This window comes from Pieris brassicae, chromosome 10 (genome assembly GCF_905147105.1).
Source record: "Pieris brassicae chromosome 10, ilPieBrab1.1, whole genome shotgun sequence".
Taxonomy (NCBI): domain Eukaryota; kingdom Metazoa; phylum Arthropoda; class Insecta; order Lepidoptera; family Pieridae; genus Pieris; species Pieris brassicae.
In genome coordinates, this window is record NC_059674.1 from 14,873,384 (window position 1) to 14,926,056 (window position 52,673).

Sequence of the window (52,673 nt, forward strand, 5' to 3'; positions counted from 1 at the left end):
TCACGCCACTTATAAACGTCAGATTTTTTTATTTATTGCCAGTACTATGCGTGAACGGACGACAAGGTCTGGCAATAAACTGCCACTTATAAGACTTTAACACTGTGTCTTAGAAAATAATTTTATTAAAAGTAAGAAATGCATTCGCAGCAATTATCTTGATTTATATAAATTCAGTCATTTCACATGGTAATCAATATTGTTCAATGTTATTTAGATTTAAAACCTTGATTCAGTCGAAAAAAGGTTACGATTTTCTTGTAGCTAAGATGACAACTGAGTTCTAAATTCAAATCTGATTTTTGTCCTTGTTATATTCTTCTGTTTTCGTCCCACTAATTGTTAGCAATTACTGATATAGTTGCCTCTTCCTGCTTTTAGTTAAAACTACAAGCGTATCCCGGAGGCACGTAACAATAGAGATGTATACATTATACCTATATTAATCGTTGCTTAGTTTCCTAAATATACCCCTAGCTTAATTATATCTTGACGTATTGCCTTAAAACAAACAAAAACAAATCTTTTATGATGGCTTGTTTTAAGAAGTAGTTTAACATTACCGCAAAGTATTTAAAGTTTTGGGGCACTGGTGCTACGCATTAAATATGCATTGAAGTTTTATAAATTGATTTTAAAGATGAGTCAAACAATGAACGCTTCTAAAACACTTGCACGGATGTTTGAACAGTACACACTTGACACAACTGTGGTAAACGTGTAAAGAAATAGTCACACTTTGTTAATGAGCACTGTGTCGAAGCCTGGTTGTGCTCCAATAGAATATCCGTTCGTGTTTAACGCTGGTACAGTGAAGGAAAACTTAGGTATGCCTTAGACCAAAAAATCAACAGCGTGTGTCAGGCTCAGGGTACTTAGCTATTCGATAAAACAAATGATCACGAAACAGTTTTAGAGTACGTTACCACCCACTACCTTACCACCAAATGATTCGAGTTTAAATTACATTTGATGTCGTTCTGGAACAGACAGTGAAAAATTATGAGATCTATACCCATTTTTATACTATAAGTTTCAACTAGTTGTTTTTTTTTTTCAAATAACATAAGAATGAAAAGAATTGAACATTGAATAGTAATTAAGGCTGATTTGTACTTATAAATGCCAATAATTCCACAAGCGAATAATATATTAATTGACAGTTATAAAAGCGGGAAAACTCATTACAATATATATATTGTATTACATTACAATGGTAATTCTATATATTATAGACTTTTATTAAGAACAAAAATCTACTAATACAATAAGCATTACGGGAATAAATGTTTCATTACTTTTAATTCGTGTGTATGTGTGTTAAACTGGCTTTTCTTCTAAACTGTATTTTAATGCGCAAACATAATGTCATCATTTAACTCGAACCTATGAATATGCAATACGACATCCATGAGGTCTATTATAACTATTGCTATAAAAGCATCGAAATATAATTCCGCAATACTTGACAAGTGATTTCAGTATAAACATACCTATTAAGTTTTTGTCTTTTAAATCTTAATAACCTAAGTTATCATTAACTGTTAAAGTATTTAAGTAGGGAAGTAATATCGCTTATTAAAATATTAAATAATTAATCAATAATTTTCACTTTCCAAAGACAATAGATACTAAATTAATATGATGGGCATCTTCATCATCATCTAGCATCTTCCTACATTTTATGTAATATGCATATGCAAGGAATTCATTATTGCTAATCGTTTATCTCGCTAAAACTCGAGAACTGGCTGGACCGATTTGGCTAATTATGATAATAATATGTGTAGAAGTTCAGGGAAGGTTTAAACGGGAAACATAAATTTTAATTAACGAAAAATACTAAAAGCGATAATTGAATTTTCCAATAAAAACAAATTGAATGTTCCTAGCTGGGAAAGATTTGGTGTCTCTTGACTCTTTGGAAATAACAAAATGTACACTTGTTTTGTTATATATTTATAGATGTCTTCAGAAATTGTTTTCATAGCTGTAGTATAAGGTCCGATCTCTTTGGGCTATTTTAAAAAAATTGTATTAAGTTTTGACACAAATATATGTAGGTGATACAGAGTTCATAAGTTTTTGACGGTTTTCTCATGATTTTTTATCAGCGAGCGAGTGTTAAATGCGCATATAGAAAGAAGAGACAATTGGGCACGACGAAGGTTTGAACCCACAACATCTATTATAAGACTCTGCTGGCTTAGTAAGCCAGGACTTTACGTACAACGGACCTGTTGAGAGTCTAAGTGCGGAAACTGAGTCCACAAACCATAAACCATAAGACAACTTTGTTTTGCTACAAGTAGAGTTAGATTATTACAAAATTTAAATTATGAAATATTTAAAATGCAGTAGAAAGTGTTTACAATTTAACAGTATATTGGTTTACTATATATTGTAGTATTATGTACGGACATGAACTCCGTATTGGTGACAAGGATACGAAACTTTAATTAGTTAAAAATCCGGTCATGAACGTAACTGACATAGTAAAATAGTTCCGTACAATGTAAGCAGCTTCAAAAAATCCAAATATATCAAATATTTAGTTTTTAGTGTTATTAGAACAAATTCATGTTTTTTAAATTAGATATGATAATGATTGAGCCTTTAGGTTATGGTATTTAACATAAAGTAACATTATAACAACCTCTATGGCTCTAGTGCTCCGCCGGTGGTTCTAGGCATATAGTCTGAATTCCACCAAAAGTGTCGCTACTTTTGTGTATCTGTTTCATAGTCATTTGTTTTTTCTAATAGGCAAGAATGTTTTTTCGAGATGACAATTAGATAGCCTAACGACAACATTAAAAGAAATTTGAAAAACTATTTTTTATGAAAGCGTTCCTAAAATACTGATATGGTTACATTAATATAAACTTCAGTGGTTTTCTAATGTAACATTTCAATATTTATTATATTATTCTGTAAAATGGTGTGGTTCAAGTTCACAACTTGCCTTAATATATGTATTGATAAAGTACGAGACAATATAGCTATAGGAAAATCACTAACATTTTTAGTGGAATGGACCCTGAGACCCTAGAGTAGAGTCAACAAGCCGAGTCCGTCCACTTTACAATTATCGAGCACTAGCTAAACGTGTGAACTGGAAGTTCACGAAACTAAACTAATTTGATTGTCGGGACTTCAAGGCGACTTACCGTTAACTTTGAGACGAGGTTAACGTTTGGTCATTGGCGTAACAATAGGGTGGCAGGGCTGGTAAAATTTAGGTTTCGGCCACGGGCCCCCGACCCAAGAGGCCGCGAGCTCAAAAAATTGTTATGTTTATTTCATTGTGAATGTATGCAGGTTTCCTGATGATGAATGCATTGAGATGTTATGTTCTGTGGTTGAATGCAATACGCATTGGGCTGGCGTGGGGACTACAAACCATTCCCTCTCGCCTAAGAGAGGAGTTATTATTGTGGCATTAGTGGGAGATATACAACGTGAAATTGAGTACGCTGAAAATCTCGAATTTTATTAAAATTAAACTGAGTACAACGTGACGATTTTTACTGATAGGGCCACATCAAAAGGAATTGCCACGGGCCCCAGATAGTATAGTTACGCCAATGCGTTTGGTTTTAATTTTTGAGACTTTGGGGAGAATCGTTACTTTATTCTGTAGCACCAATGTTTTGTCTTTGGAAAACATACTTTTATGACTTGGCTTTTTATTGGTTTTTGTATAATTATTATAATGATATTAAGCGTCTTTCAAAAAGCGTCAGTTCTTCAGTTAAAGCGCCGCGTCTGACTAAAACTTATGACTTTTTTATAAAAATAATAAAACCAATGGCACTACAGAGACATTTGATGGTAAGACCTCTAGGTTCGTGATCAATTGTTTTTCTAATAGGCAACTATCCTGACACATCTCCCACTAATTGTGTCTAAAGCATGTCAGGTTCCTTGCAATGTTTTCCTTCGCCGTACGAGCCAGCCGGGGAGCGAACCTACGACTTCAGATATTGAGGACGTAACAGAAGGCACAAGGAAGCCACTAAGCCGACAATGAAACCAACTAACTTTATTTTCATTTTTTTAAGGAAAATATCAAAAAGGTATACATCACAGGAGACCGAAGAGCTGGCAGCTATCTCGAACAAAGAATCAGTCTAGCTATTCAAAGGGGGAACGCTGCCAGTATCTTCGGAACCTTGCCTAAAGGGACTCCTTTTAATAATATATTTTAAGGTTAGTTATTGTTTTATATCTGTATCTTATATTTCATTCCTCACATATGAAAAATCTAAACATAACCATGGTTATATTACTTCTATTAACTGCGGATATAACTACTGTCCCATCGGGATATGGGACATTTAAACAAGTTATATTACTTAAAAATGAAAACTAAAATAATAGGTTTCAATTCATGACGCGTAAACGCGCATTATAAAGCCTAGTGAAACGCATACTAATATTTGAAATAGGCCACTTGCATAAGCGTCAAACAATAAGCTCGGTATTTGTAAGAACAATTTGTTAAGCAGATGATTTTCTAAGGCATTTGCGTTTCAATGCCCTAGGTAATATCCATATGTTTTACAAAACTATCACGATTTCGTTTTAAAAAGTAATCGTTATCTGGCAACATTGTTGGAGATTTTTATGGCAATTTTTATCTCAATTGTGGGAAATCTAAGCCAATACCGTGTCTGTGCGAAGTTACGAACAGTTTAAACTTATGTTTTTGGAGTCTTTTCAACTATAATTATTAATTAAACGCTTAGACCGGACAATCATTACAATGCAATAAATTTCGAATAAGTAAGTCAAGTCAAGTAAAATAGAATTTAAACCGAAACTGCTATATCAATGGTTAATCAAAGTTAATACCTTCATGTCTGTGTGAAGTTATGAACAGTGTAAACTTAATTGAATTTATTATAATTATTAATATGACCACTATTGCAACAAAGTTCAACTAAACATAATACTTTCAAAGACCTGAATTTGTCATAAATCTTAAATCAGCTGAATAAATAAGACAGGAATGTACGTGACGAATGTTGTTAACGAAGCAAATGAACGATTTTTAAATTGTTACTATACAGTTTAATAACTTGTATATGGGCCGAGGATTATGGGTGTGATATGGGGCAAAACGTCATCTATTTTTGTTGGCGAGTTGCTCCTGCCTTCAAACAAGAGACAATTGTTTAACTGGTAATCAAACCTATTTTACAAAGAACGTATGAACGTATCATCTATTTCAACAAATAGCAATTTTAACATTACATAAAAATTTTCTAATTGAATATAGATAGAATTACGAATATGAAAATAGAGTAAAAAAAGGTTGTTCTATTTTTAAAAAAGTTCATATAGAGACTTTGAAAACGTAACTATTCTAAATAATGATTAAGTATTATTTTCACGAACTCTACTAACGTATTAAACTAAATTAATTAGCGTTTTATTGCGCTAAACTTTAATAGTCAAAGCCTTTAAGAATATGTGTCAATCGGTTTGCAGAAACAATTATTGTGACCATGCTAACCACATCTTATTTGCGACAATCGTCAAATACGACCACGACACACATTTTATTAGGTAATATTTATATATTCTATACATTGAAGGATACATTTAGTTGCTTTTTAATTGAATTACTTGAAAACCCTCATATTCTAGTTAGACTATTTTGTAGAGAGATTTTGAATTCTTCTTTATATAGGCTTAAAAGTTTAAGAATTAATTAAACTTTATTATCTAACAAGATAAAGAATTGTCTATGACCCCCTCTATCCATAACTGCATAAAACTTAGCGCAATTGTTGATGATTAAATGTGATATAGTGGAAAGGAAATTTATCACGTTATAGAATAGCTAGACGAAAAACCAGTTCAGCATAAACAAATTTTTAACGGATAGGTACTATCGTTAATAATATATTTGACGTATTAATCTGTGTTTAATCAAGCAAAATACTGAGAAAGTGACAACATTTAGTATTGTACAAAATTAAGCCAAGAATAAAAGGCCTACGTTAAAAAAAATTATAGAACAGATAGCAAGAGGCTAAGTGAAACCGCCAATGGACACGCTCACTTCCAGAAGTTACTAGACTTTATTTCTTCTTAAGTCTTTTTAAACTCATTACATTTTGTATGTCGGTAAAATCCACTTTAAACTAACCAAACACGGTCGTTCTATTTCTGATATACTATCAAAGTTTACTGCTTTTAATCTTAGATATCAGTTTATTTGCTAAGTATGGTGGATGACATTTTAAAGGCAAACATTTGCTCATTTGCGTTGTAGCGCCTAAATAACCTGTTATATAAAGGACTAAGTTCATACCGTGATTTCGTTCATACTGTTCATAATTAATGTGTTGTTGAGTATCGTTAGATCTTAGCTCAAAAAAACTAGTTTCAATAAATATAAGCTTATACTTGTATATATAGCACGAGCCGAGAGACATTTCTTATTAAATTTGCAAGAATTTTTTAGCTTTTTACGATTAAAAACCCTTGTGGAGATTTGTATTATTATTAGCTTTTAAAACTGAATAAATAAGTATCCAATACGGGTAATTATTTTAATCTAGTTGTTTGAAGGGTTTAAAGTAATTTTAAACGTACTTATCGTACGTATTTAAAAATTAATTAACTTTTTATAAATGGAAAACTGGTTCACTTCTTATCAGACACGCATAGACACTAGAGTACAATATGTTTATCTATATTGTCAATTCATGTATATTAAAAAAAAGTTTTAATGGTATTTTAACGAAAAGATACTAAAAAAATCTTACCACGGCAGTAGGCACAGCTTCAGTGCCATTTTCCGGAAAGTGCCAGCCATCTTGAATCACATGTTTATCTTGATTATACCCTACTCTCAAGTCATATGACCAATCAGAAGCATTTATGTTACATTCATTTGTTCTAAGAATGTTTATCATCCAATGACATTTCAAATTAACTTATTCCAAACCTGCCGCCAATAGAGATGTCACTTTGATTTGACACTTACAAAAAAACAAAAAAGGTTTTAGGTAATTGCGTAATGACGAGTTTTAAGGCAATTTAAGTTGATTAGAAGCACTAATGAGCGATAATTGGGTAAAATTATTTAACGAACACAACTCGGAAGGTGGTGTACGTAAAAATGGCGCCAAGAGGTACAAGTTGAGCGTTTTATACAAAGTTACCTGTTGCGTCACACCTGCACGCGGGACGTACATTATTCGTATTTTCTTATCGCTTAAGGTGTTTTATACACGAATTTTAAAACGGTTCCTGATTCATGACTTAAATGCCGAAAATGTAATTTTCACATAAATAGGTTTTTTTAAATGGTTACCTACGGTTGACGTAATAGTCGACCGATTCTACGTATTTGGATGTATAGTTTAACCGTCAAAATATTATGAATGTATTAGTAATTTCGACAACGATTTGTTATTTGCATATATTTCGTATTTCTTATTATTTAGTGACAAAGAACTCAATACAATGGATTAATCAAGAACAATAAACAAAATAAATAAACTTTTTAATCTCATTCGTATGAATAATTCGCTGAAATAAACGCCTCCAAATCGTCTGTTATTCAACAGCCTAATAGGAAATATTAAGCGCTTTCATTTTCTAACCATTGTTTCGTACGAGACCCGTGCGGTTACAAATATTTTACGACTTGAAATAAACTTTGAATAAAAGCTGGTACACGTTCTTGATTAGAAACTAGTGAGATGTAAATTAAGAGTTGAACCATAAGGGTTTTTACACACATGGCAATAGGCCGTACACGAAGTCACAGTATTTTCTTAAATGTTTCAGACTACACAATTTTCCGAGCTGACATTTAAAAGTAAAACATAAATGACAGAAATAGCCAAACTTTATATCGCAGAAAATATTAGAGCACACGTTGTAAAATAAAAATTAAGATGAAAAAAATGTTAATTCAGTTAAGTGTAAGATTTGAAAAAAAAAAATATTTTTTTTACATCGTAAAATAACTTAAGAAATACAGCAATTAGATAGGGTTCAAGTATTACGTAACGAATTTTTTTGGGGGTGGATTCTTCTTGCAAAATGTTACGATGCGGGGCGGGGATTGAATTATGCGTTATTGTTTTAGGTATAAAGTTGCTGGGGTTGGTCACGAAACGTTTTACTAATGGATACAGTAACATTACGGCGCGTTTTATGGGGGGGAGGTCAAGAATCTCCAAAAATTGCGTGGCGCAATTCTACGAATGACAGCGCGAGCGATATACGAGGTGGCAAGAATAAAGTACACGTATAAAATTACTAATTTCTATAAAAGGTTTTACATAGATAAACTTATATAATTTTTCAGCATGGCTAAAATTATTTTTCTAAATGAACAGTTGTTGCTTATAAATAGTCTGTGGTCGGCAACAGACAATAAAACCACCACTTGGATCTTTTTCACAGAATTAAAAAGAGGCTAAAATACAATATCCGTTATATTGTATTAATTATTATTTATTTTGAGTAAGGCCAGTTTTATTTTGAATTAAAAATAAATTACATTGATCTCCTTAAACTGTGATAATGAAACTCTTTAGCTTGTATACTTTGATTGACATATAACTCTAACCTATATTGTTCTAACCCATTCTAGCCTCTAATGGGGGCTCAGGGATACCTACAACTGATAAGAAAATGCAGTATTACAGCGTTATCTTTGGTCTTCATCGTACGTCCAGTAATAAAAAACCAATAAACACTATGGAAAAATTAAGAAGCGTTCTGTGGCCGTATTTGGAACTTAATGTAAGCACGAACATACATCGTTCGAATAGAATACCTACGTGTACTATTCAAATTGTAAGAAAAAAAATTTTAACTGTCAAAAACGAAAATATACGAAACTATACTATACTAATACTGCGGATTTTATTAAACCACGCTCTACTACGGGGATTTGAAATCGCTCATATAACTCACACGTGACTGGACGAAGAGCTCAAGAAGTTCCTAACGCCCCTCAAACAAACATAAGTCTAGGTTCAATAGCTCTCAGACCATTTTTCTGTATGAAGTGTACCTAATGTGTACCTAGTGTCCTAGGTCTAATGTGTACTTAGTCCTAGTGCACCACCTAGTATCCTAATATATTGGACAGTGTGATCTCATCTTAAAGATTGAGGAGTATAGATACTGTAAGGTCCATATTGTTAAAAAGTACGTCAGGTCACAATGTCTTCACAGTCAAATATGTCGAAATGAATACAGAAATAATGGTTTCACGACTCTTGAAACAAAATTTAATTTCATTGGTGTTCTAGGCCTACGTGGAATAATAATATTGATATTTAATAACGTAATGTATTTAAAGTATGTCGCAGTGAATTTAGATTTTATATGGTACACTTACATATTAATAAGAATTTATATACAAATAAACTTAAAAGATACAGCATCATCGCCCTAGTTAGCTGTATCGCTATCAGATAACGTTAAATTATGTATACTGAGTGATATCTGACGAAATTACTTGTTTGTTGGGGCTTTACTTGAAAAGCGCAGATTTGAATACCTACATACCAGGATATTTTCGGTGTTGGAAGAGAGGTATAATATCATAAATATTATTATGAAAAAATATGAACCTTCGTGACTTAAAAATAAGGCAAAATTCCTTTCTTAAAAACGTTATATGAGGTGGGCTTGCATAGAAAAAATATTTTTTATTTTTATAGATTTTTATTGGATTATTCAATATCTCAAGTTTTCGAGAGCGACACAACGTTTAAAGTCGTCATACAATTCTTCGATACCATTTTTATAATACGATTTGTTTTTAGCCTCAAAAAAGCATTCAGTTTTGTCAATTACGTCTTCATCAGCGCAAAATTTCTGTCCAGTTAGTTTTCTCTAAAGGTGTGAGAACAGAAAAAAGGGGGGCAAATCTGGAGAATGAAGCGGAATAAATTCGGTTTTATTATGAAAGGAATAGCTTGTCTTGTATTATATGAATCATAGAACATTGTGGCGTTAGTACATGTCATGTTTATAATTTAACTTGAAAATTTTGGTCGAAGATTTTCAGAAGTAGCTTTCAAATATAAGCGACAGATATGCCAACTTTAAAAATTGCACCCACTTAATATATTTGGCTATCATATAATGCTGGGTTTAGAATTATCATATTATTGCTATGCACAATCTATTCTAATTGACAAAATAAATTATACGTTACCTCTTTGAAAAGAGGGACTAAAATTAGAAGGGAAAAGGGGTAAATAGTCAAAGATAGTAGAACTTTATATATACATTATTAATACATATTTTAGTAAATACGAACGTAGAAATTTCCTACAGCCTACACGTATTATGCACTAACGATATCAATATTGAATTTACATTTTGGCTCTTAAAAGAGGTTAGATAGTAGCTAGTGGTGCCGCCGGTGAAATCATAATTTTGAATAAAACCTTTAGGGATAAAAACGCAATTTGTGTAATGCTCTTCTATAGTTTTTATATATTTTTTATATTATAGTTTTAACTTTATACCAGAAACTGGTACTATTCTATAATTTGTACTCTACTTGTTACTTTTTTATATCAAAAATTCTTCTGCACTCTATTTTTTTCTACGTGTTGGTGTGATTTTAAGTTGCTGTGACAAATTCATAATTTGATTACATAATTTATTTTCTGATAAATGTATTTTATGGTACTGAAAATTTATTTTTACTTTTATTTAGTTGTTATATAATGGCAGATTAAATTAATGTAAAAATAAATAAAACATCAAAACACGTTTTCGTCTATTTATTAACTATAATGTAGTAAGACGGAAGACCGCAATGAAAACTAAACTACCAACATTCTAACATTGCATAAATCGTCAATTGACATTTAGATACAGTGCTTTGACACAGGTTTCTCTAAAGTAAAGCGTGACAGTGACAGTTCATATTTGAAGTTGACCGTTGAAAGGTAATTTTACGAATTACGATAAACGATTTCTTTTAACTTTTACATTGTCGATCCCGACAGTCAGCGGGTGCGTGTATGTAATATTTTTTATCTTTTGATTTTTTTTACTAACTATTGACTGATCCCTTGAAAGAAACTCAAAATACGAATTTCGAACACCATACCATGTAATATTTTGACAAAATTGGCGCGTGTCAGTTGTAATATAAAAAATTAAGGTTATGTAAATGTATACTAGATTTTTCCGAAAAAATTCAGGATTCTTTACCGGTATTAGTGCATTTTATATAGATTTACGTGAGTTTTGATAGTGATGTTTAATTTTCAGCTAACTGGTTCGATCATGAAGACGACACAAATTGCCCAGTACGCCTTAAGACTTACATATTCACAAGTAAGTTATATTTTTTTTTATCTACTATTATATATTTATTTAAGAACCGTATTACTTAAAAATGTCTTATTTCTGATACCTCTAAAAATAAAAATAGAATTATTAGATATTTATTGTAATATAAAGATATCTAAGTTACTGATATAGGGTCAATAGCCTGTGTTGCAACATATTTAGATACGATTTTTAAATAATCATGCTAAAAATAAATAAGAATTCTAGCTAGAATGGAATAACTAACAACAATTCTAATACCATTTTTTTATGTAAATGTTAGTTGTGGCAAGCCTATTTTACTTTTCTTAGTTGTTGAGATTACTTGTACTTTTTTCTTGTATATGAAATGAATATGCCAAAAACAAAACAATCCTACAAATAGAGTTTTATTATTTACCTGTCTTTCATTGTGTATAATGTATAGCTTTTTAAGCAATTTTAATGGCTTAAAACTTGTGCTAAGCCTAAAGACAGTTTAGTTATAAAAGACAATGTTAAATATATCTCCTAAACAGCTTTTAACTGGTATCATCTGCATAGCACCAATACAACTTTAGCAAATAAACATATATTATATTATGTTGATACAGTCTGGTGTTGAGTCAAGAAACCATATTAGACAATGATTTAACCTTGATTTATGTCTTGGAGAATACAATAGAGAAGGCAGACTCTTTCAAAAATTATAATAATTAAATATTATGCTTCAGAAACTTTAGTACTTCTGATTAGCTTATGAGAGAATAAGTAGATGTGTAGTAGAAGATAATAAGTACTGGTTGTGGAAAGTAGGATAGCTATCCCTAATTTTGTCTTTGGCACAATGTATGGTAGTGAGCTCTCTCTGCGCTTGCCCCCTAAAGGCCATATGTTGTCATACCACCCCGTTTTATTAGCAAGGCATGAACCAGCAACTTTCCGGGGCTGAGCCCGGACAGATCTCGACACTCTTTTCACACTTAATATAGTGATTACCATATTAACTTCTTATAGCTTTGTATCATTTGAAACAACAAGATACCAAATCCTATTAAATTTCCTTTCCTTCCTATTACTAAATATTTAATTACCTACAGAAGTCGTACAAGTATATGTTATATGATAGTTGACGACCTTGAAAGAATGTTTCCTGGGTTACTGTTCTCATCTATATTGAATGTTGTTACTACGCAATACATTTAGGACCATTTAGAGGTCTTAACTTAAATGCTTATTCAGATTATTGATTAAAAATGTAACCAATTTAAACTGTGAGAATATACCAAATTATTAATATAGTTTAATAATACCTCGTATACCGCCGTTCTTGCAAGTTTTGCTTGCAATTTTTAATATACGTAGTGAATTGTATTACCAACGCCAACTTCACGGGAAACGACATTATTTTAGTAATAGCTATAATAATAATAACACCTAATAAGCTGTTTTAGTATTCTATAATTAAATTTTTCTCTTGATATACTCTCATTCGTGCTAATTCTAATAATGGCGCCAAAATCTGGTCTGAAAAAGTCAACGATAAGAATGTCTATGACGACTATGGTTATGTAAGAGCTTGTAGTGTGAAGTCTAATCGGTCAATTTTACATAGTTGACAGACAGTTTCCTATGACTAATAATTTGTTAATAGCCTAAAAATAATTGATGTTTATTACATAAATAGTTTGTGCTACCCGAATACGGGACGGGAACGTTTTCTTAATATTTCTTGATTGCAGTCCCCAAAGAGAAAAGATTTTTATTTAAAAATCTGATAAGAAAACTAGTCTGCTCAAAAATTCCTGTGTTATCTAGCGCCGGGGGATATTTTAACAATACAATCAGTGAAAAAAGAGATTGTCTGCAATTTTATCGTACGTGTGAACGATAACTTATACTAATACCTGCAAGCTGTCAAATAAATTATTGTACCTTCATAATAATTAAAAATGTCTGATATTAAATCTAAAATTATATAAATTGTATCACAAAACAGTACAATACATTTAAATACAATATACAGACACAAACGATCGTGACTATGAAACGTCACATACTTCCATGCCATCGGCTTTACAACGCTTACAGGAATTTCCTTAACCGTTGAGGAAAATATACCACACACCAATGAAGGTGTCTTTATTATCAATAAAATATACAATATAGTAAACTTATGATATATCGGACAACTGTTCTTTCGGACTATGACAGTTATGGTCTTGTCTCTGCGCACACACTAATTGTTAACTATGTATATATTATAGTTCTCTTTAGTAAAGGCCAGTCTCATAGAAATAATCCGCCCTGGACGAAACGGTCACGTTTTATTGTTTTTTAAAGACGTAAGCTTTGATAGAGCTTAACCTAACCGACGCTAATTTGGCTTCTGTTGATTTTCTTACAATGTTCCTTGATTGCGGTTTTGATGTGTCGGCTATGCAGAGAAAAATCTTTGTAATATAAAGTGGTAGCCATATAATTAGAAACACTTCTTATAAAGTAAGTACAAATGTTGGTAAAAAATGTACACATTCAATAATTATTAATCATTAATTCCACTGAATATAAAATGAGATACATAAAATATATCTTACTTTAAATTACAAAATGACTTACACATGTAGGTGTGTATTTTGTGTTACTAGCCGCTCAAATTAGAAACATTAAAAAAAGCATCAATCGCTCGTTCTTTTTTGAAATTGGAAAATAAGATTTCTTGGTTTTTTCTATTATTTTAGCGGCAATTCAAAATTTAAGTAATCCATTTCAGAAGAAAATTTGATAAAATTACATTAATTTAATGTTTTACACAACTATTTGTCGGCTCGCCTCAGTGCTCCAGCTCTCCACTGCGCACCGCAGTCCACCCAGAAACTGGGCAATGCTGGAACATCTCGTCGAGACTGATATGCCCAAGGTTAGAAAAGGCTAAATTGTTTGGAAAAATCTCTCGAAAGGTACTACTTCTTATCAAGCAACACCGAAAGGCGCGATTATTCGCTAAAACATATGTTAATTGTATGAAAATTAAATATGGTAAATTCCCATGGGAAGGGCTCTACACAAAGAAGTATAATCCAGATTTAAACTATATAGAAAATCTCTAAAATATTGTTTAAACAAAGTCTCAAACAAACTTAACACCGGTCAAATCGAACTATATGAAGCTTTTGTTGAAACATGAATTCAATCCCCCTATAAAAATTTATGAAATTGATTGAATCGATGCCACGTCGTTGCAGTGATGTTATTGAAAATAAGATATACGTCACTAAATATTAATTATAACTATTGGTAGGCTGTGAATGGTAGCTATTTCGTAATTTAATACTAATTAATAATACTGTAAAAAAAATTGTTATTTCTAATTAGTTTGTCCGTAATGTAATATTGATACTGCATTTGTGTAATGGGATTTATATTATTTTTCTTATAAATGATAAATCTTTGAACATGTTGTTGTGGTATTTATTAATAAATTTAAAAATAAAACCGATTGCTGTGAAGTATCTTATATAATTGCAAGGACTGTTCGTAGTGTTACTAATTATACGACCACTGTATATAGCATAGGTGAATGTTTGCAACTGAATGTAACAATATATCATTTTGTATCTTTGTTTATAAAAACAAAGAATACCTTCAGAATATCCCAACTATGCTAATATATCTGCTCTGGGAATCGCTTGAGTTCATATTCTGTGGAATTATAGAATTTATTTTCCAAACCTACACAGAATAGAATAAATATATTTCACGCTAACAAAGCGTTGGACAAGTTTTTTACATTGAAATTAATATTAAAATATAACAGTTAAACTACCCTATTGAGACATTTCACCAAGTTTTATAACTACACTAAACAACTCATATGACATTTATTTTATCTTGGCTCGTGTGTCTTATCTATTAAAAGAACACAATCTCAGCCAAATGTGTTACTAAGACGAATTAATGTTTTTATTTTACAAAGCCTTTAACTACCTTTAAGACTATTATTTTAATTGATTAAAAAAACTTTAATTTCTATGTATATAGTTTGATATTGTCAACAAAAAATTATTTGACAATTAAATCAAAACAGATTAGGTTATTTGACAATTTATTTTATAGAGAAGAACGTAATCAAATTTCTGCTGGTTTCTTCATGTTAGCCTTCACTAAGAGATAATTGCGCACATAAACAATTGCTCGCTAAATAAGCCAACAGTTTGGACGTTACAATGTTTATTTATAATTAGCAAGGATCTTATTGATAATAACGTAAGTAGGCCATCATTACATTAAAAGCAAAAGATTCATTCTTATTAATATTTCATTACGTCTACACACTTAGGAAATACATTTTTATGTATTATTTAAAGGGTTATAACGCTATAAGGCCGTTGATCTAGGAATTCTTAGGCAAACAAGTGATCGACCTAGTGTTTGTCAAAAATATCATATATACCTACCGTACGCAAGAATAAATGTCTAAAAACAATAAAAAATTGATATTAAAATAAATTAATAGAATTTTAAACTTGTAAACCGCTCTTAAAAATAAAAGATAAATAACCTTTAACCTTAACCTTTTTTCAATATTATGTAAAAAAAAACAATTCTAATTCCCCACTTAGTTAATTTTTTTTTTGTAAATTAATATTTTTGGTCAAATAAGTTGTATCACGACCCATATATCAGAAATATCCATTGGGCAAAACAATTATTATAGACAAGCCTTCGTCAACTGTTGATCAGTGAAACAGACGTTTTCTTTTTACAATATAAAATTTATAAATTTGCTTCTAATGTTTTATTACACCATTACGTATATTGGTGTATAGAAATATGATAGCCCTGAGTTCAGACGTCTAGATAAGTTATGCAACTCGGTCGATACGACGCACTGCGTCGTTTCTGATGCACATAGTCCAAGGGCAAAGCTCATATGACATATTTAAAGCTTACAAAAATAAATTCCTGTAATATTTAGGAAGTTTAAATTTATTTAAAGTCTATTATTTATTTAATATTTCACTACTAGAGCGATATTGGACCGACCCCGAATACAATTGAATGGATTTTTATACAGTTTAGCCGGTATGTAAAAATTAAAAGAGTGTCATCTCGTAATCAACTGCAATTCTCCTGCTGTAAAATCTTTAAATAAATTCGATGGGGTGTAAAGTTGTTGCTTCTGAAAAACTTTGTCAATTTAAGATATAGACACTAACGTTTGGTAAACAACTACTGTCATTGTTCGGCATCAGTTTTTAAACAATGCGTTGTAATTTCATTCAATATACGCATTTGAATGTTTGAACGATGAAACGATGCCAACAACTTTGTCGCCCATAAAAATAACTTGCGATCCTACGCATGTTATAGCAGTTTAGTTTCAGTTTTCTAATATACTTCACACCACGGCTTATAGAAAAAAGGTTTTATTTGTCTGTTTGTTTGCCTCTCAAGCAAAGAAGCTTTAAAAGAACAGAAAGAACAATTTTTCTTTAGCCAGGACTCGCGTCAATAAAGAAAATCTTTCGTATTATAGAATCCTAAATCGTACCTAGATTTTTGCTGCATGTTCGATTATAAATGTCTTTTTTGCGATTTAAATTGAAATCATCAACTCTGTACAGAAGTTCTATTTTGATTTTGCGAAAATTGGCAGCGAAATTTGTAAACAGAGACAATTATTTTTTGCTTGTAATTTAGTAAAAGAAATGAAGGTCGGCTCGCAAGGCCATTTAGATGTTATTTATGCGTTCGTTAACTTTCATTTATCCTGAAGGGATTTCTATATGCAAAAATGTGCTAAATAGCATATTTAAGAATGCATAAACAAATAAATATTATTAATTTTTTACACGTCGATTGATTCTATACTGAAATTAGCAAGATTATTTTAATCAGCTTTACGTCTTTCTACTGGGTTAAACGCAAAGATTAAAGCCTTTATTATTGTCCACAGCCAGCAAGTCGTGAAAAGATGGTGTCAAGATCGGCCCTAGCTCTCGCAGCCATTGGTCTCGGTGTGTCATCCTTCAGTGTCCGTCAAATGATCCTCCACCAGTCCAGAAGGATCTAGAAACATCTGTTAAATTCTAGAATATTCTGGCAAATCTAATAACCCAACTATCAAAATGGAGACGTAGCACACATAGATTAAGTTTATGCTTCAGTATTTTGTGATGTGTGGAAACAAAAAAATTGTAAAATGAAAAATGTAAAAACCGTAATTTATTTTTAATCTGTGCGCGAGTGATTTTAGAAATTAAGTCTCCGGATGAAGTGAATGACTGAATGATTGCAGCCGTTTATTTTGTGATGGAAACCAAATAAATATAGTGCTAAGGATTATTGAGGTTTTTTTAATCAAAGAATTACTAAATCTGCAGACCAAAGGCTCTTGCCTTTAAAATGAAAATCTTGCAATGGCAACCCCACTTGTAAGCTGTTCACATTCAATTGCACCCGGTAGATACTGTAGATCTCATACTCGCCACGGCAGAGCATATAATAACTTAATGCGCTTCTAACGAATTATAGTAGATATAACTATAAAATTTCTTATATCAGTCTATCGGGCCAGGATTTTCCGTTCCACCACAACCAATTCTATCGGTGTTAACTCATATCGAACTTGGAACATTACGAGGCATAAGTCATATGCCTATATAACTTAACCTCATATTATGAAATGCGCCAGAATTGTTTTTGGATAGAAATTTCCTAATAAAATGTTTTGATTGGACATAGAAGAATATGACTCACTGGACTACACAATTTGGTTATAAAGATTTACCTTATTACCCGGTCGCTTTAATTTTTAAACATGATTTCACCTGAGACAGCGATACATGTTTCACAATTTAAAATAAAACATTTAAGTGTGACTACATTTATTAATTTCATAACCATAACAACAAAAATGCTTGCAAATATAAACTTAACAAATGCTTATACAGATACAATTTTAAAACATTGTCAAGTTACTTCAGGGCCATTAACAGGAAGATTATGCAGATTTAAAAATTTAGAACAATTTGTGCATTTCTATTTTACAAAGTGAAGGGAAGCCTAAAAATTTAAGCTCAAACTGCTTCAGAGATACAAATAAATGTAGTTATAGAAATGGCAGTGGTAAAAAGCCAGAATCTTTTATTCTTTGCAGATACTGCTGCTTACAGTAAACAATTTTTTATTTATTTCTAGGCATATTTAATGCCTTTTATGTTGTTAAATTTGTTTATGTCAAATGCATAATAAGTAGAGTATAATTAATTTATGATTAACTTAAAACTACTCAACTAATACGTAAACATTCGTTTAGGGTATAGTATAGATCTAATTCTAGGTATACGACAATTTATATTGTACTCTATGGAAAAATAAAATAACACATTTTTTTTAGTAACAAAATTACAGATGTCTGAAAAGCCTAGACAATTATTTTAAACCCTGGATATAAAGAAAATAGGGTAATATTATTAGGTATATTAAAGTTTAAACGAAAATACTGTATTAATACAAGTATGTCAGCAGTTAGTACTCATAAATAATATTTATATTCAACATAACCCTCTCAATACATAATCATAAAAACAATAACATCCACAGATTCAAAACAGTCCATGGTCCGAGAAAAGGACGAAACTATTCCACTAGTACGTTAGAAAGAGACAGGTATAGGATTCAAGGACTCTGAAATACGGTAGAGATGTCCTTGAATATCTCAGGCTATGCGCGCTTGAAGTATTGTTCATCCACACGTTTAGCCAACGCGACTAAGCTTACATGTCGACGTACTGTGTCTGCGAGTTTACGGCACGGTAAACGCGTGGTTATTATTGTGAACACGTGACCAAATACCAGGGCGTCAAGTTCTGTCGGTCTGGAAATAAAAAAAATATATCATCTAGTAACTTTAATTAATATTAGGTAAATCTACCTTGACTAAGTATACCTTACTCATAAAAACTTGAACCGATTTACATTATTTTAACATTAACTAAAGTACACTTTAATATTGTTTGCGTAATTTTGATATGTGTTAGGTGACTGTTTGATGCAATTAGACTACAAGTACAATATTTTTATGAATAAAGGAGATAGTTTCTAATACCACTACAAATATTATCGTTATTATGCTACGATTTATAAGATCGATTGTGTTGAGATGCCATTACTTAAATTGCGATACACATCTAAAGAAAATTCAGTACTGTTTTAAACAAATAAATACTATACCTATTCTACAGACAACAGAGTGCCAAAGAATTACCAATGTCTCACCTCGATCTTCAAATTCAACTAAGACATTAAAATAAACTCATAAAAAGATACATTTATTAAGAGAAAAACAAAACAACATTTTTTTAACAAAACTAATCAATGTCATCGACGGCAATGGGACTGAAATTCTCCGCGCGTTCCTTGCGAAGAGATCTCAAAAGGCTTTCAACACAAAATTCATCTTCATTGGGTTTTAAAGTAGAGTTAGATTCTGAAAATCATTTTATCATTTCAAGTACCAACAAATATAACTCTTATATACGCGTCATTTAATTTGTTGAATATACTTTATTTTTTACATATTAAGTATAAATCTATACGTTAATGACGTAACAGTGTTGTCATCATAAAAAAGGTTATTACTGTTACTCAAATCAAAAGTTGAGAATTTTTTGATCTCTACATAATATAGACCTTGTTTTAAGTACAGTTTTTTAACGCGCATTTATCGCATGGCGATATGAGGGACAGTCTCGCTCATAAAGAGTGCTGTGACACACTGGAAACACCGACACATGTATTAAATAAATTTTATTGTTAAGTTACTACTATTAAAGTTAAAAGAGGTATGTCTTACAATATATTAGCAACGCGAAGTACAGTTGAGATAAAAAATGGGTACAGCCCACGATACGCATATGTTTTTGTTTAGATATATATCTACCCAAAGTCACGAATTCTGATCCAAATTTCATTCAAGGAAAGAGAACTTATAGAAAACAAATTTAAATAAGATTTAAAAAAAACCTCTGTACAGTTCAAATCGGGAAGCACTGGATTTTTCGCATGATATTTTTGAAATTTTACAACTGGCAGCACTTTTAGTTTTTGTCTCACTTCCATTTCCATTTAACGTTACCGTGGGGCAACCACTGTCAAACAGGTATTGGGTTATATATATACTAACTACCTTATATCCGCAGGTCGTCTACTTGAACATTAATCATTTAATTTGTCGTCAAAGTTCTTAATATGTTTAATCTTTCAATACAAACAAAAATTTACCTAGAATCCATATCATTGGCTTTTTCATCGATATCCGATTCATGTTTAAAGAGAACATCACTATCATCAATAACTTGCAACACATCCTCCTCAGTTTCTATAGAAACGCTATTCTCCTCGATTGTATCCAAAAAATCGTTAACTTTGATATAACTTTTATCGATAATTGGGCAGGGTATAAATTCAAAATGTTTGTCGATATCAGAAATTATTTCATCAACTTTGTCGATAATATCATATATTATATCGTTTATGAACCCGTAGGACTCTTCCATTTGCCTCATTTCCTGCCCTTCATATTCGCATGTAATAGTACCATTTTTAGTTGTCATTATTATAACTTGTCTTGATGCAAATGGCTTAAAACCTGCTAGAATTTTAATTGTAAAATAAAAAATAATTGTTTAAATAATTTAACTTCTACTGCGATAACTGAATAAAAGTTTTACCTACTATAACTGATTGACATTATGATTATCATTACAGTGATTTAACTTAAGAACTTTGTAATAAATATTAGCGCAAGTCAATGAGTAGAGCAAATCTCGGCAAAGGACTTGCAAGCCTTGCCAGCTGTCAGTTGTCAGTGGGCGGCGATATCGCTAACATCAGCTGAGCCTCTTACCCGTTTGTAAGAAAAAACAAATATAGCACAAATTTAAAGCAAAATTAATATAGGTACTGTAAGTATAATATTGGCTACTTCATTTTATATATCCTTTTAGTAAATCATGTTAGACTTAAATTACTTATTAGCCCATTATTAAGTTAAGGCTAGATCTTCAAGGATGTGACATTTAAGAGACAATTCACCTAAAAAGTTCTTGATTGTCAAGTTAGTTTAACTGTCAGTTAAAACAATGTGCGTTTGAAATTTAGTTGAATTCGGTTCAATATTCGGTTGTCTTATCCTCAATTAAAAAGTCGGGGGCGTTCATCTAGTATCTAATTATTTTTAAAAGAGATTTAATACGCATAAATATAATATTAACCAAAAACATCCTTATTGTATGTAACATTCTCCCGACTAGGGTTGCGCATGCACATTTTTGATCGTTTTGTTCTCGATATTGACCTTTCTGGTGAATGTCTACGAGAACAGAGGTGGCAACCCTGAGCCACCAAGTACTCCTCTTGGGGCTAAGTAAACAGAACAGTTTATTTATTTAAAATTCAACGAGAAAATAGATAACCTTACTACAAAAAATAGTTTTATCACTAAATACAAATTTTCGTCGTTTTTTTCGACACATATTTTATAAAACCGTTGGTAGCTAACATATGTAAAAAGTTTATATATTTTATTATTATTACGTATTTAAGTATGGAAATGTTTATTAAATTTTTCGTAACAAATAAGTTCTCAATACGGTACCGTTAATGCTAACACGTTGTGCCCATGTCATCCAAATCATTTTCATTATATAATAAAAAATTACAAAATGACGATATACATTTCACAGAACATTATTTTTATAAACATTGTGTAACATTATTAAACACCAAACAATCCACGAAAATAATGTTGCCATATATAACTTCTCTAAGGAATACGGTTAGTTAAACAAATTCACACACCCGTAAAGTCATCTGTGTTAAATCGGTCATCCGTAATAAATGTCTAAGGAGACAGCTAGTTACAGGTTTTATAAGTAAGGCCGCTTTAGGACCTACAGCCGATAACAGGGCCCTTATATGTCCATACACAAGTGCATCAATGGGTGTGGCTCTGGGGAGATGAGGAATATAGGAACAAATTGGGTTTTTAAGGATTAAAATAGTCTTGCAGTTGCTGGATTTCAAAAAACAATTCACACATTCTAATTACTTTACATAACGCAGAACACTGGACACTTAAACTTGTTACTGAGATATCATTAGGAAGTAATTAAAGCAAGGTCCTAAGCAGTCTAAATTTTGAAATAATAGGATTAATCATATTTGATATAAAAAACAAACTTACGTTCCAAAGAAATAGTCCTTATCCCCAAGACGTTGACTGAGTGAGTTGCAGCATTGCTCTACCTGAAAATTATTTAAAAAATCTATACTTATGCATTAGAAATAATTGTATCAATCAGGAAGTATATTTATTCTAGCTTTATAAATAAATTAAAAATTATTAATTTCAATTCATTTGTTTATTTTTTTTATGATATGGTAAATTTTTTTTTTTTCAAGTAATATCTTAAAAAACATAAGCTGGCAGAGTGGAACTCTGTATACATTTAGTGTGTATTTCATTATATATATATGACTTTAATTTCATATAACAACCATTAATCTGGCAAATAATATGTGTGGCAACCTCCAAATATACTAATAACACGTTGAATTGATTGATGTTAAAATAAACTCTTACATCAGCCAACACCTGTTCCAACGTCTTGTCATACCAATGCAATGCTTTTAATCGCTTAATAACAGCATTACGTTTGGACCGAGTTTGGATCCAACCAAGTGGCCAAGGGTAAACTGATGAGTTACGAATCCGAGTCACTGTGTTGTATGTGTCCTGGTCCACCCATGATATGTATAACTGGAATCGTCAAGGACAGTATTTTTACAAACAGAACATAGCAAATACATGAAGACACTTGCATGAGGAATAGATATTTATCAATGCATGTATAAGAAAATAACAACGAAATCTTACCTACTTTGAACAACATTTTACTCACAGTGCAACATATTTATTTAAAGTAAGTGAAACACATTCGAGACAGAAGGCTGTGAAGTATAAAAACCTCTTGTCCATACTGCAGAGGAATAATATATATTGCCCAGTAGGCGATATTTTTTATAGAATAGAGAATAAAACATAGAAATCTCTTATTGATTGTTGTAATCATACCTCAGCATTAACCAAGACATTAGTTATCAGACTCATGTAGGCCCTCATTTCAGCTCTCTCTTCTGTGCTAAGTTTGCTGCATAATGAAACACCCTTGTTTGCTGCAAACTGGACTATTGGCTCCAACTCTGATACAACAAAAGCTCCACATTTAATGAATGGCACCCGACCAGATGGAGACATGAATTCTGCATTCCATCGCATTTCTACTTCAAAAGGGAGGTTACACATCTGAAAGTACCAAAAATATTACTAAGGTGATAAAGAGAATACAAAAAAACACAATTGCATCTATATGAAAGAACTTTGTCACCTTTAAAAATGCTTGAACAGCTAAGCAACTAGCATTATCAGGTAACAATATTTGCTCAACTTCATATGGCTGGAACAACTTCACATTATCTGGCCAAGGTTCTTGTGCTGAAATTGGTACAGTACACACAATAATAATATTAACTTAACTTGATAGAACATTAAATACATGACACACATTTCAATCATAATATTAATGACGTCCAAACATATAAAAAAAATATCTGTAAATGTGGCTTTGGAATATATTGAATGTGAATTTTAATGAGAAACAAACATAGAAGAAACAAAACATGCAATATTTTAGTAGCAAAAGGTATAAACCATGTTACCACAATAAACCACAACTTATTTACAGATAAAATAATATTGTAATTGCTGACTCACATTGCATGTCATAAATTAAAAAAAAAAATTATGATGGTAATTGCCAATTAGATACCTATTTTACTCTAGTGTGGCTTCTATAAACATATAAATAATGTTAAACTTTCAATATTTTATTATAGTAGATAAAAATAAATCTTTCTCTGATAGCTAAGGAATGTGCCTGAATAAGAAAGCACAAGTACAAGTACTCAAGTCATATTTGAGTTTTAAGCCACATTTTAAAAAAAATATATATTAATATTAGTAAAAAAATATAAAACCGTAGAATTTATAAATTCAGGTAAACAACTATACCGAAAACGAATTGGTCTATAGGCATTCTGCTTGGTTTTGTAGACGTAAAAACGTAATATAAGTCTATAAGGGTGCTAAAAAGTGGAGCAGATCATAGCTAAAATTAAATAAACGTGTCAAATAATATATAAATATGTGAAAACAAAAATTATGTAATCTAAAGGCATGGCGAATTTAAAAAACTTACCGCTTAATGATGTAATTATTGAATCTTTTAAAGACATTTCAGGCATTGTGATTTAATTTACTAGATTAAATCTTTCATAAAATGTATAATATTAAAGCATTTCAAAACAAAATCGACAAATATCCGATGTAGCTTAATCACAAAATTCAAACTTCTTAAGACTTTGACAATTATAAATGTGTGTCCATAGACTAAATAAGAAATGAGCCAAAGAAAGATTACTAAAACCCAGGATTCCAGTAAACCATGGTTATTTAAAGTAAACAGTTCTAAAATTGTCACTTCTATCATTTTCAGAATGCGTTTACGCGTCATCATTTAGCAAGGTGAGGTTTGTGAGGATGGAGAAGATATTGATGACCTCGACAATATATTCTTTTGTTGTTCCCAATATGACCGCACCTCCTTACTGTATTCCTTGCAATTACTACATGTTCCGTTTCCGACTAAAATCTCCTGCCTTTTGCTTTATCCTTTATTGTATTATCTTCTTTCATAACCAATAATAATATTAAGATGTAATATGCTTATGTCCATATTTCGTTTTTAACTAGCTTATCCCTTTGTTTCCTTTTGATATGTTTGTTTATTTTTTCTCGTGTGTATTTTTCCTACCTGTTACTTGAAACTGGCATAAAGTTACAACTATTGCCATAAAAATAAAAATTATACATCACTAAAAAAGATTGTGTTCCTAATCTTTTATACAGCGCTGAAACATGGACTCTGCGAGCATCCTAAAGGAGAACGATAGATTCCCTTGAAATATGAAGTGGGTAATCAGGATTCCTTGGCCAACGAAAAGTACGAATTTATCAATTAACAGAGAACTACCGGCACAACTACAAGTGACAACCCGTTTTTCTAGAGTTACCATTCATCCATCCATCCATAATCATTAGCTTCTTTAAAGATTTAGCACCCAGTGGTCCAGATAACTTATGAAGCTTTTGATGACCGTGAAGTGGAGAGTGGCTTTTTCCAAGTCCGTTGTCTTTGTTTTTACCTCCCTCGGTCACTCTCGGCAACGCACTCGCGTGCTTTCATTGCATTGTGACTCTGCTATGGGCTGTCGCGGCGGTATGACTTAACATCAGGAGCCTCCTGTTGTATTGATTTTGTGAAAGTTTGAAAAATGTGTCCTTTTAAAAAAATAACACAACAAATTTGAAGAGTAGTAGTAGAAGTAGATTCGTATAGTGATAAAATTGTGCATCCCACACATTTTGAATAAAAAATATCCTACTTAAAGTAAAACTTACCCATTTGAATTAATTTAGTTATGTTGTCACCAACACACGCTACATTTTTATTAAGCAGATTTATTCCAAAAGCAAACTCTTCATCGTCAAAATCAAATGGCCTATCCAGTGGTTCCGATTGTTTTGCATCCGTAGCAATGTTTGATTTGGAATGTATTAATTCATTATATTTGTTAAAGATCGCTTCGCCAACTTTACTTGGTGGCGACGACGACCTTGGTGTAGCTATTGGAGAATCGTAAACCCATTCATTTGATAAAGATGATTTCAGTTTTGGCTCTTTTACTTCCTTATCCCACATATTATATACACTCATAATTTTGAGAAAATTTCGAAAAAGATATTAACGAAATTAATATATATAATTCACATAATCATTTGCCAAATAAAACGAGTAATACAAAAAAAATAATAATATTTAGAATATTCTATCAAGATTCTATCAGACTATAGAGTTATTGCCATTATCCTAAAACGTCTAAAAATAAACAAAAAGGATATTCTTCTTTAAAGAAATTTTACAAAATTAAATCGACTCATAGTCTGTTTTTTTTCTGGGTTTTCACGCAGCCGGCAGCACTGTGCATTCTTTGTATAATAACGCTGTTATTGTAGTTTCTACGCTTTAAAAAAATAAAAATGTCTTTCTAGTCTGTGGAGGTTTGATGTTTCATGTTTGTGCTGATATTGAATTCAATTTTTTGGTAATTTCTTTATTAGTTTTATTTGATACACAAATTTAAATAGGTGACTGTTCAAAGATTATATTTTATTTATTTTCTAGATTATTAAATCTTAAAATGGCAGATGTTTTGGACATCGAAAATTCCGAAGAATTTGAGGTCGATGAAGATGGTGAACGTTAGTATTAATAGTATATTTAATTGTGTAACTCAGTTAAGAATAATTTGTAATAAGTTATAAATTGTATTTACCTAGTTTAGCTTAATCATTAATGTAACCAATAAGGTATAATACTAAATGAAAGTATAGGTTATGTTTGGATTACCATTGTAATGATTGTTACTAATTTCAGTGTATAACCAATCGGCATTTTGTAGATAGATCACGGATTTAATTTATATCACTTTCTTGAAAGTAAAGTATTGTTCGTGCATTTAATCGTAAACGCTTCAATTCTTGAATAGTATTTTTTTACTGTAGCAGTGCTTACATTTCTTATTGAATTATTAAATGAATATTTGTTTTATTTTTTAGAGGGAATTGCAAGGTTAAAGGAGAAAGCAAGAAAACGTAAGGGTCGTGGGTTTGGTTCAGAAACTGGCGGAGGTACTGAGAGGGGTAATCGCGGAAGGTACAAAATAATTATATATTTTGTTATACTCTAGCGCAACAAATGAAGGCCATGTGACTTAGTTTCTACCTATGCTGCACAGGGATATGTTAATTTGTCACCTGAAGTACAGCATTTTTGTAATTACTTTGCCGGTTTTATTTGTAGATATGACAGCTTAGCACCCGAAGGTGATGGCAATACACCTGGCCCTCAGAGATCTGTTGAGGGATGGATTCTATTTGTGAGCAATGTCCATGAGGAAGCACAAGAAGAGGACATTCAGGTATATTATAAAATTGATTTATTTTTACCATGAGGTATTATTAACATTATTAGTACCAATACCCGTTGCAGTGATTACAATCATACTGTGTCAAATTCTCACCTTAAATCAATTATTTTTTAAGTAGATTCCGTTAGCTAAAAATATATTCAATTAATGCACTATCATTAATTTATACCTGTTATTACATGTACATTTCATTTAAAAGGGTTTAGTAATTCAGTATTTCTGAAACATTCTATGGTTGGGAAAGAGCATAATTTTTTTTGGTAATAATTTTATCAATTGACCAATCTTTAAGTATCATATTTGAAATATAGGTACTGAAAAGTGTGAGTTATGCAGTCACCATGATATTTGGTTGTAACTGGAAATGTTTATTCATATGTAGTCATATATTATGGCTATGTAGTATTTTATATAACAGCCCTTGCCAACATTTACATGAAAGGGTTCCCAAATGAAACATATTGCATGCATAATACATGTTTTCATATATTTAATTAAATATAAGTTCTTTATATAGTGGTGTTTTCTCTTTACAGAATCAGTTTTCAGAATTCGGAGACATAAAGAATATACATTTGAATTTAGATAGACGGACTGGCTTTCTCAAAGGATATGCTCTTGTTGAATATGAAACTTATAAGCAAGCGGCTGTGAGTATTTTACGTTTTCTAATAGCAGTGTTATATATTAGCTAACAAACCTTATGAATTTTTTTATGAAAGGAACCAGCATAGCAAGTGACTAATCAACAAATGATAAGTGTTTTAAGTTGGAACCGTTTAAAAATTATTAATGAAAACTTACTCATACTTATGTATATAAGGGCCAAATATATTTGCTTTAACTTAAAAATCTTAGTGTATATAATAAATAAATGGAGAGTTTTTTTGAGTGGTTTATTTTTTTCAGAGTGCCCGTGAAGCCCTAGATGGTACAGATATCCTTGGCCAGACAATTTCTGTTGACTGGTGCTTTGTAAAAGGACCTACAAAGGGGCATAAAAAACGACGATAGTTTTAATTTTAAACATGCTTGAGCAATTGAGTGGACTTACTTAAACAAATAGAAGTTGTCTTTTGCTAAAGATAAAAATAAATTATATCTGTCTCAAGTTTATTATTATGCATTGATTTTAAGCTAAAGTAAAAATCTACACCCGTTTTCTTTTTCTAGTGGTGTGACATACCATATTATGCTAGAAGACGTAATGTAATTAAATTACAGTTTATTGTAAATTTAATGTTGTTTTAAAAAGTACATCTAATTTTCCACTAAGAATTTCAGTATTTTCATTTAGTCCACAAAAATGTGTTTATTTATCCAATGAATAATGATCAACAAGTGCACCATAGTACACTCTTGACATTAATTTCAGAATAACAAAACAATCACTTACACAGTGCAGTAATATACATATTAAGATCTTTTCTATTGTCAGTGTTTTATTTGGATACCCATACCTCCCTCCAAATTAGATAAAATGAGGAAGCATTGTAAATGCCCTGCATTATAAATTAAGTGTTAATTTGTTGTGAAGTAGAACAGCAACATAATTAAGAAATTAAATAATATTGATGTAATTGTATTAAGGTGTTATCTATTATTGATAATCTTACTAGTATAAACAAAAAAGATTATTACCAATAGTATTCATGACAGATTTATTTGTGTAGATAGATTTAAACAATAGAAATAACTTTTATTTTAATTTCTATACACATTTAATTTCAATAATTTTGTTCTCTATCCTTTAACAGGCAAATCCAGCCCTGTTATGGTTTTGTATGTACAGGATTTCTGAATATAGAAGAAATCTTTGCACAGCACATTTAAATAAAACAAATATTAGATCTTAACATATATTCAAGCTATAGAGCTAGCATTAGATGCAATACGGGGCCATAGATCTGCACACTCCTTTGCAACAGGACCAGTAATAGCAGAACCCTTCATTTCACCTTTGTTGTTTACTATAACACCTGCATTGTCTTCAAAATAAATGAACACACCATCACGCCTCCTGAATGGTTTCCGCTGCCGGATCACAACTGCTGGCATTACCTAAATATATCTTAGTTTTAGAGTATTGCTAACAAATATAGCATCAACTTCAAATGAATACTGGAGAAATTAAATGTACTGGCATAGCAAATAAGTGTCATCACTCAGTCACTCAAGGTGATATCATCATACTTCTTAGATAACTCTGTTATAGAATGAGAAAGATCATTGGTGTATCATCTATTTACACTTCTTCATGTTTCAGTACTGCTTATTCAAATAATTGCCAAGTACCCTTCATAATAATTTTGTTATTGTTTTGTGATGAGAAATTATATCTTAAATAAAAATAAAATTATTCACCTTTTTCCTTAGTTCTGGTTTACCCTTCTTGACTGTGGCTACAATCATATCACCTGAACCAGCAGCTGGTAATCTGTTAAGTCGTCCCTTGATACCTTGGACAGCAATGACATACAAGTTCTTTGCTCCTGAAAGAGTGAATAAAGACTATTTAATTATTAAATTTAACATACACAAATTAGTTAGATATCACATGTGTTTATAAATTTCACTAACATAATGAAAAAAAAGGGCTTCAAACATTCCACATTTTACACATGTATATTATAAAAATGTGCTTTAAAGTAAACTATGGAACTTCAGACACAGCCAAGGATAGCATCATTATATATCAAGACACATAAGTGTGTATATTGATCATCATTAGTTCCAAGTAACTCATTTTGGAGGTTATAACACGATTAAAACAAAATAATACCTGTGTTGTCTGCACAATTAATAACTGCACCCACTGGGAGACCCAGTGAGATGCGGAATTTCGCTCCCGCGGAACCTCCACGTCCTTAAAAAGAAAACACATAATTTACACCTTTCACGAAAAACAACACATGAAACCATTAACTATATAAAAATAAAATAAACATGCAATCGCATTAGATACACTATTAGCATTCGTTTCTACGCTTGTATTACACATTTTAATTAAATTCCACTAAGATTTAATAGGATTTTGTTATTTTCACGAACCTCTCTTAGACATTTTGTTGTGTCAATTTACAAAGAGGAAACTAAAAGAATGTCATATTGAAAGTTTTTATTGAATGTCAGTTTGACATTGCGTTCAGAAACCTAATTGTTGTCAATTGTCAATCAACTAAATTTAATGAATTTGAAGTGTGATTTTTGTAATTGATGTATTTATTTTGTATGATTTTTAAAATAAGAAAACTACACGATATTTTCTTAGAAATACTAAATGAAATTCTTAAAATAATAGTTTATAAATGAAACTTGTGGAGATTTAGAGAGAAATCAGAGATCTACGCTTGTTATAACTGCTATATTTTATGAATTTGAAGTGTGATTTTTGTAATTAATTTATTTATTTTGTAAGATTTTTTAAATAAGAAAACTACACGATATTTTCTTAGAAATACTAAATTAAATTCTTAAAAAAATAGTTTATAAATGAAACTGATGGAGATTCAAAGAGAAACCAGAGATCTACGTTTGTAATAACTGCACCAACTGTAATATTTCGATGTTATTCTATGCAATACGCAAGTTTGATGACCAAAAACTCATTATTAGAACTGAGATCGCTGTTGGTATTGGAAATCCACTGAATCTGACATCTGAAATCACACGGGCGCTATGCCCCTTATTTAGTATATACTATATATACTAAATAGGGGGCATAGAGACGCTAATAGCAAACGGCACTGATATTGTATTCAAGTCGCCGGATTAGATTTAAAAAAAATATAGGGCAACCTTATTTTAAAAACGGCTTGACCATTAACGCTCCTGTGTACACGATTTGACAATACTAAAACGTGACAAACACTTTTGAAACTTTACGATACCACGATAACAAAAAGTATTAAGCCGTATAACGGAAAGTTATTCAATCAAAAATTGTTTGTCATTTTAACTTTTTTGGTTTAAAAGAGCTTTTCATTGTGAATCCGAATTAAATTGTTTTTGAAGTAGTTTCGCATTTCGGTTGATATAACTAAAATTAGGTCTACATTAAGAATGGCTTTTATGGGAGATACACTATCACCAGCTCCTCTTTGGCATAATGGTCCAACTCCAGGAGCATTTTACAATTTTCCTGCGAATTCATCCAATTTGGGGCCTGCGTCCCGTCCACTTCAAGATTTCCGGGCTCAGTAAGTTTAAATTATTTTTTTTAACCATTTTGATTTTAATTAAGAATAGTATCAAACATTAACCTAAACTTGGGATACATTATTTTAGTTTTAAATATAGTTTGTAATTTGTAATATTAACTTTATTTAGGTTAAGACTACTTAAAATTATATCGGCTTATAATGTACCGAAATGTAAATAGGGTTAAATGTTTCTAATGATTAAGTTTGTTTGAACACTTTCAGCTCTGCAAGTCCAATAACTACAACAACATCTGTTATAGCTGTTAAGTTTGATAAAGGCTGTGTAATTGCAGCAGATACACTTGGTTCATATGGATCTCTAGCTAGATTCAGAGACTGTCCCCGTGTTATGAAAGTCAATGATCTTATTATGCTTGGATCTGGTGGTGATTATGCTGACTTTCAGTACTTGAGGGATATTATTGAACAGAAAATGTAAGTTTCTAAAAATATGACAACACCACATATTATTAATAAATTGAAGAGATATTGTAATACAAAAAATATAAGTTAAAAAATAAAATTGAAATAAATTAGATTTTAATTATTGGTGGAGTGTTCTTATAGATCTTAGAGAAATTGTAGAAGTATGTGTAAGATAAACTTACAATATTCTTAGTAGCCTCTAAGTAACCTGAAATCTTAATATGTTAACTTGGTGGGAAAAGTAATTTGTTGGTAATTTTTAGCATTGATGAACAGTGTCTTGGAGATGGACTTAACTTAAAACCGCGGTCTCTTCACTGTTGGCTAACAAGAGTGCTGTACAACAAGAGAAGCAAGATGGATCCATTGTGGAATAATTATGTTGTTGCTGGCATACAGGTAAATTTAAATGCCCAGTGAAATGGTCTGGGCTAGATTATTTATTTATTATATGTTATTCCTTATTTAGTCATCTGCTGATTGTATGCTTATGCAGGAGTGATCAAGTTGGATGTTATCTATAATAGGGTTCTCTCACATTTCTAGTATTATTTTAAGGAAAGAAGTTCTGAAAAGCTAGATAATTCGATATTTTGAACTGTTTATACCTGATAGATAGAAAAGTGTGCACTCTATTCAGAATTAACAAAGACCATATAGCATAATGATCAATGAAATATTTGTGTGCAGAAATATTATTTAATTAACAAAAGTCACCCACTATTCTTAATATTATTTCTGAACTACTTTTCAGGATGGTGAGCCTTTCCTTGGTGCAGTAGATAAGCTTGGAACTGCATATGAAGATGCAGCTATTGCCACTGGGCTTGGAGCATACATGGCAACACCCCTAATAAGGGACGCAACTGAAAAGGGGCCGCTGGATGAAGAGTCAGCCAAGTAAGTTCTCCTTATTGTTCCATCTCGAAGGCTACTTTTGAAGGTTGACAATCGTTATGGCGGTTTTGATTTTGGATGGTGTGCTTTTAAACAGCGATTTAGTCCTTTGTCCAAATCAAATGAGTGTACTTGTCATATACACTTATAAATAATGATATATTTTTGTACATGGAATACTCATCTATCATTTTTAACTAAAAACCCATCAAAGAAACTGCTAATAAAAAAACATGCTGTTAGTGTGTATTAAATATTGACTTGTTAAATGAGGTTCAGATATATTAATGCCTATCATGATCAGTATTAGAATATTTTTTAAACTATTTTGAATCCTATTACTGTATATTTTTTTATTTCTTGTTAGTGTATGAAAATTTTAATGGTGGGAATCTTTCTTTGTCTAACTCCAAAATGTGACTTGTACCAGGGACGGGCATTTTTTAAACTGCAATTTGGTTAGATCAATTTATTTTAAATAATGTTACAGGGCTTTGGTGCGCAAATGTATGGAAGTTCTGTTCTACCGAGACGCACGTTCGTTTCCCCGATACCAGCTAGGTGTGGTGACAGCTGCTGGAGTTACCATTGATGATACTGTAGAGCTTAAACACGACTGGTCATTGGCACACATGATTAAAATGAAGTAGATACCTGTCAAATAAATGTTTTTAATACAATTTCTTTATTCATCCTTAGGTTGTGTATCAGAATCACTATTCTGAATCATTTCTTTGTATGAGTAATTAAGACTTGCTAAAACCATGAATCAACGACAAAATTCAACCACAGAAGGCTGCTTTTCTATAATAATAATAAAAGAAAGGGACCTAAATGTCAAAACCCATATATAGTTGTAGTAGTTTAGTAGTGCACTAGGATCATCAGTTACTGTTACTATTTTGTTGAAGCAATAATTGCGGTTATTTATGGCACATAACTAGCCATTACCATAATGAAAATTTCAAGAACAAAATTCATTTTGATATTTCTGTTACTAGGATTTGGAAGAGAAAAATAAAACACTAATTTTAACTTTATTTATTTATAAATAATTCGTTGTAAAAATAAAATTCATTTATGGCTAGTCATAAATAGAAATAATAAATGCAATTTATTAATGATTATTTACAAAAGTAGAATATTATAACAATATAAAACTTAGATGAGCCTTAATTAGAAATTGGCTGAATTTATTTATTATTAAACCTAATGCCTACTGTCTACTGTTTGTGTATACCCAAATTTACTTATATTAAGAATAAATAATATCTATTAATTCAAATATGATAAAAATATTTTGACGTATACTTACTAATTACATTATAAATTCGTTTACACATGCACCATAGACAATTGAGCAATATTGTTTGCAAATGATCTTATATCGTGTGCAAATAACTAATAACACTGCGAAATAATACTAAATTCTTTTATCTAATATAGTTAAGCTATTATTTGTATACTGTATCCATAAAAGAATTATATATACATCGTTAGGAATGTTTAGCGTCTTGAATTTTCGAACCATAGACATTTAAATAAGCGAAAGTATCCATAATTTTTAAATTCAGAAAATGATTTAAATGGATAAAATGAAATCAATATGGCGACGCACTTAAATAATTTATAATAAATTTATTTATTTATTATTATTTATTTATTATTTATTATTGTATTTTTTGCGTTGAAAATTAATCCACGATGTGGGATTTGTCTTTCCAGAACTTAGCGACATGCTAACTGCAATGTTCGCAATCACAAAGCCAGACATTTAAATTGATATCATATACATTTACTTTCACTGGGCCCTAATGTTAATCAAGAACGAACTTATTTAAGACTTTCAGTTCACGCTACATAATTTATGGTCTGCGCAAAAAGATAAACGGCGTGGTTATGGGAACAAACATAACTCTTATTTGCTGCTCGTTATTTAATTTTTTCACAAATATTTATATACTTTAATTTTTTAAATGTAATGACGCAGCTTTGTATACATATCAAAAGTACTGCGAACTCAAATCCCACGACGTTTCACTTCCCGCACAGACTCAGCAAGTCATTTTACTCTACTAAAAAGTATCTTTAGATGATCTAAAACTGCAATATTTGGTTGATCCAGTCCCGGAACTCTGATATCCGCGTGTAAACTCCGGGTTGGTTTGGCTCCGCACAGCCAATACCCCACGATATTATCCCACCAAGAACGTAACGGTTATCTCTGTCCCTTTGGATAACCATCGGTCCTCCACTGTCACCTGGGTAATACAAAATTTACAATTAGTTCCATCATACTGCGCGATCGTGTGACAACTCTAACGTGAGAACTGTCATCAATACCTTCACAACTGTCAGAGCCACCATTCTTCCATCCCGCGCAAATAAATATGTTGGGAATGTGTTCGTTGTATCCAGCCGCTTGGTACATTGATTCGCACGCAGTGTTGTTGATAATCGGCACTTGTACCTCTTGGAGCACGCTTGGCAGTGGTCCCTCTTTAACATCGTATTGTATTTAATAAGCGTTAGAAATATTTAGATAAAATTGAGGTAATATGTTTTGCAGGACCGGGATTTGATATTCTTTAAAATAATTTTTTCTTTAAAATATTTGTACTATCAAAGATTACAATTATATCTTAATGAATAAGTATAAGAGATTTAAAGGTGTCTTTGTCATGCAGACTTACCGTCATACAAGCGACCCCAACCAGTGACGTACGCGGTCTTTCCAACGTAGTCATCATCATTGTCCGGTACACAAATAGGTAGAATATTTGGTTGGAATGTTACTGGCTCGTAAAATCTGTTAAAATATATATTCAATAGTATATAGAGTACTAGTTTATAACAGTTCTAAGTTCTTTTTGATTAATGTTGTCATGAATTTGTTTAAGAAAATATCTTGTCGCAAACCTCCCCGGTTTACAATTGATATGAGATATTCACAATTGTTCCATATGCCTCGTACGAACACGTACTGTGTAATTCGCGAATGTAATATAATTCATGAAGAAGATATTTTCCACGTTACCAAAGGTTGGGGAAATATTTTAAGAAGCGGAAAGACTTTGACTTTATTTAGTAATAATTTATTTTTTCTTTAAAATATTTGGTTACTGTTTGTTTTATATATTAATATTTATTGTACTTAATTAACTTATGCTTTCAGTTTTTATACATTTTGTTTAACAATCTATTCTGTTTTGGCTTTGTAACTGTAGAATAACTTATAAATAAATAAATTTGTTGCACTTAGGTACTAAATAAGCTGAAGTTTTTTTAATGGTAGAACGGTGTCCAGTGAACAGTACCTTTATAATACTATTTTGTAGGAATTCGTACTCTAGGAGCCAGCTTCTAAAATTCAGAGGAAAAACAGCTCACCAATAAGATATTTAGATTTTCGAGGTGTTACCTTAATAATGCGAGGTCATATTCAAAAGTAGCCGGGTCAAAGTGTGGATGGCTCGCTATGATCTGCACCCGTCTTTCCGCGAAACCATAGGGTTCGTCTTCGGTCGCCAAGTCATGTTCTCCCAGACGCACTAAAAGCTCAGACGGCGGAACACTGAAAGAGGTTTGTAAGTTTACTTAGAAATATAATATATTATGTTTATTTATATAATATATACACATTAATCATAAAACCAGACTTATTCTTGTTTTAATTATTGTTTAAACAAAATTCACTTTCTATATTATCGTGTTAAACAAAAAACGGATAAGAGACCTTACTCTGTAACTGCCATTAGCGAAACAAACATGGATTATAGTTTATTGTTTTGTAATTTATTTCTTTGATATATACGTTCTAAAATAACAACAGGTATGCTGAAAATACAGGAAAATATGCATTAAAACAAGTAACATAAATATATACTAGACTTAGTTCAGCCGACGAACATTAAAAAATACATTATTGAGTTACAAGACTTACTTAGCGCTAAGTCTGGACATTGAATCTGAGGTCCATATTGTAATTTGTATTTCAAGTCAGAAGCTCTTAAAACTAGATTAAGGTTTGAAGACGGGGCTTAGACATGGTCACTAGTAGCCTTTGTCCTTCCCAGAGGTCGTACTACGATTAAATCGCGTCTTAAGACAATGACACGTAGGATTATGGCATTGTTATAATATTAAGATTGTAATCGAAGAATATTTTTCCTTGTTAATTTTAAAAATGCACGAATTTTTTCTTCAAAATTTAAATATCACAATATTCATCATCGACAACTTAAACTACATTTCTATAATTTTTTTATTAGATAATATAAAAACACAAGATGATTTGTTGTTCAAAAACTGCCATAGTCTTTACTAAGCTTTAGTTATAAGAAGTCAGTATAAAGAATATACTTAAATCTTGAATTTCTTTGACACTTAAATACCATTGACCTCGTCTTATTAGAAGACATCATATCAACCTGTTATTAACTTAATTAATACTCACTGTTCCACACAATGCGCTGCTGTAATTGCCCAATTTTCATTCAACAATGCCGCACCACACTTGTGTAAGTACGTAGACGTCCTGTACTGCCTGAGTGATATCTGCCAGGGCCATTCACCGAAGCTGGACTTGGTTCCACCAACTATGCGAGCCTGAGGCCACATACGACGTCCGCACACTGCCAGCAACAATAATGTTGAATTTATTATCATCATAAAACCTCTTTCGTAAATCTATTTTAATCTGTGGACGCACTAGGATCCCGCTCAAATACGCGCCAATATCTTGAACTTTAAAAATGGAATTTAGATTTCTATAGGAGTAGTTTTTGCGCAATTTTACAGTCCAAATTGCAATCGGATCAGATTATCCGTGTTTCAAACTTAGCGCATTAAAATGTTAAGCGTAACTGCAAAGTCAAAGTCACGGTTTTAAGCTTTGCCATTTTTGGTAGGCCATTGCCCGAATCGGTCTGTCTCGAACACTTATACTTGCACTTGTACAAATAAAACAGGTTCCACTTCCTTACACTATTATTTATTTTTACACACTTTACTACAATTAAATCGTTAAAACATAAACAACGTCGCGATAACCCAATAGAACCTTATGAAACAATGGTTCCTATATCCACTGTTCTCAATAATAAAAAATACACTTGATTATTGACATTTGTATTCGAAATTTATTTTTTTATTGACGCGTCCTTGCACCTTGGCCGTATTCACGTGCCAACTCTAACAACTCGACTCATTGTTTGTAATATATTTCATCTCCAATGTTCATATAAAACGATATTAGTTATGTTTGTTTGTTGGCGTTTCTTAAAGCATAACGCTATTTGAAAAAAATACTATATTATATGAATAAACATTATCTATGGAGCTCTCTCTGGTAAACTAATTTATCGTTTACTACTACGATAGCTAATTAATCGCGCAACATTGACTGCTCCATTGGGTACCACATTTAAGCAGCCTTCGAAACAATAAATAATTCATGTAAAATCGAACCCAGGTATATACCAGTAAACTACTTGTTTATAAACATGTCTTTAATAAGGCCTTTGACCGAAAATGGCGTGTGCGTAGGAATTCGGATGAGTTTTTAAAAATTGTGATTAGAATTTATAAGTAACATGAATTTATAAGAATATATATGCAAAAGTAATACCTAACTCGGTTTATACCTTTGATGTTACAATTCTTATAAACGAAAAAAATTTCATGAGAAAAACCGCAGTAATTTCATATGCTTAAGATATTTGCTTCAGTTGAGACTGTATTATATTTGGAATTTAAACAATTTTAATAAATAATTTATTTTGTGGTATTTAGCAATTAGCAATTGAATCGGAGGCATACCTCGGATTTTGGTCTTTCAGATAAAAATAATTCAAGACGATAAAATATTAGATTGAAAGAACTAAATAGAAAGCTAGTTGTATTAATTAATCGTAAAATCGCGATTTGGGATAGAACATTATTCTTAAACTTGTTCCAAAAAGTGAATTTTATATATGCATAAATTTTGGTCTGACTTACGCCCCAGTCTATAATAAAAATGTTTTTTTTTGTATAAAAAATTACAACCGTTAATTAATAATAGTAATTACGACAACGGTATCATAGAATCCGTGTATTTCTATTTTTTTTAATGTATTTCTGTGGGTCATACAGCGACCATGATATAACTTTAGTCTAATCAACCGCAACCACAGATAATCACTTGGTGGTTTTTAAACACGATTTAATAGATATTGATGTACTGACAGTATAGAGGATATTTTTCAAAATTAGAATGTAAAAAATACTAATTCATATTGGAAAGTATTTAAGTATTTTATTTCGTATTGGTAATGATTTAAAAAAAAGAACCTACAGATCCAAACCTAAATATTAAGGCCAATACTCATGATTACATGATTATATTAATGATCTATGGTATAAATCATAAAAGAACATCTATTTTTTTATCGTTGAAAATAAAGAGTATTTTGCTGATGTTACACGGAAGTATTATTTATATCAAGGCAAGACAAAGAAAATGTATTCTTTGTGATTATCATGGTATTAGCTGCAAATGGTTAGATTATAAAATTGTTATTATTCTATTTAATGAGTTTTGTATATACGGGACAATAAAAAACGCACCTTATTGAAATAGCTGAAAAAGCAATATATTTTGGTAAAATTACTCTTTATAACATCTAATTTCGTTTTTTTTAGTTAATACAAAGTCTTAATTATATATTTCAAAGGTTACTCCAGGAAATATTTTCTAAATGCGTTGAATGACAGTTTTAATAACATTAGAAACTTATACATAAACAAACTCACCATCTTTGAAATTTGACATGTTGTAGGTCATTTCTATTGCTACTGTCGTTGCCTCATTCACGTCAACTAAAAAAGGAACAGGATAATCAAAAATTATAATAGAGACGAACATACACATTTTGCTTATAAACCAGCAACCTTATTTCCTTTACTTGCCTGCGTTAGATGAGTTTTCACTAGACGTTACATTTTCCTTTAAACTTTCCGTTGTAGTTGGAACTGTTGGTGACAACGTAACATTTACAATGAACTCCGGAATCTGTTGGTCTGATGTTGATGTTAAAGTAGTGTTTGTTGTGGTTATCGTAGATTGTGTGGTTTCAACACTTGAAATTGATGGTGCACGAGTAGACTCAGTTATTATAACCGTTGGTAATTGCTCTGCTGTTGTTGTTTCTGTGGATGTCGTCGTCGTAGTTGTTGATGTTGTTTCTGGTTTTGATGTACTTAGCAGCACCCATCCTTCTGGTGGAGTTATTGGTGACCAATTATCTGCAATTAGACATAATACGGATTAAAAGTCTACGAGTCCTAGGTTACATTATGTCCAGTTATAAGGATAATTTAAATATAATTTTGATTGAGTGAAAGAGTGAATGTGGATTACGGTATGACGATATACTGACTCATTTATTCGTCGAAGCATTAAGTTAACCCTATAAAAAGATTCTTCAACAGGAAAATTCATACACATACGGATTCTTAATGGTCGAGTAATTTGCCTCTCGGAGGTAATTAACATTTTCGGATAACTATTCGTTGGACTTAAGTTTGTAGCAATATTGTGATCTTAATATAAATATGATGCTCTTTTGCTTCTTTCCACTTCAGCTTTACAGAATTAACATACGATTTACTCTTTGTATGCATTCGTTTGTGCATGAAGTCTTAAAATTTATGCATTTATATTCGTATAGTTTAGATGTATAATCTGATGTATATAAAAATTTTCTCAGTTCCACTCGTTTGATCAATGACAGGTCATTGGCCGTATTTTATTTTTTGTTGATAAATCACGATCTGACGATTTCTACGAGTTTGCATATTACTTCTGAGTACGGTGAAGTGGTCCTATTTGGCGAAATATATTACAGTTTATATAATTTACTGTTTTGAAGTAATGAATGTATTTTTAAATGCTCTAATTCCATACAGAATACCTTCAATTTTATTGCATTTGTCAATGAATTTCTTAGAAACCATATCTCGGAACCAACTATAGCTTTAAAAATAAGCATACTCTTAAAATTAGTGGCAATGTGGTTGCAAGCATTGGTAAGAGGGAATTTTGTCCATTTCAGTACCCTGTATGTTTAAGGATGCATCCTGATGATGATCCAATAGAAGGAAATAACCATTTGTTTGACGAATATTAGCTCAGACAAACTTTTCAATATGAGTCACTATTATTACAATACGAATGTATATTGCGAAAACACTTTTTAAGTTGTACGTTAAATAACGACGATTAAGAACATTTGTCAGTTAAAATTTATAAATTAGTAACTAAACTGATTTCCGCTTTTCAGATACGTATTAATGTAACTAAAATTAAGCTAGTAGAGCTCCTAGTGGACAACACTGCTGAGCCATTAGGCTCGCCTGTGACATCGTTGAGGTTGTAGGTTCGATCCCCGGCTGTGCACCAATGGACTATCTTTCTTTGTGCGCATTTAACATTCGCTCGAACGGTGAAGGACATCATCATGATGGAACCGGCATATCAAGCAGTCAACCGGCATATCAAGCAGTTAGACACAGGAGGCTGATCACTTGCCTATTTACAAATTATGATGAAAAACTTAGCCTTAAAATTAAGTCAGGAACCTTAAAGTGATGTTTTGAATTAGTTTAATCATCGAGTGACAGCTTTAACAAAATTTGTCCTTATATTCTTTAGTTAACCCTTTTTATTATGCGATCGTGCTTAACTAATCGGATCACGTATCCAGGTCAAACACGAGTTGAGTCGGGTCAATACTGTAGCCAGTGAAATTCACTTTCACAATAACTTATTTAGAGGTCGTGGCAGTTTTATTCGCAAACGAGATCATCGTCTTTTAAGGACCGTTTAGTCTAGTGACCTACACCTATCAGGAATTTATTACTTTATACATTATACATATCATTTAAATCTGTAATATGGAATAACACTGTAAATTTTATTTTAATTCATTAAATTTGAGTGAGTATATTTCGTATTATTAACACATAACTGAATTCAAATTACTCAAGCACATTTTTTAAATTTCTTTATAGAATACTAAACAGACGTTTGGCTACGGGCGCGCCAGTCTAAGAAATGCATATTTAAACGCTCACCAATAAAATAACGTTATTTACATTTAACGTAATTATAATGTTATCACGGTAAGTAAACTTTATAAGTACTCAGTTGACTTACCTTCTGTTACGGTGGTTGGTTTTTGTGGTGTCTTTGTTGCTGTGTCCACGTTTGACGACCAGGTGACGAATGGTGGGAAGTCAGTAGTTGTAATCTCAACCTCTGTCGTTTTTATTGTGTCTCTTTCTGTCAACGCTTGCGTTGTTATATCTTTAAAATCTGTTGTTTCTGCAATTGTTATTGCTTCTGTGATTCCTATAGTTGTTTCTATTTCCGCGTCTTTTGATATTTCTGTTGTTAGTTCTACTTTAGATGGTTCCGTAGTAGAGATTGTTTCGGTTTGAAGAATTGATTCTGTTTCTATTGCTAGTGTTTCCGTAATTGCTTCCGTTGGTGGTTTCTCTGTCGTTGTAGGTGCTGGTGTGGTTGTCGTTGTCGTTACGGTGGTTGTGCTTGGACTAGTTGAACTGATTACTATAGTTGAAGGAGAAGTAGTGGTTGTAGTTGTACTTGGTTCTGTTGATGTTGTACTGGGAGTAGTTGATGACGTATTGTTAAATACTGTAGGTAAAGTGTTTTCTTCAAGCTTTGATAGCGTATGGTTAATATAAATAATTGACGGACCTGATGGACGTGAAAATGCAGGTCTTGAGCTTGTAGATTGTGGTAGTATTGTTATATTTAATCTTGGTGGTATTTGTATCGGCTTTTTTGTTGGAGGTCTTTTAGATGGAACCCTAAAAGGCGGTTTTCTTGTTGGAATTACTGTTGATATTGGTTTTGTGGGCCTGGGTTTACCAGTGCCTGTGTATGGTGGTCTTGTAAAGTTAGTAGGTCTATATGTAGGTCTGGGCTTATAAGTAGGCCTCAAAGGCTTTCTCGGAGGCTTTGGTTTTTCTGTTGTAATAGCCTCTGTTGTTTCAACTTTAACTGGTTTTGGTGAAGTTAAATAACTTGTATCACTTGATACACTTTGGAATGTAGATATTTTTAATGGAACTTCAGTTGGTTTTATTTTTTGAGTTGTTTTCATGGACTCTGTTGAACTGGATATAGTTTTATCTCCTATCGTGTTATCTATGGTTGTAATTTTATTGAAATTATTTTCCTCATATGACGCTGTTCTATCTTGTGCGTTTTCCGTTGTTTCCGTTGGCACATGTATACTGCTAGGCTTATTTGTGGTACTTGTTGGTTTTTTATATAAATGATTAATAATTTTATCTTCTTGCGGGTGGACAAAATTTGAGCTATCTATAGTATTATCTTCTATATTATTAATGATACTTGGCAGGATATTTTTATCAGGAATTTGACAACAGGACCCAAAATAAAATCTGTCGATGCATGTCCCCAGATGAGATCCGTTGGATTTGAGACAGTCTATGGCAAACATGCAAAGCCCCTCTTCTGCTGTTCTTCTTGAGACGCAGGGTAAATGCCTTATATTTCTAGCTAGGGGAACTGGAGCTGAAAAGAAAACAAAATATTATTACTTTACGCATTTTTGATGTGACAATAATTATGAACTGTTTACAATTAGAGGCACTGTTAAGTAAATAAGTTTCCAAGAAGCTTCCTTCGTTAATAAGTAAATACAATTATTTTAATATATTATATTCCCGCAAGTCTATAAACCAAAATTGTTATGTTATTCAACGCCATCTTGTTTTTTATGCCTGAATTATGCTAAGGTAATTTAAAAACTATTGTCTCTATATGTTATTAAGATTAAATGCTGTTAAACTCCGACAGATGGCAGATTATACCCACTACTAATACTCTATACAAAAAAAACATATTTTTTTCTATCTGGCTTAGCGGGTAATCCTAAAGTAACACGAAGTATTTAGTCAGCTATAGCTAATTATAACATAATAAGATTTCAGTGATAAAATTAATAATCGTTCATCTCTTTTTATAATTAACAGTTAGACTGGCTGATCAACTGAATACCGTTGCTTTGATCTAATAACACACTTATGAGTCAGTTCAATATTTGCTTTAAGAAATTTGATTAGAATTTTATTTGACACTATTGTTGAAATAATTTAGCACATATTGAACGGAGTGGCCCACTTCTATTCTCAAAAGTTTAAAATATATTTTATTATGGTTAAAGCAAAATGATCTGACAGTAACAAGTGATGATCCGTCCCTTGGAGAAAAAGTGAATATACTAATAAAGTAAATAAAGCAAATATACTTAAGAACGAAAACAGATTACTAATTCGACTTAAAACTAGCGGTAGCTGATTGAAATGTATTTTTTTCAGGCGAGTAGGATAACAATCTTCTTCAGAATTATTTAGATCTAAATCAGGGCTTTAGAGCAGTGTTGGCCTAGTGGCTTCAACGTGGGTCTTTCATCCGTGAGGTCGTAGGTTCGATCATTTAACATTAGCTCGAACGGTGAAGGAAAACATCGTGAGAAAACCGGCTGGCCATAAGCCCAAAAAGTTTACGGCGTGCGTCAGGCACAGAAGGCTGATCACCTACTTGCTTATTAGTTTAACAAATGATCATGAAACGGATACAGAAATCTGAGGCCAAGACCTAAAAAGGTTGTAACGCCATTTATTTTATTTTAAGTCAGGGCTTTAAAATAATATAATTCAATTATAAAGCTCTACATTAAGCTGCATCTACGCTTAGTTGTGGTCGAAGATGAATAGGATAGTAAGGAAAAATAGAGCGATTATTACGTACTTCATAGAATTTCATAAATTATTAAGTATTAAAAATCGGTGTGAGTCAAAACGGCGTCACTTGTTCAACAAAATTGGAGTAAAGACGAAAATGTATATTTTTGATAAGCGACGTTAATTACGGAAAAAAGTTATATAATTTTCTCGATTGATTTGATTCGATTGTAACTCTGTTATCTTCCTAGTTATATAAAACTTCCAAAAAGGCTCCCATTGTTCGAATAATCAAAATAATAATAATTTAATGTATATTAAAATTACTTTATCATCATAAAACTTATATCAAATATATTGTAAGGTTTTATTATTTATTTGAAATAAAAAAACAATTATAGTTATATTTTTGACAAGTTTAATTTGCGGTAATGCAATTATTTATTTATTTAATTAATATTATGCAGTTCAATTGCATCTGTTTTACATATTTCTACGTAAATTCTATTCGAAAAATTCTGCTTCGTGCTTCTATATATTACCTAACAGTCTTGTTGTCCATAAAGTTAAATTTACAGAAAATTAATTACTATATACAGACATCAAAATAAGTAAATATCATTTCTACCTAGCAAAGGGTCGTATCGCTAATGCGATTTAAAGGGAAATTTATAACATAATAGTTTACAACGCCTTACCACTTAAATTGCATTTCACAGCTATAAAGCGAAAAGCTATAAAAACATAAAGTACTTAAAGGCCCGAGACTTTTATGTTTTTTTCTAAAATCTGTTTTTTTTTATTTATTTTGAAATAATGTTTATAAGTCACAGTTAAATGACTCATTATAATGACTATACAGAACAAAAATTCAGTATTTACAAAATGTTTTGTACTAATTATACTATTTAATTAATTTACAAAGTAATATTAAAACAACCGATAATAAGAAAAAAAATGGTTTCACACCGGTTCTTGTTTTATTAATTTAATTAACTGAAGTGACCTTTAAAGCGTACGAAGCGAAATCTTTTGGATAAAATTCGCCGAAATAAACAATAACATATCTTGCAAAAACGGATCAACTACAATCTTTTGTTCCTAATTAAACGTTAGGAACAATCAAAGGCAAAAATTAAGTTTCACTAGGGGTGTGGGATATATGTAGATAGATATTTTCCTATATAATAGCTTTTAAGTTTTTTGACAGCAAGTTCTCTTTATATCTGAATATTGGGTTTATATCTTAATATTTTAAACGGCTTTAATATAAGCGCAAATAAACATTATTTAAAGTTAAATATAATTTGATATTTATAAGAAAAATTACCAAAGATTTTATAAAGATTGCGCTCTACTTGCAGCATGCCGCATAGACGCATAATGTTGCAGACGTAAATCGAGGTAATAGAAAGATATAAAACTCTCGACATGAACGAAGACAGTGAAAAATGCTACAGTAGGCCTGGCCTTTATTTAGAATTCTAGAACACGCCAAAATACGCGATTTCTTATATCGTTACACAATTTGACCAGGCTTATTTCTGATAAGTTTAGACAATATTGTAATATGTAATAGGTTCTTAGTTTAATACTAGCATATAATTACTTCTCAACCACTTAAAATAGCGTTATCATATGAAATAAAATGTAGTCATAAATTAATAATGCAGATAAAATGCTGACCATTACCTAATAAGATTAACATTCATTAGTTGGTGAGTCAGTTCGTTTTAACATAGTTATGTAAAGTGTGTGTCACCGTGTGTCATCGAGAGAAAGCATACAAAAACCCACTTGTTGATTAGCTGATAATAACGGTGGTTTGATTTCTGTTTGCTTCGAACTTAATACCTTCGTTTTAATAAAATAACATATATTACTATGGAATATAAGATACAGGTATCACTTATTCCACGTCATTAAATTTGCATCGTAGACATTCCTACTCATACGCAAAGAAGACAAAGGGTGTAGGCCGAGAGGAAATGGCGGCGTTAAAAAAAGTCTCGGTACTCTTTTAAAATAGCAAATCATCATACAAAATGGCAAACAACATTGTAAAACAAATACCGTAAATTTATTAGAACTAGCTTGTCCAGCATTAGTCCCAGGCCCTTCTATCAACTATATAATCGTTAACTTTATAGTAAGTTTTTACACAGCTTTTCTTTAATACATTTCTTAAATTTATTAAAAGGCAGAGATAAAGAAGCCTCTGGGATTTTATTAAACAAAAGTATCCCCTTTTCCAAAAAAATAATTACTGACTTTAGATAGCCTAGTACCGGGAAATTGCAGCCTGTGTTACATATACTGTATAAAATATCCATATTGACTTAAAATAAATCTATAATAATTATTATTAAAGCATACTTTTGGTTTATATAAATGAATAATAAACCTGACGTAAGGCATTTCGTTTTGTCTTCTTCCTGGATAGCCACAAATACTACTATCTTAATATGAAACAAAAAAGCTTTACAGTTTTGTGTTAGTAAGACACTTTCACTTCCTTGTGTTATCGGGGTCACTTTGGGGATCTCAGAAACGCATTAAGACAACATGTGTAGGCTATTTAAGGAAAACAGAGAAAACATCAAATGTGTTAGGCGCATAAAAAAGGGAACAACACATAACACATAAAAGAGGGAATTCCTCTTTCCTTGTCAAATGTATATGTAGATAACAAAAAATAGGACATATATATGTTCCAATTGTTGTATTGATATCTATAACGTCAGCATGGATAATAACTTTTGATATAATAGATTATTTTACTGTAATTATTTAACATCGCAATTGATTCCGTTTTGGATTAGATTAATTTATTAAATAGCAATTTTCGTGAATATAATTCATATGTTTGAATTTGCTTCGGTATGTTTATACTCTACCTGACTTCATAAACCTAACGTGTATTCAAAATAATAATTATATCATCACGTCACACTTTTTTAATTAACAGAATACAACTTTCACTATAACCCCTAGTATATCATTTTAAACAACAAAAGAGTGCCATAAAACTATGACTCAACGTTATGTTTTCACTTTTATCAGGCATTCTTTGGGATGAGCGTTCAAAGACAATGTTAAGATCATCCTCAGTCAATACAGGCGAAAGTAGTAATCTTTTGTTGACTGCAAAGTATTTTAAAGAGAAAACTAATTTAGACGCTTTTTGAGCAATACGTAGTTATAATATGAATGTTTTACATACATCTACGTGTTTTTAAATGATTGATTATTAAATTATGATCCATATTTAAATAAGTTTTACAATATTGACAAATGACGACGTTTCGTGTTAAGGGTTTAATAACCACATTAAGTTGACAATATCTGTTTAAATACAGTGTAGCACTAGCGTGAATCAAAAATAATAATATTAATAATCCATATATTATATAACCTTCATTAATTTTGTTAAAAAATAATTTTTATTCAATCGAAATAAGCAAATAATTTCATAAACACTCATGAATATATTATATTATATTATCAAAATAATTACTTTATTCTTAGCCGAGCTATTTTATAACGAAGGAAGCTTTAATACAATCTACTATTTATATATAGTAAAAATACTTACCTTGCAAATAATCCAAACTTAATATAACTGGCCCAGCCGTGACATACGTCAAACTATATAATAATTGCACTAACACTACCACTACAGTACAGTTGATGCTTACACTTCGTACACTATCAATTAGAGTATGTATCAGACACTTTTTCTCTTCACTTGTGTTGAATTTTGGGTGGCTGTACGGCCACGTGTTGATTGGTGGTCCCATTATTGTTGATGGTTTAGGTGTGTTGCATTTCGGTTGTTCTGAAACAATAAATAATAATTATGAGCTAAACTTTCAATTTCTGGCTGTAAAAATATAAGAGGTGTTTAGGATAGAATAATAATTGTAATTAATATAATACATTTTGTTACAATTTTTTTACACTCAAATAAATAAGTTTTACACGCAAACTTTTAAGTGTAAAATATTAAAAACGAATGTGTTAGGAAATGTTTTTAATAGTTTAGTTTTAAAAAAGCACAGAATAAAAATAAGAACACAGAAAATATACTCTTAATTGCATTGCTATTATGTAACGATAAAGGTAAGTACAGTGATTTAAGTTTTTGCGTTGTGTTTGCGTTTTTGTAGCGATGACACCGTTAAAATGTGAGAAACTGTCCGTTATGGCGCCAGACTTGGAGCTATTATTGAGAACGTAAATAAAAAAGTAGCAAATGCTACTATTTGGATAACCCAGGCCGTAAATAAATTTTGGAGGAACAAAGAATGTGTTTTTTTACGTAAGTGTATGCTAAATCTAAGAAGTTATATAACCCTTGTGTGGTCGTACTACCTTTGATATTTATTTATCTTTAATAGGTCACTTTAATTTTTTTGCGTATTAGGATGATTTAAAAAACTTTTTTGTTACTGAGTTCGATGACATTAAAACTTAATTGAATCATTTAGAGAACACAGTTTAATTTCCATTGCAAAGTGCTGTTCATATGTTTATGCAAATAAGAATAAAATAATTGCCGGATACAAACAAATTATATGAAAAAAATTTGCTACATAATATTATGAGTTATTGTTTAAAAAGGGTGGTATTCTTAAAACTGCATTTGTTTTAAGAATATTAGAATATCCAGGTGTCATATATATTATGACAGTTACTTGAAAATTGTAATAATTATTATTACGATTAAACTATTACGCGTAGACATAAGAAGAATTGATAGGGGTCTCCGCTACTATTCTTTAGATAGTTTATCTATCTATATCCTGTCTAATTACAGTAAATTTTACAGCTTACTTACTTCTCTATTTTCTTTTGCTTGGGTTATGATAGACCCATTTGAATTTGATTACATTTTCGCCAATTTTATTAGTTAGTTGCGACTGCAATTTAACTTTTATGTGGAACTCATCAAAATATATAATAAAAATATGTATTTGAAACAAACTGCTATATGTAAAAAGTATCAGGATACAACAATGCCCTCCAATAAACCACATCTCACTTAACAACAGGTGGAATTGTGGCCAAACGTCAGTACAGTTCTCTATCAAAAAATTTACATATATGTATATACATATCTCATTCTAATAATTCTTAAAGCCAGAATACTCGCTCTTATATTAAATACTATATATATTTCGAGTAATTCAACACTGTGTAAAATGATACAAGAGCTGCTGATTATTCGATTCCTTAGCAATGCCCAAAAGATGTTAAATCAGTTTAGTACGTGGTAATTTGACCGTCGCGATGTGGGCCAAAGTACCGTTACATTGAGAAAGTGTAGGTCACCGTCGCCGAGTGTCAACGCATAGTTTTACATATCATGCAGTGTAATATCTAAGGATCAAGTTATCCGCGATCTTTAACATAAACCTAGAGTATTAATTTAATAAGGTTATATATATGGTTCGAAATTCAAGCTTTTCAAAATAATATTTAAAATGCACTGTAAACTTATCATGCCTTAAATACACAGGTATAAATTGTTTAATTATTAAAGTTTTATTTATTATATTCAGCAATATCAAAGAATTTTACTAATAGTAGAACTAAGACCTTGTCACACTTTTTGAAGTCTGATTTGACTAATGTCTGAAAACTAAAATAATTGATAGCATCAAGAAGAGGTTCAGAATATGACGTCCGCCTTATCATAAATACATTAATATTTTACCTAGTTTATTTTATATCAATATTTTTCTTGCACTTTTTCGTTATAACCATCACATATTTAGAGATTCTTGTAAATGGTTTAATTAATAAGGTTTTATATATTATATTCAGCCAATACTTCGCTGCCTGTTAAAGGTATAGCAACACCGAATAATTCTACTATTAGTAGTAATATTACCTTGTCATATTATAACATGACCTTCAAATCAGTAAATTGGGTTTTAAAAAACATTGTTAGAAGCTGATATTAGTGAACACGAAGAGGTCGGAGGCACGGAGATGACGTCAGTCATTTCTTTAACCTAGTTTAATTTATAGCTAAATTTTGTTTGTATTAAAAATGCTTTAAATAAATTCCGTTACTAACGGCTAATTCAGTTTGTGATTTAGATCAATAGTAATGTTAATCTGCGCAAGATTCTGACGTGTGCAGTAATTACAGTTAGTTATCCGCTTCTAATTAATTCTAACGGACGTGAGTTGGTAGACAATAATGTTATTTCCTTTTGGGTTCGATAGGCCACTTGTTTATTACGTTGTAATCTATTTATTTAATCTACTTAGGATTGGAAAATGTTGGCACGTATTAGACACAAGTGGAAGAATTTGGAGGAGGCCTTCACTCGGAGGTCGTGTACTAATGTTGTATATAATCACAATTCACATGGACTTAATGTAATCCTGATTATGTTGTATTCAATAGAGCCTATTTTAATTAACAAGTTAGATATATTTTTTGCAGTTATATATGTACATAACATCAGAAATAAGAAAGATTTTAAATTTTTTGAATGAATTGTCGGTGCCCCGAGGGCAGGTAATTTTCTCGCTCAACGAATAAGTTTCGCAATATAGCGCGGAAATGCTGGAGGGAGGGCAACATTGCAACAGGGAAAAAACGTTTTACATTTGTATGAGTGTTCTATTTATTATTTTTCTATCCATCTAACACTTAGGCGATAGAACTGAAGTATTTCCGAACCAATTCGACTTAAGGTCCGTCAAGAAAAGAGCGTACTAATTAAAAAAGGCTGGCAACGTATTTGCAAATCCTCTGGCATTGAGAGTGTCCATGGCGGCGTTATCACTTAATATCAGATGAGCCTCCTGCCCGTTTCCCCCTATATATAATATATATACCTATATAAGTATACTGATATGACAATTGGTAACTAATTTTGCGTTTCTTAAGTAGCCCTGTTGTAAATGAATCTTTGACTAAAAAATAAATAAAAATCGTTGACCTACCCTAACAACAAACAAGGGTTTAATTAAATCATAATCAATACTTCTGTGGGAACTTTAAAAAATAAGTAAAGCTTTGAACTAATTTAGCAGGCGAACACGATACAAATTGTATTGAAAATCGATGTAGTCAAACAGTGAATTTATCGTATTCCTAATTGTTCGAAATTGTCGTAAAGTTTGTGCTTACGCATACACTATGTTATATAAGTACACTTTTTAATAAATCAAAACCTATTTATCCGTATATGAAGTGTTCACTTTACGTACTAAATATGAAAAGTTTATCCTTTAATGCAAAGCGTTGATTAGAAGTAGAATACTTGATAGTAGGTAAATACGATATTATCAGGCGGAAGTCGACCGGGATTCTAATACCTCACAGTCAGTTTATCTAACGGTCGCATTGATTTATTTAAGCGACTAACATCTTTAACATTAATTAATTATAATTATGTTTATTACTTTCTATAAAACGTTATCTGAGATTTTATAATTAACAATTAATATAGGCAATTGAAGCGTTTATTTCTTAAGCAGACAAACTCTTTATATTTCTCTCCAAATGAAGACGTAAGCATTTGTTAAAGAAAAGTATGTCTTTTTACAAATAATCACGAAACAATTGTCGTACCAATAAGGACAATAACTTACTTGCTGGTTCTGTTTTTGATAGTTGAAACAAAGTCACGTATAAAAGGCCAATTAAATATTAATTTTATCTAATTTCTAGGTCACATTGTGTGAAAGTCTATGAAACAAAACACTATCTGATCGAGTGCAACATTAAAAATGCTTTATCATAACAATTATAATTTGACTGCCATTGTGTGCAAATGAGTCGAAACAGTTATGATTTGCAATTTTTCGTGTGCACTGATTTTTAATTTACAAGAATTGTTACTATTC

At 31.3% G+C, this 52,673-nt stretch overlaps 5 protein-coding genes across 10 annotated transcripts; 2 read left to right on the forward strand and 3 right to left on the reverse strand.

Moving 5' to 3' along the window:
- Positions 1-19,642: 19,642 nt before the first annotated feature.
- On the reverse strand, positions 19,643-26,300 carry LOC123715052. Of its 6 annotated transcripts, XM_045669850.1 has the most exons (11): positions 24,645-24,777; positions 24,458-24,554; positions 23,775-23,881; positions 23,462-23,692; positions 22,970-23,146; positions 22,571-22,632; positions 22,186-22,336; positions 21,600-21,747; positions 20,608-20,977; positions 20,350-20,474; positions 19,643-19,813 (listed from the first exon to the last, which is right to left on the reverse strand). In XM_045669850.1, exons 2-11 carry the CDS (start codon positions 24,480-24,482, stop codon positions 19,695-19,697), a joined length of 1,515 nt encoding a protein of 504 aa, XP_045525806.1. In that variant the 5' UTR covers positions 24,483-24,554; positions 24,645-24,777; the 3' UTR covers positions 19,643-19,694. The 6 variants fall into 6 exon arrangements, with proteins under 6 accessions (XP_045525806.1, XP_045525801.1, XP_045525800.1 ...); XM_045669845.1 differs by lacking the exons at positions 24,458-24,554; positions 24,645-24,777 and adding an exon at positions 25,907-26,300 and having other exon boundaries at positions 20,608-20,974; XM_045669844.1 differs by lacking the exons at positions 24,458-24,554; positions 24,645-24,777 and adding an exon at positions 25,907-26,296.
- Positions 26,301-26,517: 217 nt separating this feature from the next.
- Positions 26,518-28,611, forward strand: LOC123715521 (RNA-binding protein 8A). Its single transcript, XM_045670565.1, has 6 exons — positions 26,518-26,610; positions 26,691-26,767; positions 27,125-27,221; positions 27,369-27,486; positions 28,032-28,145; positions 28,405-28,611. The coding sequence occupies exons 2-6, from the start codon at positions 26,707-26,709 to the stop codon at positions 28,507-28,509; spliced, it is 495 nt and encodes a 164-aa protein (XP_045526521.1). The 5' UTR covers positions 26,518-26,610; positions 26,691-26,706; the 3' UTR covers positions 28,510-28,611.
- Positions 28,612-29,340: 729 nt separating this feature from the next.
- Positions 29,341-30,636, reverse strand: LOC123715522 (60S ribosomal protein L23). Its single transcript, XM_045670566.1, has 4 exons — positions 30,547-30,636; positions 30,278-30,361; positions 29,860-29,987; positions 29,341-29,556 (listed from the first exon to the last, which is right to left on the reverse strand). Exons 1-4 carry the CDS (start codon positions 30,557-30,559, stop codon positions 29,359-29,361), a joined length of 423 nt encoding a protein of 140 aa, XP_045526522.1. The 5' UTR covers positions 30,560-30,636; the 3' UTR covers positions 29,341-29,358.
- Positions 30,637-31,359: 723 nt separating this feature from the next.
- LOC123715219 (proteasome subunit beta type-4) lies at positions 31,360-33,718 on the forward strand. The gene is made up of 5 exons (XM_045670148.1): positions 31,360-31,694; positions 31,920-32,132; positions 32,387-32,522; positions 32,878-33,023; positions 33,511-33,718. The coding sequence occupies exons 1-5, from the start codon at positions 31,558-31,560 to the stop codon at positions 33,668-33,670; spliced, it is 792 nt and encodes a 263-aa protein (XP_045526104.1). The 5' UTR covers positions 31,360-31,557; the 3' UTR covers positions 33,671-33,718.
- A 976-nt stretch (positions 33,719-34,694) lies between these two features.
- On the reverse strand, positions 34,695-52,463 carry LOC123715218 (serine proteinase stubble). The gene is made up of 10 exons (XM_045670147.1): positions 52,419-52,463; positions 48,397-48,639; positions 42,220-43,629; positions 39,972-40,307; positions 39,816-39,881; positions 37,477-37,654; positions 36,442-36,594; positions 35,714-35,829; positions 35,364-35,519; positions 34,695-35,281 (listed from the first exon to the last, which is right to left on the reverse strand). Exons 2-10 carry the CDS (start codon positions 48,599-48,601, stop codon positions 35,118-35,120), a joined length of 2,784 nt encoding a protein of 927 aa, XP_045526103.1. The 5' UTR covers positions 48,602-48,639; positions 52,419-52,463; the 3' UTR covers positions 34,695-35,117.
- Positions 52,464-52,673: the final 210 nt, after the last annotated feature.

Excerpts from the sequence above, each read along its gene's own strand:
- LOC123715052 (XM_045669844.1), bottom strand. The coding sequence starts at position 26,222 with ATGAGTGTATATAATATGTGGGATAAGGAAGTAAAAGAGCCAAAACTG. Across the intron at positions 20,475-20,607 it reads GCCAATGATATGGATTCTAG|TGGTTGCCCCACGGTAACGT; the intron begins GTAAATTTTTGT and ends CCTGTTTGACAG. Across the intron at positions 19,814-20,349 it reads CCGATTTGAACTGTACAGAG|AATCTAACTCTACTTTAAAA; the intron begins GTTTTTTTTAAA and ends AATGATTTTCAG.
- LOC123715521 (XM_045670565.1), top strand. The coding sequence starts at position 26,707 with ATGGCAGATGTTTTGGACATCGAAAATTCCGAAGAATTTGAGGTCGAT. Across the intron at positions 27,222-27,368 it reads GAGAGGGGTAATCGCGGAAG|ATATGACAGCTTAGCACCCG; the intron begins GTACAAAATAAT and ends TTTTATTTGTAG. Across the intron at positions 28,146-28,404 it reads AAACTTATAAGCAAGCGGCT|AGTGCCCGTGAAGCCCTAGA; the intron begins GTGAGTATTTTA and ends TATTTTTTTCAG.
- LOC123715522 (XM_045670566.1), bottom strand. Across the intron at positions 29,988-30,277 it reads TAATTGTGCAGACAACACAG|GAGCAAAGAACTTGTATGTC; the intron begins GTATTATTTTGT and ends TCACTCTTTCAG. Across the intron at positions 29,557-29,859 it reads AACCAGAACTAAGGAAAAAG|GTAATGCCAGCAGTTGTGAT; the intron begins GTGAATAATTTT and ends AGATATATTTAG.
- LOC123715219 (XM_045670148.1), top strand. The coding sequence starts at position 31,558 with ATGGCTTTTATGGGAGATACACTATCACCAGCTCCTCTTTGGCATAAT. Across the intron at positions 31,695-31,919 it reads CTTCAAGATTTCCGGGCTCA|CTCTGCAAGTCCAATAACTA; the intron begins GTAAGTTTAAAT and ends GAACACTTTCAG. Across the intron at positions 33,024-33,510 it reads CTGGATGAAGAGTCAGCCAA|GGCTTTGGTGCGCAAATGTA; the intron begins GTAAGTTCTCCT and ends ATAATGTTACAG.
- LOC123715218 (XM_045670147.1), bottom strand. The coding sequence starts at position 48,601 with ATGGGACCACCAATCAACACGTGGCCGTACAGCCACCCAAAATTCAAC. Across the intron at positions 43,630-48,396 it reads AAGTTTGGATTATTTGCAAG|CTCCAGTTCCCCTAGCTAGA; the intron begins GTAAGTATTTTT and ends TTTTCTTTTCAG. Across the intron at positions 37,655-39,815 it reads CATGTCAAATTTCAAAGATG|TGTGCGGACGTCGTATGTGG; the intron begins GTGAGTTTGTTT and ends TGTTGCTGGCAG.